Genomic DNA, 60948 nt, shown 5'->3' with positions numbered 1-60948 from the left:
TGAAGCAAATCATGTGATATGGTCATCTCTTCTGACAGCTTGCAAGATCCATGGAAATAACAAGATTAGAAAGCTTGCAGAGAAGCAACTTCTCAGGTTAGATACTACCTACAAGCCTGAAAAGCTAACTTTATCTGGTTTATTTTGTGATGAGAAGATGCAAGGGTGAGAAAGGTTATAAGGCGCAAATCTGAGCACAGGCAAACCCGCTAAAAGTGGTGTGGAATGGTAATGTTCATCTGATTGCAATTACCGATACTTCCCAGATCCAATCTCAGGCAAAGGTGATTCATTATTGTAATCCTTGCAATTACCAATCCCTCTGTATGTGTGGATATAGATTAGGTTTGAAGACCCAGGACCCTAAGGTCGGTGTTCCCTAGGAAGAAGGCATAACTGTTCCATTTATCCGTACAGCCTTTCAAAGAAGGTGATGGCCAACCACAGGGAGAGCTAACCTTTTTTCTTATTTCTTCACCTCTTGCTCTCAGTATAACTTATGCTCACAGCCTTCCTGGATACGTGAACTATCAGGGCCAACTCAAGGTAGGGCATAAGTGATCATGGGAAAGGTATTCTCTCTTCAAGCATCTGATTATTTTGTGCAGTGCAATATTTCTGTAGCAGGAACAGTGCAAGGTTGATTGTTCAAAGACTTATGTTTTGAAGTTTGACATGCACTGCCAATGCAATGGTTGTATCAAGAAGATCAATGATGGGGTAAAGGAAATTAGCCTTTCAGAAGGTACGCAAATTCTTCTTTCCTTTTGTATCTGACCTACTTGGCTGCCAAAAAAGTGTTTGCCCTTTTGATTTCTTACTTAATATGTAGTTCAGGCTGAACGTAAAATCTGCTGTAGTTTCATCAAAATGAATAAAAAAACAACAACAACGACATGGTGCATGTCTTTTGTAGGACTGGATGTTAAGTTACTTGAATTTATCCCTTCATTTAACCCTGTGCTGTAGGGGTGGAGAGGGCTGATCTTTTAATAGAGACAGGAGAGGTGAAAGTGTCTGGGAGAATGGACCCGGAGAAGCTCCGTTCTCTGTTGCATGCAGTGACAAAGAAGTGTGTGGAAATAGTTACTCAAATCACCCTATCTGATTCTGTGACGATATATTTTATGATTGTGTCTATGGATGGCTATTTTTATATTAATTAACTTTTATTTGTAATTCTGATGTATTTCATGATTGTGCTTATGGATGGCTATTTTTATATTAATTAACTGTTATTTGTTCTGTAAAACTGTTATTTGTAATTCTGGAAAATTATGGAAAATACAGCTGTTTTTAGCAGGCGTCCAGTATTTTCGTCGGCCACGTGGCCGACGAAAATACTGGAGCGTATCCAGTATTTTCGTCGGCTAGCTTAGCCGACGAAACTAACTACATTATTTTCGTCGGCCAGCGCAACCGATGAAAATATGATGTATTTTCGTCGGCTTATATGGCCGACGAAAATAGATATATTTTCGTCGGTTGCCGACGAAAATACGTTTATTTTCGTCGATTTTATTCCGTCGGCCTAATTTCGTCGGCTGACCGACGAAAATAGCTATTTTCGATGGCTTTCGGGTTATTTTCTTCGGTTTCTAACCGATGAAATTACACTATTTTCTTGTACTGCAAGTTTTAATGACTAGAAAGTGGAAAATATATAACTTCACATATCTATTTTTTTATAGGCATAACTTCACATTTCCACTGCTCGCGTCCAGTTCGAACTCACACAAGAGTCCTTCCCGTCCACGCAGGCAGCCTTTACACCGCCAGCTTACTGCGCCGACGTGGCCGGATCCACGGCTCAGGTTGCCCCTATCCCTTGGGCGCCGATAAGGGGCGAGCGGACCATACAAAGCCACGGCCGCCAGCTCGGCCACGCCGCCAGGCACGCACCCACAGGTCCCGCGCCCGCCACCCGCCTGTGGTCGCCTGCCGCGTCGCGTGTCATCAGAAGCTCCCAAGAAGTGCAAAAGCGCCCGTGGCTGCGCATTGCTGTCGCCACTCTCCACCGGCACCCAAGCAGTATGGCGGCGCCGTCGTCCTCCCTCGCCTCCTCCTCCCACCTCTCCCGCCACGCCACGGCCGCGGCCGGCCCGTGCTCCACCCGCCGCCAACAGCGCATCCGGTGCAGCTGGGCAGGCGGCAGGGCGGCGTCCAGGCGGCGCGCTCCAGGTGTTTGCTTCGTGGTCTCACCCAGCCAGCCAGGTCCGTGTCTGTGGATTCTGGTGCCACTAAGCTGCGTCCTGTCAGCAGGGCACTGGCGTTGGATTATTCGTGCTGAGTTTCGGTTTGTATATGTCTGTGCAGGTCTTGCTGCGATCGACGTGCCGGCGGCGACCATTCCTAACACGGCGACCATCTCCGAGCGTACTTCGGTGTCCTCGCTTTTGGAGGTCGTCTCGGAAGATTTGCTGAAGCTTAACAACAATCTCAAATCAGTGAGTTTCTTGCTGTTCTATTGTCACATGCACCCTTTTTGTTATGTTCACTCCAAATGCTCAGGAAAGATTGCGTTTATGATTCTTCTTGTTTTAGTGCATTTGTAGTAAAGCTGACAGTTGAAACGATATAGGCCTGTCATGGAATACTGGCTTTGAAATAATTTTAATTAGTGCTTGCGGCTGCATTCGGAGTTAAATTTGAGCATGTCTTGCCTACAAATCAGTTCCAAAGGATCCTATCAATGTTACTTTCCATTCTACTACTGGTCGTTGCATCCTACATTGCCTTAGTTCTGCTAAGTTCCTCAAATCAAGTACTATCTCCATTTCTCTTTAATAAGGTGCATTAGGATTTTGAGTAGTCTTTAGACGTGTACTTTGACCATCAGTGTCTCTTACGATATATCATCGATGGCTATAGATTCATTATCTTATTAAAAGTTTTGTGAAATACGAATCTAGATATAACTTTCATGCATTAAATATGGATATAATAATTTGACTAGATGTGTGTCAAAGTTTATATATTTTCACCTTTCCAAATCCTAATACACCAATGAAAGGAAATTGAAGGAGTTTAATTTCAACAATGATTTCGAACAGAAGTATTAACTACTACACCGGGAAAGGAAAATGTTGTGGGATGATGGACCCTGGTGTTGAGAAATGAGAACATTCTGCAAGTTTTCGACAATAAAGTAGAGAATCAGTGGGAGGAACCATGTATATTTGATTTTTTTTTTGAGAGGTTACGGATTTGAGATCATGCTGGGGTGAACATAAACTATGCTAAATGGGGGCGCGGCTCACCTTGTTCTGAAAATTATGCATTGGGTCTTTATGCTACATGATACCACTTTGTAATTTCTACCATTCCTAGCGGCAGAGTGCTTCTAGGAGGGTCTGAGTGTACCCATGCCTCCACTGTCACAACTGTCTGCACTGGCGCCACAACATGGATGTCCCCCTTTGTAGATTCTGGATGTATTGGTGTCTTCCAATGGGGGCAACAAAGAGGGGTCTCTAAGCACTTGGGAGTCATGATGTGAAGTTAAGATAAGGAGGCATAAACTATATGCTATAATATAGTTATGGTACATGACTTGTGCAAACTTTTGTAACAATTGAGGTGGTACTCCAGGAAAATATGCAAACAAGCTCCAAAAGGACATAGACATTATTTCCTTCGCACCAGTCAGCACCTGTTATCCTGGACTCTACTGCAAAGTGCACGGGAATCCATTATCTAAATGACTAAAGGCAGCAAGGGCTACTTAATGGTGTCCCTTTTGAAACCATCCCATCTTTTTTCATGCATTGACTCCATATTTTGATGAATGCTGGGTTGTTGGAGATTAACAGATAAAGCAAATTGCTTTAAATAGTTAGTTTCTTCTTGTAGTTGGCGTTTTTTCATCCAAATTTCTTCCACTGCATCACTATTTTTATAAGGCAAGACATTTGACATTGTCAAATTGGGATCCTAGCCGCCATAATAACACCTAACATGACTTTAATAGCTTGTTGGTGCAGAAAATCCAGTTTTGGTTTCTGCGGCTGAACAAATTTTTGGTGCCGGTGGGAAGAGATTAAGACCAGCATTAGTTTTTCTGGTGTCGAGAGCAACTGCTGAATTAGCTGGTTTGTCGTAAGTCCTCTTTGTTTTTGTTTCAACCCTACCGTTTTTAAGGGGATGTTTTGAAATTATTATCTGAGACTTTATTTTTCTTGAATCCAGGGAGCTAACTACAGAACATCAACGCTTGGCAGAGATTATAGAGATGATTCACACTGCAAGTTTAATACATGATGATGTCATAGATGATAGTGGGATGCGAAGAGGTACATGTTATGTTATGTCCAAATATGTCAGCAATATTGTGAATAAAATTGCTCTTCATTTTCTTTTCAGTTTATACATGCATTTGCTTCGACTGATCTTTTTTCTTGGAAACATTCGAATATTAGTGGGAGGATTAATTGGGGAATTATGATTCCTTTTGGGAGTTCAACTGTTACTACATTTTTCTTTCGCATTCCTATAAGGTGATTGTAATAAAACAAAACCATCATAGAAAATTGCAGTCTTCATGTTATCATTTACATTTTGTTTGAAATTTTAGCAAGGAATTATTTTCATTGACTTCAGAAAGGTTTTGAACACTAAAGCGGGTCCTAGGTCATAAACCTAGGTTTGCAAGAGGACAAACAACCTTCCGACCACATTGGCAGCCTAATATTTATTTCCAATGTTACACCTATCTTGTTCATTAGGGCAGTAGAGCCCAAGTTTCAATTGACCAAAAGTTTAATGTAAACTTGATTCTTTTTCAGGGAAGGAAACTATTCATCAGCTATATGGTACACGGGTCGCTGTACTTGCTGGTGATTTTATGTTTGCGCAATCTTCTTGGTTCCTTGCAAATCTAGAAAACATTGAAGTTATAAAGCTGATCAGTCAGGTAATGGAGGACTTGAGAGCACTTTCATACCTTGTTTACGACTGGAATTGATTTTATTTCCGTACATTGTGCTGTAACAGGTAATCAAGGACTTCGCAAGTGGTGAGATAAAACAAGCGTCCACTCTGTTTGACTGTGACATCACCCTTGACGATTACCTTCTCAAGAGCTACTACAAAACTGCATCTCTGATAGCAGCAAGCACAAGGTCAGCCGCCATATTCAGTGGCGTCAGCACCGCAATTTGTGAACAAATGTATGAATATGGCAGGAATCTTGGGCTCTCCTTCCAGGTAGTCGATGACATCCTGGACTTCACCCAATCAGCTGAGCAACTTGGCAAACCAGCAGGAAGTGACTTGGCAAAGGGTAACCTGACGGCTCCTGTCATCTTCGCTTTGCAAGATGAACCAGAGCTGAGGGCGATTATCGATTCTGAGTTCAGTGAGACGGATTCATTAGCTGCTGCAATAGACCTTGTTAATAGAAGTGGTGGAATAAGGAGGGCACATGAGCTTGCAAGAGAGAAGGGTGACTTGGCCATCCAAAATCTGCAGTGCCTTCCGAGAAGCGACTTCCGAAGTACCCTTGAGAAGATGGTGAAATATAATCTTGAAAGGATTGAGTAGATGGATTTACTTTAATGCTCCATCAACTACAGATCTCCTTTGCATGGGTTTGAAGTAGCTCCTATATAAACCCATCTTTTCGACCCATTTTTGGTGGATATGATTTTCACAGGAAACTTGGAGGAAATGCACTATAACATACGTTTTCTGGGGAACCCTTGTGAAGCAGGCCATTACTTTTGTTGATCCTGTCAGCTGATTTATGCAGGATCCTCAGAAAAGCAAGGACTTCACCACATACCCCGACCCCCAATACCTTGTGCCTACATTTTATCTGAATGTGAGCTTACTTTGCAGCTCCTGTAAATAAAAGAAGCGTAAAGTAACTTAGCATTCTTTTATTTTGCAATTTGCGCATGCTCAGAAGCAACAAATTATGCGCTATACTTGTACGGACTCCTGACTGGCTGACAGCCTGACACTTTGAATAACAGTTGTGCACTCACTGGGATGTATATTTCAACATATATGATGGCCAATTGGGCACATACTCCAACATCACTTTCAATATGTAGAAATCACATTTCCTGAATGCAACAATTCACAGCAACTCAACGAGTGTGATACTTCTACTTACACTAGTCTGGAAGGTTGTGAACTAGAACGATTAGGATACTGTGGCTCAAATATAACACTGAGTTACAGAGGTATAATGTACTCATAAGAGGTCCAGCAAATGTTGAAGAAACAGACAGTACATATATAAAATTATGTCAGTAATTTACGGCAAGGCGCAAGCAACTACAAGCATATTATACAGATTGTAGCATCTGACCATGCATTCGAGTTTGGAAATTTCAACTAGCAAACAATAGCTTCAGATAGATTACACGGATTTTTCACCAGGAAGGTATGACGGAGAACTGCTGCCAGCATGGCTCTTCTTCTTGTGGAACATGCTCGTGATGTTTGGCAGCATAAAGCTCTTCCTCAGTAGTGTCCTGGTATTCCTTTGATGGCCCTCGTTCTTCTCAGACGCTTTCCCGGCAGAACCCTGTTGTACAGGTGGAGATGCACCTGCAACTTCTTGTGCTCCTGTGGAAGGCTGCGCCTCTGCAGTTTTCTTCTGCTCCTTCTCGCGCCATCTCTTAAGCTCACCTTCTACAGCCTTTTTGGCTGCCTCTGCCATCTCTGCCCTCTTCAGTGCCTCTTCTGTTGCCAATTCCATGTCCTCCATCTCCTTGCGGGCAGCTTCCAGTTTCTTGATTGCCTCATTCTCACTGGCTCTGACGGCTTCCACTTGAGCCATAGCTGCAGCAACTTTCATCTCACTAAGTTTCTCTGACTCCTCGACCTTTCGGCTTAGAGAATCAAATTCGTCTTTTGAGATTGTGATATTTGCTGCAGACTCTGAAGTTGAGGCTCGTGCAGCACTTGCTCGATCTGAGAGTTCCTTGATCTGATCAAGGGCCCTTGCTTCAGCTGCCTTGGCCTCTTCTGCTTCCTTCAAAGCCAGCTGCAACTTTTGCTCGGCCTCAGCTAATTCAACCCGAGCTTTTTCAGCTTCATCTCTTAGCTCTGCCGCACTCTTCTGCATCATCTCAGCTTCCTGCAGGGCACTCTTTGACTCGGAAGACAGCTGCTGAAGGGCCAACATCAAGTCATCAGAAGCTGACGTTGCTTTGGACTCAGCAGCTACAGCTGCCTCAAGCTCAGACTTGCATTTCTGAAGCTTAACATGTAGATCCCCAACAATCGATTCAGTTTCTGTGTCCTTCTCTCTGAGCTGATTGTGCTCCTGCTTTACAGCTTCTAACTCAACTTTCAGCGATTCGACTAAACCCCGAAGAGAACTTTCCTCCTCTGCTACTTTCTGCAACATTTCCTTAGCATCATCCAACTCTGTGCTGACGACAGCAACAGACTCTAAATCCCGAGCCCGAGCATCTTCTATTTTTTTCTGCATAGATGCAATCTTAGAATTGGTTTGGTCTAACTTCTCTTTGAGACTTTCATAAGCAGCAGGATCAAAATCATTCCTCAAAGATGACAACTTCTTCTGTGTTTCTTCCAAAGCTTGTTTGTATGTGGTCCTAGCAACATCCTTCTCAGCATGGATTTGTGCCTCCTCCTCATGTGCTTGCTGTGTAGCTGCCTTAACGTGCATAAGCGACTCTTGAATTTCTGCAATCTCACTACGAAGTTGATTAGCTTTTTCCTTGTTAGCTTCAGTTGTGTGCAATGATTCCTCTTCCTGCTGAGCAGCAGACAACCTCATATCCAATGAGGTTTCGAAATCTTTCTTGAGCTTTCTAAGCTCCTGTTTTGCTGCATCAAGGTCTGCCAAAGCAACAGCATACTGCTCCCTTGCACTTTCCATTTCCTGCTTCAGAGGACCATCTGTGCCAAGACCTTCATTTGAGCTGCCACCTTCAAGCTGCTTGGTTCGAGTCTTTGCATCCTCTGTTGCTTGAATGGCTAGCTCTTTAGACTTGTTGATTGCATCCAGCTTGGTGATTAGCTCCTCAACAGTTTTTTTAGCTTTCTCAAGCTCAGAGAGGGCCTGTACTCTGGTTGTCTCAGCATTATTCAGCTGTTCCTTGTATTTATTCAACTCTTTCTGGGCCAAGTGCAGCTCCGTCTCCTTAGCTAACACCCTCTGTGACAAATATAATTTCAAAAGTACAAGGTATTAGGGTAATATTTAATATTTAGAGAACCAGGCAACAAAAAGATCAAGTCTACCCATTGAAAGCCTGGAAGATTAGACTATAACACTTGAGGGGCAAAACACAAAGGAGAAATCAGATTGAACAATCCATTTCTAACCATGGAAGTTTAGATGCATGAGAAAACATGTTCTGTTGTAATCTTGAAGTACATCTTCAAAGACAATATATTCGAATTAAGATTAACAAAAACTGTCAAGGGGCAAACAATTAACTCCGAACTGTAGTATTAGATAAACTGCCATGGTTAAAAGATGGTGGAGTGAGAAAATTTGTGGTCCTCTAATTGGTTAACAATCAAGTGATCAACACTGGGCAATGTGATCGATACCTGTCTGTTCATTAAATGTTAAACTACATGTACACATAGCTTCCTTAAAGTCACCAGATTTGAGAAAAATTTCAGCATCTATTTATAACTGATGTTCCCTGTCATATTGTCCATTTAAAAACAAGAAAAATAACTCACAAATCAACTTAATTTTAAAACAAAGTTCTCAGTTAAAATAATTACATAAATTGCAACCTTATTTATCCAAGAATCCAACTATTGTTATTTACTAGCTATAGTATGGCTTCATATAAGCACTTGAGGTTCACTAAAGAAGTCCTGAAGAAAAAGGAAAAGGGATATGCTGTGATCAACTGCGCCAACTGTGCAACATGCCAACATTCCCATATGAACTAAATTATTAATATAGTCAAGATAAATAATCAATCAAAAGTTGTGCATTGCAAAATGAGTGCAAGACAATATTCTTTCCACAAGAAGGCCTATTTATATCAAATGGATGGTTAAAAAGAATATATGCAGGCAAACTGAAAGTTATATTACTGATAGGAATATATATATATATATATACAAACTTTAAAAAAGGGCTATAAGGTGAAAAGCTCTTAACTCTTTAAATAGACAAAATAAAGAGATGCATTGCCATCCTCAGGAGTAAACAATGCCATCATTATAGTTGAGCAGAAGAGATTTTCCAAATAGAAATAAAAAGCTGACATGTGGACATGTTATGGATGGGTAACGTCAAATTTTCCCAAATGTCGTCTGGACGTTACCCATGGAAATTTTGGAAATTTCCCAAATGTCAAAATTTAGTAGGTTTAATTTCCCATTACATGAAAACAAAATCTAGTAGGTTTAATTTTCCATTACATGGAAACAACATTTAAAACATTAAGAATGATTTTCAACAATGGGGCAGAATTTCATTTCCATAGAAGAAAAGCCAATAGTGTCAAGCAAACAGTGTATCATAAGTAATAGGACATGAATGGAGACAAACATGAAAATTAGCATCTGATCCTTCTTGGGTCAAACAAGACCAACAATATCTATGTTAGACGTATATTCCCTTGGAGGGAGTCAGAGACTACCTAATCAGAAAATTTCCTGATGTAAATTTTGAATCCAGTACTTTTGGCGTCAAAGAAGGCTTAAGAACTATAAGACTGTTTTCTTTAACGTTGTAAGTAAGTCGAAGTTCAGATCAAGCATCCCCCACGTTATGTAAAACTACGCATGCACAAACATATGTGTAGCTATGTTCAGTATTTAATAATCAAAGATTACTTAAAAGTTACTACCTCTGCTTGAGGAGCCTTGGGCTTTCTCGCAGCTGATTTGTCAGATGAGAACTTGACTTCACCAAATAAACTAACAGCAGCTTTAACAGATTCAAAAGGAGCCCTTGTATCTATTTCACCAATCTCCCCTTTGTCTGCATCAGCTGGCGGTGGACGAGCTTTTGTACCCATATTTGCCTTCATTTAAATACTGTATGCAAACTGCAACAGGAAAACAAATCAAGTTAAAGAAAGATGGCAGGAAAGTTATGGGTGTAAAGCAAGTCAAAAGTGAACATGATAAATCAGACCGAAGAAAACTCTAGGTGGTTCTAATATGTCACAAAAATGATATAAGGCTTCTCAGCCTTTCAAAAAAAATGCATGTTTTGGTTATTCGAGTCATAGCACTGGGAATTAGTTGCGTGCAATATCACAGTTTACTAACATTCAAATATGTGAAAGATAATAGTGAATCCTGGGTGAGGCCCATCCATGAGACATTTGAGTCCCAAAACAGCCATCAGATGTGGGGGGAAGGCAGCTCCCTAACTTTTTGTTCTTCCCCACCCCTATGAATTCTAGGAACAAGATTGTAGAAGCGGATTTTTATGTATCAACAGTAAAGGGTTTGATCATCTCGCATTCTCCATCGAAAGAAGCTCGCGAATCATCAAGGGCTTCAACAATACTACCAGTGTGCAGAATGCACAAGCCCAGCCGCATCCCCTCGGCATCACGCTTGGCATCACATAGTCGTTCTGGGGAATGGAGAGGTTCGGTTGAACCGCCCTGATAAGAAACCAAATTGGCATTTGCAATAATCCACCACGCAGCGAACAAATCCGCGACGAAACCGGATGGATCGGGGCGTCATCGCATAAGCAAACATTCGGATTCTAGGCCTCACGACAAAGGAACGGTTCTACAGACTTAGATGGGAAAAAATTAGCAATTTAGGGCTTCTTACCAGCACAAACGAGGACGAAATCAGCACGCAGGGCCGAGGGGTTGACGGGAACGACGACCACCACCTACCAATGGAGAGAAATGCAGCCGCCGTGGGAGGATGGCTAAATCCGGGTGGGGGCTCGTGGTGCCGTGTTCGTCGGGGAGGAGGGGCGCGGCGCCCGGGGGGGGGGTGGGTGGGGCGCGGGGCGGAGGCAAAAAAGTTTGGGGAGCCGGCCGGAGGCGAAGAGGAGGAAATGGTGGTAGGACCGACCGGGTGCGTGCGAGGGTGGCTCGCTCGGCGCGAGGGGTGGGGTGGGGAGCACGATCTGGAATGCGGGCCCGGGACATGCCGTGCGTGCATCCTAAAGAGCACAACAACCGTTAAACTGCAGCGGTCTATATTAGTCCAGGTAAATAAGCTGATATAACTATTATTAAATATGGAAAAAATATTACTGTCTATTATCTCATTTACTATTCTGGTCCGTGCTTCCATACAAAACAACACCAACTAGAGTATATATTAAATATCATACAGATAACCCATTGTGAATATGTCTATTTAGCTGTCTACGTGTGTCAAATAGACAGCTTTTTAGTCCTAATAAAGACCGTTTATTATAAATTTTGGCGAGCTACACACTTGCAAGACTTTAGAGTTTACTTTTTTAATTGAAGTGAGCTTTTTTAGTTAATATAATTGAATACTTGAATTTGCTCATTAGAAAAATGGACGCTAAAATTGGATTGCATCATAGATAGGGAATGACCCTAGACCTTGTGTCGTATTCTCTACACATTATAGTATTATGATAAATTTAAAGTTTATCACATATATATAATTTATTCTGAAAATGGATACTTCAAACTTTATAGATAATCAATCAGGAATTGCGTACATCTGTAACTCAACAACATCTTCAAAATACTCCACAACAATTTTTTAGTCACACTTATAAAACTTAAGGTAGGGGATGGTAATTGTATGTACACTCATGGTTGTCACTCCGCAAGTATGAGTAGGTGAATTGATATGAACGGCTAACACAAGAAAAAGCTAACTTGATTGCGATAAGCAATTTTAGTTGGACATATTTTATTTATACATGATTACTAAGGTATAATTGTGTATAATCCCACATTAACAAAAAGATATGCTAGAAACATAGATCATAAGCACATAGCATAATTAGAAATCATAATTTAATTCATCTACAAGTTTAATTATCATGAGAGTGTTCAGGATGTTATTAAGTGCGAGCACGACTAACATATTAGGTTTACACTCCTGTAGAGATCGTGCACTTTATCAACAAGTCAACTCTTCCATGTTACCCTGTAGCTAGCCTCTTAGACACGCTAAGAGTGGCTAGAGATACACTTTAAGACCTTTATAAAATTAATAAGGGATAGTCCACTAAGATTTTGAGTCAAAGCAAAGCATAAAAGTATAAAACCTCCTTAAAGAATCTAGTAGCAAAGCTTATTACCTAAGAGGACTAGACTATACCTTGCCAATACCTCCTCTCTTGGTATTTTAATATGACTATCACAAATTAGAGTTTCTAATTAATTAGCAAAGATTAGAGCTGATTAGTTTTTTGTGGTTGTATTATTTTCCTAGATGGTGTAACACCCTTATTTTCAAATTAGGAACCTAAATAAATTTTGCTAGATTCTTTTCAGGTTCCATAAGGTTTTATTCAAATTATTTTGATTTTAGAGCATTTGTCGTGAATTAACAGTAATTTACTTGACCATAAAAAGAAATATAAGAAAATATAGATCTTGTGCATTTTATGCCGCACTGCATTGTGTTATTGCTTGTTTTATTGCTTGTCTTCCATTTTGAATTTAAATTTCAAATTCAAATTCAAATGCAATTGGATGCATTTCTTTTTCTCCCTCTCTTTCTCTTTTAGCCCGGCCCATTTCCTTCTCTTCCACCCCTTTCTTTTTCTTCCTCCCGCAAGGCCCAGCCAGCCGGCCTTTCTTTTTTTTCACCACGCAGCCCAGCCCAGCCGGCCTTTTTCTTCCCCGCCCCCCTGCGCGGCCCAGCGGCATAGTCCGCCCCCTCTCTCCTCTCCCTTCCTCTCTCTCACTGCCAGGCGAGCCCCGCCCATCGGGGTCATTCCCGACCTCGAGCCAGACTCGGGCTCGATCCTGAGTCCGGCTGCGGCATGCTGCGTCCGCCCGCGCAGCGCCCCGGGCCCGCCCGTCGAGGCCCCCTCGGTCGCCCTATAAAGCCGCCGCCCCGCGCCCTCGGTCCCCTTAACCCGCAACAGGTGCCCTCACCTCGCAAACCCTAGCCGCGCAAGCCCGCCGCCGCACCTCGGCCGCCCGACGCGCCGCTTCCCGCCGTCGAGCAAGTGCCCCAGGAGCTCCGCGTTGCGGTAAGGAGCATCGCCAGCCCCTTTTTGTCCCTCTTCCCTGCCTTCCCGCACGCGCGATTCCTCGCCGAAGCTCCGCAGCCATGCGCCCCTCTCCGGCCCCCATCTCGTCAAGCCAAGCCCCTAGATGCATTCCGCGTAGCGCCCGCATTCTTCCTATGCAGCCTGCGCGTGAAACTGAGCCTGGACGGCAGTTTACGGCCAAGTCTGGCGAGTCCGCCGCCGCCTGCCGCCATAAGCTGTCGCCGCCGGCGCCAGCGCCGCCGCCCGTGCCGCCCCTGCCCCGCGCAGCCGTCAGATCCCGATCCGACGGGTCAGACGAGTCAAAAACCGCATACCGGTCAAACCCTATGATCTTTTGCACTTTAGCCCCTGAGTTCTATCGAAATGAACTCGCAATCCATGGTAGTTCTAAAGTCCCTGTCCTTTTCTAAAATAGAACCTGCCATCCTTAGCCCTCTGTTTTTCAATCTAAATCCTAGATTTAAGGTTTAATTATATTTTAGCCCTCGGTTTCTTTGTTCAAAGCCCTTCTAGTTTCAAATCTTTTACAAATAAGCCCCTGGAATCATGTTTTAGCCATAGTCTCTCCGTTTTAACTCCGTTTTCATCGATTCTCGCGCTCATGCGACCCTTGCGACGTATACAGTAGCTTTATAACATTGTTTTGCTCTGTTATTATTTGGTGTACTATTTTTCATTTATTGTACTTATTTATTTGTATGTACTTGTGTGTTGCGATAGACGGTGCGCAGTTCGAGGGTCCGCAAGCTCAAGGCTTTGAAGACGTCCCTGAGCACCAGCAGTACTTTGACGAAGGCAATGGTCCTTGATCATATTCCGGTTCTAATAACTTTCTAAATACCCACATTTACTTTATATACATGCATATGTCTATAATATGATGGATCCCAAGCTAAGAATGTGCCTAGTTTCTTTTGAACTTTCTTGATTAAATCTGGGTTGTTATATTTATGTTGTAGCTACACTAGTTGCTCTTACTTAGAATCGAGTTGGATAACTTGAAAACTACGCTACATTGTTTTACTTCATATTTTTGAATACTTTGTTTGTAATAACTTCAAGATTATTGCATTAATTGGAACATGGAGAACCACAATACTACATTGCTCTAGTCTTGGCTAATTAATTAGAAACTTTAGCTTATGCTAATCTTTCCGAAAGGGTAAGAGGGGTTGCATCGTTGGGGTATAGCTCAGTCCTCTTGAGACTTTATGATATGTGGTCCTTGCCTAAGGCACTTCCTCATTAGGGAGGGTTATAACCGTTTTGACTTGAAAACTCAGCGGATTGTCATAAGTTAGGGAATCTTTATAAAGGCCTCGTAGTGAATCCCTGTCACTCACCTCAGAAGTGTTTAAGGGCCTTGCGAATCCGGGCATCAAGAGAAACACGAGTTGTGGATAAAGTGTACAACCTCTGTAGAGTGAAAACTGATATATCAGCCATGCTCACGGTTAAGAGCGGCTTGGACCCTCACATGATAATTAAACTTAAAGATGATATAAATTGAGGTTCTTTATTTATTGTCATTATCTTATCTCTTTTATTTGTTTAAGGGTTGGTATATACTTACATTTAGTGAATGCTTGCTAATAAAACTTGGTCAACTAAAAAGGTTTATCGCAGTCAAACCATGTCAGCTTTTCCTTGATTTTGACCTTGCATGTCATATAATTTACTCCACTTGATGAGTACCAATCATAAGTGTACTCACGCTTGATTTCTTAAAATCAATGCTTCTTAGAACAAGATAATTGTTCGGAGTTCCCTGAAGATTTTGAGGAGTTCTAGGCGTATATCTCCCAGTCATCTGCCTGTGAAGTTGAAGTCCACTGCTAGTTATAAATGTTTATTTATTCACTTAAGATTAAGACTTTCGGTCATGTAATAAAGTACTATGATAGTCTCTTTTGTTATGATATTGTTTTGGTTATACACTTGTATCGTCTATCATATGTATGGAACTTGATCCTGGCGCACATGTGAGATGCATTCGATTCCTTTCCAAAACCGGGAGTAACAGAAGTGGTATTAGAGCAGTGTTGACTGTAGGACGTTAGCCTAGTTAGTAATGGTCGAATCTTAAGGCTTATCTTACTTAGTAACCTAGATTCTACTTGCTTGCTTTTGAAAATTGGTTATTTCTTGGTTATATCACTACTATCTCATCCTTGACTTTATGCTTGCCTCTCAAGTGTGTTTATGTTTTCCAAACTCCTTCTTGCTTTAAGGTCACCCATAGCACTTTTCTAAATATCCTCTATCTTGCGCTGTCCTCGTTTTGCTCTAGATGGCCAGAACCAGAGAGACCGCTTGCAAAAGCACATGTGGACCGCCTCATCTGATCTAGCATCCTCAGGAGGTGCTCGAGCAGGAGGACCCCGTGCAGCCAGAGGACAACCCTGCGTTCGTGGAGGTTCATGACGATGACGACGACTACTACGGCTACTATGGAGGAGGCTGGGTGGACACTGACACTAAGGAGGAGCCCATGGAGGAACCTGAGGACCACCCAGACGCTGCAGGCGACAGCGATGAGGACGCTGCAGGAGGAGACGGAGCCGATCCAGGTGCCGCAGGAGGAGATGATGCAGAAGATGGTGATGATGACCCAGCTGCACCTGATGGTGGTGATGAGGACCTAGATGATGATCCAGAGCCAGCCGACATAGCAGACGAACCACCACCAGAGCCCCATTATGAGAAACTGAAGCGTCCCCCCATCAGGGAAGACTTAAAAGTGTCGATTTATCAGTCCCAGGAGGCTGATAACACTTTTATTACATCAGATGGTACATCACCGTACAACTCTACGCGGTAATGGGCAGTGAAGCGCCACTATCGCGAGGATTACAACCAGAACCCATACTACTACACTAGCTACGAACAAAGGATCATCAGAGTCTTGCGCCATGCGGAATCCAACGGTGGCCTCAACCACAGGCAAGACTGGGTGCAGGACGAAACCCTACTCGTTATCTTCGGGGACGTAGTCTGGGTCTTCCACTGTAAAAGTAAGAATGGGGTGAGTACAAACGTACTCAGCAAGTCCAATTACACCCACGGAGGGGGCTTAACAGAATTAAATGCACGGTTAATCCAAGGATGAGGTTAGGGTTTATTTGCGGAAAAACACGGTTGTATGCAAGTGTTCGTTTAAAACGTTTTCAAAAATAGTTTCCAAGTACCAAAGAGCATACGATGTCGATCCACACAGGATCCAAGTTTTAAACTGCTACCGGACTCCCCGTCCGCCGTAGCACATGGCACAACTGCTGGACACATTCCAAACAACTCACACCAGCCCAATACATTCCCAGGGAGAAATACTAGTTATGTGACCACACCGTAACCTGCCCAATACCGTGGGCACGGCTATTCGAATAGATTTTAACTCTGCAGAGGTGTGCAACTTTACCCACAGGTGGGGTACCACAGCACGAACACCTTAGTGCCGGTGCAGATCCCATCAAAGCCCTTACCCACCTTAGCTAGACCTGACTAGCCACCACGGGATCTATCAAGGGGTCATTCGACCTACCACCGAGGTTTAACCGGGGCATAAGTCACACAGAGCTTATCCCGTCTCCTTGATCACCCGTTGCTCTCAGCTCTCCTGATGGCTATCAGACTAACTAGTGGGGTTAGGCCAAGCCGTTGCCCATACAACGGTCAAGTGGTTCGCACGACAAGAAGCTAGGTGAGATGTCACATCAACTCGGTCCTTAGGGGTGACAAGATGGATATCTCCCTTCCTCGCTCAACCACACAGGTACGAGCACACCAACGGCAATTCACACAGAAATGCCATCCATCCCGTCTAACTCACTTTTCAAAACCACATTTTATCCCTTCCCACACACACACTTTCTTTATAAAATCAGGTGGTCAAGGTAGGGTTATTTCAAACAAGGGTGGCTATCCTACCATGTTTTCAGCACGCAAAACCATGCGATTTTATAAAACAGGCCACTGGGTTGTGTTTATAAAAACTAGGACAAAAACATGCATCAAAGGGCGGAATTGAACTTGCCATCGTCAAATCCTTGCGGGAGGTCCTGATCGTAGCACTGTCCCTCGGGCTCGGGGTCGCAGAACTGGTCCTCGTTCGCTTGGTCATAGTCGGGACCTTCCTCGTTCACTCCGTGTCCTACGACGCAAACAAACAGGCACACAATCAAGCACGAGAACTAAAAGCTTTTATCGTCGAGCTTGAATCGGAAATAATTTAGTTACGGAGGTCGGGGCAATATCTCTGGGTGGTTTCTTAATGGCATGGCTAAAACTATACTAGAAAGGGCGTGGTAAAGTTTCGGGTCAATCAGAGGTCGTTTCGCACATAAAATGACGCGCTAAAGGTGGTTTCAGGGCTTAAACGGGGGTCCAGGGGCTTGTTCGTAAATATCCGGAAAGAGTGAGGACCTATTTGCAAATCCTAGAAATATTAGGGGGCAGTGAAAAGTGTGTGGGGGGTCTATTTGGAAATAATAAAATAAGGTGGAGGGATTAGGTTTGAAGAGAAATAGTAACCAGGGGCTTTTCTGCGAGTTTTACAAAGGTGGGAGGGCTCTTAACAAAATGGGAAAAAGGGGAGGGGCTAAGGGCAAAATTGCCCCTTCTTCTTCCTCCCCTCACCTGTGAAACAGAGGAGGGAGGGGGAGCTCGGGCCGGCCCCAAATCCGGCGGCCTAGGGGCCTAATCGGCTCGGGTGTGTGGGGGAAAAGGGAGAGGAGGAAGAGGGGGTTCCACTTTGGGGCTCACCTCGGGCGGGGGCTGCGCGAGGCGGCGGGCCGGCGTGGGGCAGGCGGCGGCGGCCGTGCGGCTCGGGTGGCGGTGGTTTGGGCGCGGGAGAGGAGGTAGGCAGGGGCGGCGCGGCTTGTGGGGGGCTAGGGGCTGCGGCCGGGCCTATTTATAGGTGGCCGGCGGTGGGGGAAAGGGGTGGCCGGCGGAGCGGCTCCACGGGCGGCCATTAATGGCGCCCGTGGCTTGCGGCGGGGCGCGGCCGCGCACGTGGGGGGGCCGGGCGGCGGTGTGCAGCACAGGGGAGGCGCGGGCGGCGAGGCGGCACAGCGGCGCACGCGCGGGTACGGGCGGCTGGGCACAGGCGCGCGCGAGGGGAGGGGCATCGACGGGCGGCGCGGCACGCGCGGGGAAGCGCTCGTGCGCGCGTGCGGCGCGGCGACGCGCAGGCCAGAGCGGGGCGCGCGCAGGCACGGCGCGGGCAGCGAGGCCGGGGCGGCGCAGCGACGGGCGGCGCGGTGGCCGTGCGGGCGGCGCGTGCGCGAGCGCGTCGCGGCTCGGCCGTGCGCGTGCGCGTGAAGCGCGTGCGCGCGAGGGTCGGCGGCGCGCGCGCGTACGGCGGCGTGCGCGCGAGGGCGGGGTGGCGTTCGGGAGCAGAGGAGCAGGGAGGAAGAAACAGGAAGGGAAAGGAAGGAAGGAAGAAAAAGGAAAAGGGAAAGGAAAATGGGAAAAGGAAAAAGAGAGAAAAGGAAAAGGGGAAAAGAAATAATGGGAAAAAGGGGAGAAGGAGAGAGGGGAGGGAGAGGTGCGTCGGCGCCGGCCATGCCGGCCGGTCGGCCATGCGCGCGCGAGATTCGCGCGTCGCACGAGGAGCGCCGGCGCTAATCGCAGCAGCGGTCGCGGCCGGTTGTCGTATCGCGGCCGGACGCTGTGCGGCACACGGCGGGGAACTTGACAGTGCGCGTGTGGCGGAGAGGGTCAGGGTTTTCTGTCGGTTAGGTTTTTTTTAATCGGAACGCGTAGTTTAGATTTGAAATTGTCGGGGCGTTACAAACCTACCCCACTTAAATGAATCTCGTCCTCGAGATTCGGCTGGCTCCTAAACAGATGGGGGAATTCTTTCTTTAGAGCCTCCTCGCGTTCCCAGGTGGCTTCCTCTTCTCCGTGTCTGCTGCATTGAACTCTGCATATCCGTACTTCGGAGTTTCTTGTTCTCCTGGTGACAGTGTCCAGAATTTTGACCGGTACTTCCTGGTACCGTAGATCCGGTTGCAGGTCTATTGTTTCTACTGGCACGTGTTCACCCTCGGGTACTCTCAAACACTTCCTTAATTGCGAAACATGAAATACTGGATGTATGTCCGACATTTCTTCTGGTAACTCCAGTCGGTATGCTACCGCTCCGACTTTCTTTAGAACTCGATACGGTCCTATGTATCGAGGGGCCAATTTTCCTTGCACTTGAAATCTTCGTGTCCCCCGAATGGGTGAGACTTTGAGATAAACAAATTCTCCCGGATTGAAACTTATTTCTCGCCTTCTCTTATCTGCGTAGCTCTTTTGTCGGGATTGAGCTGCTTTCAATTTCTCGCGGATCTCCGCTACTTTTTCTTCTGCCGCTTTTATAAAGTCGGGTCCTTCTAGTGCACGTTCTCCAACTTCCGACCACATCAAGGGAGTTTTGCACTTCCTCCCATAGAGGGCTTCGAATGGCGACATGCCCAAACTGGCTTGGTAACTATTATTGTACGAAAATTCTGCATAAGGCAGACTTTGCTCCCAATCATTTCCATAGGTCAGGACACATGCTCTCAGCATATCTTCCATAATCTGGTTCACCCTTTCGGTTTGACCATCCGTCTGTGGGTGGTATGCGGAGCTAAAGTCTAGCTTAGTACCCATAGCTTTATGCAGGCTTTTCCAAAACCTAGACGTAAATTGGGTCCCTCTATCTGAGACAATTCTGCTAGGCACTCCATGTAACTTTACTATGTTCTCCACATAAAGCCTTGCCAGCTTTTCTCCACCGTAAGTGGTTCGTACAGGTATGAAATGAGCCGATTTAGTGAGTCTGTCCACTATTACCCATATGGAATCGTGTCCCTTCTGTGTTCTAGGCAGTCCCACTACAAAGTCCATTCCTATCTCATCCCATTTCCAAACCGGAATAGGCAAGGGTTGCAATAATCCTGCCGGCTTTTGATGTTCGGCCTTGATCCTTTGGCAGGTATCACAATGCGCCACAAATCGCGCGATGTCCGCTTTCATTCCACTCCACCAATATTTTTGCCTTATGTCCATATACATTTTGGTGGATCCTGGGTGGATGGAGTAGGCCGAGTTATGGGCTTCATCCATAATTATCTGCCGGAAGTCTCCATTCTGGGGTACACAAATCCTATCCTCGTACCATAATGTTCCCTTATCGTCCACTCTAAAACCTGGCGCTTTGTTTTCTCCAGTTTGCTTGCAAATCTTTACTAACTCCTGATCCGAGCTTTGAGCCTCTCTAATTCTATCCTCTAGGGTTGATTGGACGCTTAGCACATGGCTGGAACCCGAGGAACAATGTGCACATTTAATCGTGCCATTTCCTCGCGCAGGTTGTCATCCTTGGGTCCATAAGTCTTCCGGCTTAGGGCATCGGCCACCACATTCGCTTTTCCGGGGTAATAATGGATTTCCAAATTATTGTCCTTGACTAACTCTAACCATCTCCTTTGTCTTAAGTTCAAATCTGGCTGGGTGAAGATGTATTTCAAACTCTTATGGTCAGTGTAAATCTCACACTTATTCCCAATCAAGTAATGCCTCCAAATCTTGAGAGCATGTACTACGGCCGCTAATTCCAAGTCATGGGTCGGGTAATTCTGCTCATGAGTCCTGAGTTGGCGGGAAGCATATGCAACGACTTTCCCATCTTGCATCAGAACACACCCTAATCCTTGTCGGGATGCGTCACAATAAATGACGAAATCCCGATGAATGTCCGGTAGGGTTAACACTGGGGCGGTTGTCAACCTTTGCTTTAGTTCCTGAAAGCTTCTCTCACAAGATTCCGTCCAAGCGAACTTCTTCTCCTTTTTAAGGAGTTCTGTCATGGGTCGGGCTATCTTAGAGAATCCCTCGATAAATCTTCGATAGTACCCAGCTAATCCAAGAAAGCTTCTGATTTCCCTAACATTAGTCGGTCGCTGCCAGTTGGAAACTGCTTCGACCTTCTCTGGGTCCACTGCCACGCCTTCCGCGGTCAAAATGTGACCAAGGAAAGCTACTCTTTCCAGCCAGAATTCACACTTGCTAAATTTGGCATATAGCTTGTGCATCCTTAGCTTTTCCAATACTACCCGCAGGTGTTGCTCGTGTTCCGGGATACTCTTGGAGTAGATAAGTATATCGTCGATAAAGACTACGACAAACTTATCCAGCTCGTCCATAAATACTTTGTTCATGAGGTTCATAAAATAGGCAGGGGCATTGGTTAGTCCGAAGGACATTACGGTGAACTCAAACTGCCCGTAGCGGGTGACAAAAGCTGTCTTAGGGATGTCACTTTCTCTAATCTTGAGTTGGAAGTACCCTGACCTTAAATCGATCTTGGAAAAGTACTTGGCTCCTTTAAGCTGATCGAACAGGTCATCAATCCTGGGGAGGGGGTACTTATTCTTAATGGTAACTTCATTCAGTGCCCGGTAATCTACACACAACCTCATACTCCCATCTTTCTTCTTGACAAACAGCACTGGGGCTCCCCATGGCGACGAGCTTGGTCTGATAAAACCAATTCGTTGCAATTCTTCTAGTTGCTTCTTTAATTCTGTTAGCTCAGAAGCCGCTATCCTATAGGGTCTCTTGGCTATAGGGGATGTTCCGGGGATAAGGTCTATGACGAACTCTATATCCCTGTCTGGCGGCATACCGGGAAGCTCTTCGGGGAATACATCTGGGTATTCGTTTACTACCGGGACTCCTTCTAAGGGCTTGGCTTCCATGCTAAACGCCATTGGGTCAAACTTACTATCCCGGGTATGGCAAATCACTTGTATTCCTTCGGGGTTTGTTAGGTGTACCACCTTGTCGGTACATCCTATGAGACCATTGTGCCGGCTTAACCAGTCCATTCCAAGGATTATGTCTATTCCCCCAGACTTAAGTACTACCAAATCTGCTAGAAATTCTACCCCACTTAAATTGATCCTTACCCATGGACAGCCTAATCGACAATTGATGTCGCCCCCAGGCGTCCGGGTTAATAGGGGTGTTTTTAGTAATACTGAGGGTATTTTGTATTTTTCCACAAAGCTCGAGGATATGAATGAGTGCGATGCTCCAGAATCAAATAGTACTGTTGCCAGAGCTGAGTTGACTAGGTACTCACCGAGCACTACGCCCTGAGCTTCTTGAGCCTCCTGCGCATCGATGTGATTGACGCGGGCTCGTCCAAACGACTGCTGGGGCTGCTTCGTCTGCTGACTGTTGTCATTGTTGCGGACGGGCACATGATTGGCACCAGTCAGGGCTGGTCTGGGTCCATTCACTGTGTTGGAGAAGGCTGACGTGGCCGGCTTATTCTTGGCATAAGGGCAGTTGGCAATGTAATGCCCTATCTCACGGCAGTTGAAACAAGCCCTAACATTGTTGTTGTCGGAGGCGGCCAGGCTTGTGTTGTTCTGCGGGGCCCTCATGGCATTCTGGCTCCTGGGCGGGGCCTGTGGCCCTGTCACTTGCGACTGAGTCCTATACTGCATTGGGGCCTGAGATCTTGGTGCAGTGTAGTTGGAGTTCCTTGGCTTTTGGAAGCGGTCCTGTTGGCGGGCCTTACTTTCCAGGAATTTGCGTTTATTATCCTTTCTCTCTTCAGCTTTGGCCCTTTCCGTGAGGATAGCCTTGTTCATCAGGGTGTTAAAGTCCGGATAGATTTGTGGGGTAAGCAAGGTCCGGAGTTCTGGGCTTAACCCCTTCTTGAACATGTCTTGCTTCTTATCGTCGTCGTTCACTTCTTCCGGCGCGTACCGGGCCAATTCTATGAACCGGTGGGTGTACTCTTCCACCGTCATGCTTCCTTGTTGTAGCGCGCGGAATTCATCCGCCTTGCGCTTCATAGTGGCCGAAGGGATGTGGTAGCGGCGAAACTCCCTTACGAATTCTCCCCAGGTGATGGTAGAGGCATCTTCGGCTGCGGCACAATAGTTTTCCCACCAAGATAATGCTGTTCCGGTGAGCTGGTGGGCTGCCAGAAGGACTTTATCCCGGTCCTGGCATTCGAATGGTTCGAGCTTCCTCTGAATCACTCGCAACCTGTCATCAGCATCCAACGGGTTGCAGGATCCGGCGAAGGTAGGTGGCTTGGTCCTTAGGAAGGCCGTCAGCTTGTCGTTCATATTCTGCCCTCGTGGCTGCCGGTTAATGAGGGCATTGGCCAGAGTCTCCAGTATGAGGGTCTGGTTATGGATGATCTGCGCCAGGTCTCCGAGGGGTGGGGGTGGTGGTAGTTGTTCTCCTTCTTGACTTCCCCCTCGGTTCTGGCTTACTTCTTGTTCTCCTTGGGGAAGGTCTTGTTCAACGGGATGTACTCCGACACTAGCAGCTACGGGGTTCCGGCCACGGGAGGCCCTCGCGACATTCCGGGGGGTCACCTGTTGATTGGGGTTACGTTTATGTGATGTTTAAGTTGTTTAATTCGTTTACATATAAGGCAGAATCTATCTCCTGCCGGTACTCATATAAATAATCAGCACACAACAAACCAGCACACAACATCACAAACAACAAGCACAAACCATTTTATTACTGCAAGGGGGGTACAACTTAGGGTAAGGCTAGGTCTCGTACTACTCGTCTGGGATCAGGCACAACAACAAAAGTGGCTGGGGACACATCACTAGGGTGGCGCCGGTCATTTTACTCGCGGGGCAGGCCTTCTTCTGGGGCGGAGAGCGCGAGTGACCCTTGCTCGCCGTCCTCTGGGTTTCCACCGGCCAGGGGTTGCGCTTCAGCATCCCTTTCGACGGCGGCAGCAGAGCTTTCAGGGTTCCCGGGTGGGGCTTGTGTGCTTCCAAAAAGGGGTCCCCATCCTATGATGGGCGTCCCGAGTAAAACATGGTCTTCCCCAATCGCCGGGACAGGTGTTCCGCTTTGGGTCCAATCTTGCATACGCCGGTCTCGGGCTTGCCTGAGGCTCTCTTGGGCGACCGCTTCGCTACTGACCGCAGCTGCGGCTCTCGCCTCGGCGTGGGCGGCTCGGATCTGCTGTATCCTTACTGCGAGCTCTGCTTGCTCGGCTCGATGGGTTTGCTCCCTTAGGAGGTTGGCTTGCTCATCAAAGAGTTGGTCCAGGGCGGCTAGGTAAGTAGCCACTTGGTACAGAGGGCCTTCTTCGTGGCGACGCCGCTCCAGGTTTCTCATGCGTGCCTCCCAGACTGGGGTTCTGATGGCCGGCGGGAAGAGCTTTGCTGGCGTGGGGGCGAGGTGTTCTTCAAAAATCCGGCACAAATAACGGAGTGCTTTTCTGATGGCCAAGGGGTAGGTGTCTTGGTGTCTAAACCCTATGGCGGTCGCTCGCCAGGGCTGGATGTCGGGGTAGCGGTTGCTCCTGGCGATGACCAGGATCACCCTGCAGCGGAGGGTACCATGGTGCTCGTACTCTCGGCCGTAGTACCTTGGACGTTCTGTAACGCCAAGGTCCTCCAGGGTGTTGATTAAGAGGCTGGGAAATCCAGGTGCAGCTTGGCAATCGCCCTGGGTCCATCCTTCCTCAGCCATCTGAAACAGAAACAGGGTAAACAACCTGGTACAGGTGCAAAAGGGAGTGGACGATATTTATTATTACAACAGGGGTGGTACAGTTTTCATAGATGCGTGGTCATTAGGGTAGGGTTTTAGCTAGGGGTGCTAATCCTATCATGGGGATTCTTCCTCGGCCCTGATAGAGCGCTTCTTTATTGGAAGGAACCGATCCATCTCGTTTTCGGTCTGAGTACCCTTATCCCAATGGGTTTCCATGGGTTCTTCTTCTTCTTCTTCCTCGATCCATCCACCTATTCCGTTGCGGTTCTCGTACTCTTGCATCTGGGCTTGGAGGGCGGCTAAGGAGTACTCGGCGTTTGCGGCTCTTGTCCGTTGTTCCTCCAGCTCCTGGGTTAACTTTTCAATCCCATGGATTAGCTGCTTCAGTTGTGCCGCCTGTTCGCGGTAGAGTGCATCCAAGCCAGTGATGTAGATGGACAGGTGGGAGACCGTGTCTTCCAGGTCTTCTTCTTCTCGTCCAAGTCCCCTCATTCGGGCAATCCAAGTGCGCCCTCTTCCCTCAGCGGGTGGGAAAAATCCCATAGGAGTCCGCTGAAGGTGGTGCCTGTAGAGCACACGCAGCCGTCGCAGGGCTTTACGGGCGGCCTTTCGATAGGTGTCGGGGAAGCGGAAACCAGTGGTGGAGATGAACCAAGGGTCCACATCAGGGTAGCGGGTGCTTTTCTCCACAAAAACCATCATGTCGCACCGAAGGGTGCCTCCGGCGATGTACTCACGGTAGGCATACTCCGGTGGTTCCATAATCCCGACGCGTTCCAGGCTGAGCAACAGCAACTTGGGGAGGCCGGGCTCTGCGTGGCAGATTCCGCTAACCCATCCATTGCCAGCCATCTGGAACAAGGCAAAGACCAGTGGTGAGTGTCTGTGCAGAAAGTTTCTAGACCAGGATAAGTTCTAGGGTCTGAAAAGGGGGTCTCGCTCCTAGGGTCACGTCCTACGGCCAGCCTACGGCTCTGATACCACCTGAAGCGTCCCCCCATCAGGGAAGACTTAAAAGTGTCGATTTATCAGTCCCAGGAGGCTGATAACACTTTTATTACATCAGATGGTACATCACCGTACAACTCTACGCGGTAATGGGCAGTGAAGCGCCACTATCGCGAGGATTACAACCAGAACCCATACTACTACACTAGCTACGAACAAAGGATCATCAGAGTCTTGCGCCATGCGGAATCCAACGGTGGCCTCAACCACAGGCAAGACTGGGTGCAGGACGAAACCCTACTCGTTATCTTCGGGGACGTAGTCTGGGTCTTCCACTGTAAAAGTAAGAATGGGGTGAGTACAAACGTACTCAGCAAGTCCAATTACACCCACGGAGGGGGCTTAACAGAATTAAATGCACGGTTAATCCAAGGATGAGGTTAGGGTTTATTTGCGGAAAAACACGGTTGTATGCAAGTGTTCGTTTAAAACGTTTTCAAAAATAGTTTCCAAGTACCAAAGAGCATACGATGTCGATCCACACAGGATCCAAGTTTTAAACTGCTACCGGACTCCCCGTCCGCCGTAGCACACGGCACAACTGCTGGACACATTCCAAACAACTCACACCAGCCCAATACATTCCCAGGGAGAAATACTAGTTATGTGACCACACCGTAACCTGCCCAATACCGTGGGCATGGCTATTCGAATAGATTTTAACTCTGCAGAGGTGTGCAACTTTACCCACAGGTGGGGTACCACAGCACGAACACCTTAGTGCCGGTGCAGATCCCATCAAAGCCCTTACCCACCTTAGCTAGACCTGACTAGCCACCACGGGATCTATCAAGGGGTCATTCGACCTACCACCGAGGTTTAACCGGGGCATAAGTCACACAGAGCTTATCCCGTCTCCTTGATCACCCGTTGCTCTCAGCTCTCCTGATGGCTATCAGACTAACTAGTGGGGTTAGGCCAAGCCGTTGCCCATACAACGGTCAAGTGGTTCGCACGACAAGAAGCTAGGTGAGATGTCACATCAACTCGGTCCTTAGGGGTGACAAGATGGATATCTCCCTTCCTCGCTCAACCACACAGGTACGAGCACACCAACGGCAATTCACACAGAAATGCCATCCATCCCGTCTAACTCACTTTTCAAAACCACATTTTATCCCTTCCCACACACACACTTTCTTTACAAAATCAGGTGGTCAAGGTAGGGTTATTTCAAACAAGGGTGGCTATCCTACCATGTTTTCAGCACGAAAAAACCATGCGATTTTATAAAACAGGCCACTGGGTTGTGTTTATAAAAACTAGGCCAAAAACATGCATCAAAGGGCGGAATTGAACTTGCCATCGTCAAATCCTTGCGGGAGGTCCTGATCGTAGCACTGTCCCTCGGGCTCGGGGTCGCAGAACTGGTCCTCGTTCGCTTGGTCACAGTCGGGACCTTCCTCGTTCACTCCGTGTCCTACGACGCAAACAAACAGGCACACAATCAAGCACGAGAACTAAAAGCTTTTATCGTCGAGCTTGAATCGGAAATAATTTAGTTACGGAGGTCGGGGCAATATCTATGGGTGGTTTCTTAATGGCATGGCTAAAACTATACTAGAAAGGGCGTGGTAAAGTTTCGGGTCAATCAGAGGTCGTTTCGCACATAAAATGACGCGCTAAAGGTGGTTTCAGGGCTTAAACGGGGGTCCAGGGGCTTGTTCGTAAATATCCGGAAAGAGTGAGGACCTATTTGCAAATCCTAGAAATATTAGGGGGCAGTGAAAAGTGTGTGGGGGGTCTATTTGGAAATAATAAAATAAGGTGGAGGGATTAGGTTTGAAGAGAAATAGTAACCAGGGGCTTTTCTGCGAGTTTTACAAAGGTGGGAGGGCTCTTAACAAAATGGGAAAAAGGGGAGGGGCTAAGGGCAAAATTGCCCCTTCTTCTTCCTCCCCTCACCCGTGAAACAGAGGAGGGAGGGGGAGCTCGGGCCGGCCCCAAATCCGGCGGCCTAGGGGCCTAATCGGCTCGGGTGTGTGGGGGAAAAGGGAGAGGAGGAAGAGGGGGTTCCACTTTGGGGCTCACCTCGGGCGGGGGCTGCGCGAGGCGGCGGGCCGGCGTGGGGCAGGCGGCGGCGGCCGTGCGGCTCGGGTGGCGGTGGTCTGGGCGCGGGAGAGGAGGTAGGCAGGGGCGGCGCGGCTTGTGGGGGGCTAGGGGCTGCGGCCGGGCCTATTTATAGGTGGCCGGCGGTGGGGGAAAGGGGTGGCCGGCGGAGCGGCTCCACGGGCGGCCATTAATGGCGTCCGTGGCTTGCGGCGGGGCGCGGCCGCGCACGTGGGGGGGCCGGGCGGCGGTGTGCAGCACAGGGGAGGCGCGGGCGGCGAGGCGGCACAGCGGCGCACGCGCGGGTACTGGCGGCTGGGCACAGGCGCGCGCGAGGGGAGGGGCATCGACGGGCGGCGCGGCACGCGCGGGGAAGCGCAGGCCAGAGTGGGGCGCACGCAGGCACGGCGCGGGCAGCGAGGCCGGGGCGGCGCAGCGACGGGCGGCGCGGTGCCCGTGCGGGCGGCGCGTGCGCGAGCGCGTCGCGGCTCGGCCGTGCGCGTGCGCGTGAAGCGCGTGCGCGCGAGGGTCGGCGGCGCGCGCGCGTACGGCGGCGTGCGCGCGAGGGCGGGTGGCGTTCGGGAGCAGAGGAGCAGGGAGGAAGAAACAGGAAGGGAAAGGAAGGAAGGAAGAAAAAGGAAAAAGGGAAAGGAAAATGGGAAAAGGAAAAAGAGAGAAAAGGAAAAGGGGAAAAGAAATAATGGGAAAAAGGGGAGAAGGAGAGAGGGGAGGGAGAGGCGCGTCGGCGCCGGCCATGCCGGCCGGTCGGCCATGCGCGCGCGAGATTCGCGCGTCGCACGAGGAGCGCCGGCGCTAATCGCGGCAGCGGTCGCGGCCGGTTGTCGTATCGCGGCCGGACGCTGTGCGGCACACGGCGGGGAACTTGACAGTGCGCGTGTGGCGGAGAGGGTCAGGGTTTTCTGTCGGTTAGGTTTTTTTTAATCGGAACGTGTAGTTTAGATTTGAAATTGTCGGGGCATTACAGAAACAAATACATCACTTGGACTTTGCTGAAGGTCCATTCCCAGCACTTCTCTGGAGGGCCATGCAGAGAATCGGCTTCCCACTAATGCCACATTATGAAGCCTCCTTGTTCAAGAATGCTCAGCAAGAGGAGTGGTTAGTAGCAGTGGTGATCAGTATTCCGGATGAGAGGTATGGCAGCCGGATGGTGTACTACAAGCACTTTGATGACGTGCCTAGGAAGACTTTGGATGCATGGACCAGTGAAGCTACCAGAAGAGCTCTCTACTATCTCTATCATGCTTATCGGGATGAGCTCCAGGGCACCGAGTTTCAGCAGTTCCCACGCTGCAGGAAGGGTGCCATGTAACGCCCGCGTTTTTACCTTATCTAAATTACAGCACAAACCGCTCGCTAGAAAATATTCTTTCGTCAAGCTCGGATCGTTCCTAAACCCTTACCGTCCGAACTCCTAATCGCCCAAAACATCTCTCGACCTTTCGCCGTTCGACATCCGAAATTGACCGCCATCCTTTCTCTTTTCCTCGACCCCCGCGACGTGCCACGTGCCCAACCCCGCACTCGCGACCGTCACCGCGAATCCCGCCGACGCATTTTCCCTCCCCGCGTGCTCGGCCTCACGCTCGCGACCGCCGCCGTAAAATCCGCCGACGCCCCCCCCCTTTTTCCTTTTTCCCTATTCCCTTTTCCTTTCTCTTTTCTCTGTTCCTGTTTCCTGCTCCTCTCACCTCCCCTGCACGCGCAGCACGGCACCGAGCAGAGCTCAACGCCGGCAACCACCACCACCCCCCCGCCCTTTGACGACTCCACAGGAGCCGCCTAACCCGGCCCTCCTCTGCGCGCGCCGTACCCCCCTTGTCGCCTCGGCGCTCGTGCTTGCCCCGGCGTGCCGCGGCAGAGCAGTGCCGGCCGCCGCGCGTCGCCTCGCCACGGGCCGCCTCCCCCTGCGCCACACGCCCCAGGCCGCCCCTCCCCGCTACACGCCACCACCCGCCCTGCGCAGCGACGACCAGCGCCACCGACCGCCCTGCGCAGTAGCAATCCCGCCCCCACCGCCATTACTGGCCGCCCCGAGCTCGCCGGCCTCCACCGCGCCATCCTCCTCCCCGCCACTTGCCGACCTATAAGTACCCCCACGCCGCGCCCCGCCATCACCACAATCTTCCCCCGCAGCCCTAGCCCCTTCCCCGGCCCTGCACTGCTGCCGCCGCTAGGTCCTCCGCCCGCCGCCCCTGGCCCTCGTGGGCAGCCCGCCTCGCGCCACCCCGGCTCGTGGTGAGTGGTGGAACGGGTTCCCCTCGCTCCCCTCTTCGTGTAGCCCCTACCCCCGGCCGCCGCTGTGCCCTAGGGCCGCCGGGATTGGTGGCGCCGCCGGCCCCTATCCCCTCCCCTGCTCCTGGTAACGGGAGGAGGAAGAAGGGCACATTTGCCCTGAACCCCCTGCCCCTTTTGCTTATCCCCTTAAGAGCCCCACTTTCCTTTAATCCCTTTTCCAAATAAAACCCCCTGCTCATTCTATTTAGGAAGTGAACCCCCCTCCTATACAAAATAATTACGGATAGACCCCGACCCTTTCCAGGGTACTCTAGGTATTTCCAGAAATCCTAATCAAGCCCTCCCCTTTCCAACAGTAATTACGAATAGGTCCTTGGACCCTTATCCCTTCCCTAAAACCCCGTTCGGCCTATCATTTCATGCGCCAAAAACCTTCCGTTTGCCCCGAAACTTTACCACGCCATTTCTAGCATAATGTCGGCCCTGCCATCAAGAAATCTCCCGAAAATCTTCCTTCTACCACAGTTTCTTAAGTTATGCCTGATTCGGGCTTGTAAATAAAACCTTTAATTCTTTTTCCTTATGGAATGTTTGTTTGTGTGCGACGTAGATCACGAGGTGACCGAGGGAGAACCCGTCGACGAGCAGTACCGCGAGCAAGAGTCCGAGAACCAGTGCCGCGAGCCCGAACCTGAAGGACAGTACCTCGATCAGGACTTCCCGGAAGGCTTTGTGAATGGCAAGTCCAATCCCATCCTTTGATGCATATTTATCCCAGTTTTATAAATACAACCTATTAGCCTGTTTTATAAAATGCATCGTTTTATTGCAAGACATGGTTGGATAGCCACCCCTTGATTGATATGACCACTCCTTGATGACCTAGGATTTGCTTCGCTAGACGTTACCTATCGCTAAAGATGCTTATTACCTGTCATCCCCTTGATTATATTTTAAACCATGACCACAAGCGCCTTGCCAAAAATAAGGGCACAAGGTTTAAAAAGATAAAATGGGATTTTGAGAAAATAAAAGAAAGACATAATCTGACGAGATGGACGGCGTTTTCTGTGTGAAATGCCACTAGTGTGCTTGTACCTTTGTGGTTGAGCATGAACGGGAGATGTCCGTCTGGTCAATATAAGGATGAACTGAGGTGTCATCTTGCCTAACCCAATTATCGTACAACCACTCGACCGTTGTGTGGGCAACGGCCTAGCATGAACCCCACTAGTTGTTCTACTAGCCAAAAAGGAGAGCGGGTGAGCAACGGGAGACTATGGAGAAGGAATACGATCTGTGTGAGTTATATTCCGATTATGACTTTGTTGATGGGTCATTAACCCCATGGTAGCTTCCGTGTTGGCTAGTTAGATTCAGCTAAGGTGGGTAATGGCTTTGTTAGGATCCGCCGCGACATTAAGGTGTTCGTAGCGCGGTACCCTACTTGTGGGTAAAGTGTACAACCTCTGCAGAGTGTAAAACCTATTCGAATAGCCGTGTCCACGGTATTGGACGCGTTACGGCATGGTCACTTCAATAGATGTTTCGGGATGATTGGTTTTGTGGCGTGAGTTGTTTTGAATGTACTCGGCAGTTGCGCAGTAAGCTACTGTGGACGCCAAGTCCAATGTCACTAAAACTTGGATCCTTTGTATAGGATCAACCCTACTCATGATTCGATTACTATAATAATGTTTTGAGAAAGTGCTTTTGATAAATAAACCTTTGCATACGTAAAATCTTGCTTTATCGCAAATAAACCCCAACCCCACCCTTGATATAACCGTGCATGATCTCTGTTATCACCCCCCTTCCGCGGGTGTGGTTGGACTTGTTGAGTACCTTTGTACTCACCCTATATATATTTGTGGTTTTCTCAGAGGAAGATCCGGACTACGTGATCGGAAACGACGAATAAGGGTTGTGTCCGCGCCCAACTTTGCCTGTGGTGTTGGCCCTCCGCAAGATGCTCCTGCTAGCGTGTTACTCTGAGCCCGAGCTGGATCCCACGTGGGTCGTGCTTTGGTGTATTACCATAGCTATTTTATTACTAGTTATCGTTTGTATCGAGTGCCCGCCTCCTCGGAGGTTTGTACGGTAATGTACCATCTGATGTAATAAATGTGTATCAGCCTCCTGGGACTGATTGTTATATCACATTTAAGTCACCTCGAATGAGGGGACGCTTCATGCCACCAGTGCGCAGATTCCTATCCCACCCCCTGGGGAAGGAAGTTTGCTCATGGACACCACGCAGGAGTTGGTCGCCGTTCTCAGCACTGACTTGGATGCTGCCGGAGCAGAAATCCAGGAGGTCAAGAGGAAGCTGAGGAAGACGCTTAGGGAGAAGGCAATTCTGGAAGCTTAGCATAGGGGAGATCAGGAGTTACCCCCGGAGTAAGACAGCGACGAGTCTATCGACTACCTGCTAGAGTCACCTCCCCGCAAGCGCGTCCACTACGGAGAGCTCGGCTACCGCACCCGCTACCGTTAGAGATGCTAGATCTAGGAGACTAAGTTAGGAGTGTCCTTAAGAGTCTTTTTGTAATTGCTAGTTCGAACATTCTTTATAGTTTTTTTAGTCTTAATTAATGTGCTTGTGTGCTTGGTTTTGTGAGAACAATGTGAGTTGGATATTTGTAATGATTGCGATGAATTATGGAGTGATGCCCATAATTTCATCAAGTTTTAATAAAGATAGATAGTTTAGTAAAGCTTGGGGTTATCTATTTAAATTGTTGTCCTTATCTTATCCTTGCTCCTATCCTTTTTTCATGATTGATTTCATGAGTCTCACTTTCCTAACTTATCATATGGTGAACACCAGGTCCAGATCAGGAGTTGATCAGCCTGCAGTACCACGTCAGGAAACAAGCAACAATACTAACCCCGATGCTCAGCAGAGTCAACAGCACCAGGCGCCACTAGTAGGGATGGAGCAGTTCCTCACCGCCCAGACTCAGCTACTAACCAACATGGCGAACACTATCGCCAACATGCAGGTCCAGATGAACTAAGCTCAACCACCACCACCACCGCCAACTAGGGACAGGCACAGAGAATTCATGAGCCACAACCCTCCTTCATTTTCTCACTCACCTAATCCTCTGCAAGCTGATGACTGCATCAAGACGATGGAGAAGATGCTAAACATCATCCAGTGTACCGACAGGGAGAAGGTCCTTTATGCTTCAGGCAGACTGGAAGGAACCATCATAGATTGGTGGGATGCTTACACCGTAGCTCATGACACCCCCGACACCATCACCTAGCAGGAGTTCAGGAGCAAGTTCAGGGAGCAACACATACCCAAAGGTCTGATGAAGCTCAAGAAGCAAGAGTTCCTTGCACTGAAACAAGGAGCAATGTCTGTGAGTGAGTACCAGGACAAGTTCATCCAGCTATTTTGCTACGCTTCCGAAGAGGTAGCAGATGATGAAAAGAAGCAGGATCACTTCAGGGATGGTCTGATTGGTCCTATCAAGTATCAGCTGATGGTGCATACTTTTGAAAACTTCCAGAAGATGGTGGACAATGCCATCATGGTGGAGCATGCTCGCAAGGAGATGGGTGAGCAGAAGATAAAGTTTGAGTCGCCAGGACAGTTCAACAACAACTCACACCCTCGTTTCGCGCTCCCGCAAGGAACACCTTTCCACACTGGAGGACAGAATGTCAACTACGGGCAGAATCAATACCAGCACCCCAACCAACAGAACCAGCAGCAACAAGTTCAACGTGCTGGTCAGTTAGCACAACGCCCCAATTTTTCGCAGAATCGCCAGAACACCCCTACTGGGACACCTGTGAGGAACAACACCCCTATTTCCACTGGTGGTAATACGTACTTCAGATGAGGCGAGACGGGACACTATGCCACTGGTTGTCCCAAGAGGAACGCCTAGAATACTCCAAGCCAGTTCAACAACAGTGGACAGAGGTAGACCCCACAGCAGCAACAACCTAGGAACAATAACCAGACACCGCAGGGCAACAAGGGCAAGTAGAACCACATCCGCGTGCGCGTGAATCACGTGGCCGCGGAGACTGCTCAGGAGGCTCAGGACGTTGTGTTCGGTATGTTCCTAGTCAACTCAGCCTCTGCATCAGTTTTATTTGATTCTGGAGCATCGCATTCCTTTATTTCTGCTCAGTTTATCACAAACCATGGCATTCCCGTGCATTCTATGTCAAACCACATGCTAGTTAATTCACCTGGGGAAAATATGAAGGCCATGTAGCAGTGTCTTGGCGTCAGTTTCAAGATTATGGGCAGGGAATTTTGTGCCAATTTCATAGTACTGGATTCTAAGGGAATAGACATCACACTCGGAATGGGATGGCTGAGCAAGGTTGACGTGGTTATTCAGTGTGCCAAAAGGTCAGAGATGTGTTGAAGTGGGATCCGCCAACAACAGTGTCAGATATCTAGAGTTTTCTAGGACTCGCAGGATATTACAAGAGATTTATAGAAGGCTTCTCTAAGATAGTGAAACTTCTTACATCACTACTAGAGAAATAAAAGAAATTTTGTTATCGGCATAATTTGGCTGGGCCGGAAGGTGGGCCGCGAGCAAGATGGGCTTAAACGGTAATTGCAATGGGCTTGCGAATCGGCTCCTGCGCGGGCGGTTTAAGGCCAGATTGGCCATGTATCTAATTAAGTCAGTTTAGATAGAGATAGTCAGGATTCGTGTCGTAGTCAGTTAGGATTGGTTAGGAGAGGCAAGTCTCCAGACTATAAATATGTACCCTAGACTACGAATGAAAAAATAGAAAAAACAAGCATTCGCAAACAACTCTCGGCACATCGCCACCCCTGTTTAAGGGTTTCTCTCAGGTAAGTGCTATGCAGCCCCAATCATGCAGCATTGTCCCTACCTATTATCTTTGTGTTCCTCGTGCTGAAGTGTTGTTGATGGTGAGTAACACTAGTTATCTTAACGTTTATAGGGATGCATCGGCTTTTCATACTGTATCCATGCGTTGTTCATCATCAGTAAACGTTTAGCTATCTTTGTGCCCGATCCTGGGTGTAAAGGCAGCACCTTGCTCTGTTTCGATTAGTAGATCCAATCTGTTATGGTTGGTCTTTGTTCATCAAAGATTTGGCTTAATATCCACATGACTAGGCCCTTCAAACGAGTTAAATGATCCAGCAATACGTTCGATGCTTTATATCAATCTAAAGAGGGATTGTTCCGGGAATTGGCTTTCTGTTGGTTTTTAGGCCTCTTTTTAGGTTGCTATTCTGTTATCTTTCGTGTTTGTTAGGCTTAACTATGCGTAGGATGTTTCGGTTATGTGGTGAAGGTTTTAACCATCATAGATTGAGTTAGCTTATCGATTACAGAGCAAGTTTTCAGTAGTATCAGATATACGCGCTTTGTTTAGATATACATATAGATCCGATCTGATACTGGGAGACAATCGGCTCTTTACAGCCGATATCGGGGATCACCCGATGAGCCGATCGCGGCTCGGACTAACGTTTGAATGTGTCTGTGCATGCAGGAAACTAACTGAAATTACATCTACACCTTCCTGATCAGGTACAAGGTTAGGTGGCACGCCTAGCAAACCCAGACGCCAGGTCGTGTGCAGGATCCTAGGCCGTTGACCGAGGGATCAGGGCCCACCAGTAGTCCCGGGAGCCTCCCGGCTCCTCATGTTGCCTGTCGCTGCTCGCAGGTGGGTTTTGACCGGCAACACATTCTGGCACACTTGGTGGGACCATCTTCATCGACTACATCAACTTCTGCCGTCAGGATGTCGAGGGAGGATCCAATCATGTACGAGGAGCTGTCTGCTGAGCACAAGCAGAAGTATGATGAGATCAAGGCTCTCTTTGAAGCCGATCTCATCGGCTCTTTTGAGAGGACCCGCCACCACGGCATGAGGTGGAAGGGGTTCTCTCCTGAAGGCGCTCTCAATGAAGTGGATCTATCTACCTCTTCAGAGGAGCGCACCAGAGCTCTATGCCAGGAGGTGAATTACATGGTGGTTCATTCACTGCATCGGCACTCCGAGAGCCTGGTGAATGCTCTTGAACGTGTCGCGCTGTGTGTGGTCCAAGAAATCATGAAGAATCAGTACTCTCCATCGGGACCTGCCCTGTGGAGTTACAAAGGAGAAGTGCCATTCCAGGCCAAGCCACCACTGCTCTATGCATTCGCGGCTCCAGAATCGCTGAGCTAAGGGATACGGGTGATAGAGATGCACAAGCAGATCGGTGGAAGCCTAAAAAGTGTCAATGTGTCATGAAACCAGATGAAATAGCAGCTTCTTCTCGAACAACAAACAACGTATTCTAACCCAACACCAACAGTGGCATAAGAAATCGCATCTGCAACCAAAACCCCAACTGGCGCATAAGCAAGTGATTGGTCTTTTTTCAGTCTTTATTAGCTATTAGCTTGATCGGCAACTGGTTCACAAGTGAAGCCTCCCATGAGTGACTAGTTGGGTGGTATATGAAAAATGGGTCAGTTATAAACTAATCCATCTTTTACGGCCGATTGAGACTGTCTTCCCTAGAAATAGAACGCTCTTTGACTTCACCAGCATACGTCATCTACAAGATGGGAGGTGACCCTGTGGATCATCAATTCTTCAGAGAGCCGCCTAAGGAAATTCCACATGGGTACATGTGTGCATATATACCAGACGGCAACAACCCGGTATATTCGGCACAGCAGGCGGTTGGAGGAATGTCTGGAATAGATGCCGATAAGCAAGCGTGGCTAGCACTAGGCCCAGTCATGATAGCACACACTCGGCCCCAGGAGTTCAAACTATGGATCAGATTAGTACCATCCTGAGGGATTAGTTTGGTATTTTACCAAAAAGGCGAGCGATCGGCTATACTAAGCCGTATCTAAGAGAATATGACTTGACCCCTCTGCCACCCAAGTATCGGCTCCCTGAGTTCACCAAGTTCAGTGGGTCGGAAGGGTCTAGCTCTATCGAGCATGTGAGCCGATACTTGGCACAATTGGGGATGATCTCAGTATCGGATCCTCTGCGAGTAAGGTTCTTTTCGCAGTCTCTTACAGGGCCAGCCTTCGGGTGGTATACTTCATTGGGTCTTGACTCGATCCGCACATGGAAGCAGCTGGAGGAGCAATTCCACATCCAATACCACTTGGAAGCTGCGGAGGCTAGAATTGGTGATCTGGCACAAGTCCGGCAGAAGCGAGGGGAAACTATGTCAGAGGCAGAAGCGAGGGGAAACTGTGTCAGAGGCAGAAGCGAGGGTAAACTGTGTCAGAGTATATCTAGCACTTCAGGGAAGTGAAGAATCGATGCTGTTCAACCCGAATTTCAGAAAAAGAGGCAGTCGAGCTGGCATCCTTGGGACTGGTAAAGCTGATCAAGGATCTGGTCTTCCAATTGGAGTTCAATTCTTTGGCACACTTGGTGTAGAAATTGACATCATATGAGCAGCGCCACCCAGAATTGTACCATTATAGGTTCAAGCGTCAGGTAACATTGATCGATGTAGAAGACGCTGAAGATTCTGGGGATGATCAAGAGGTAGCGGTTGTAGAGTGGACTCGGGGGGCAAATCCTGTGTCCTGTAAGTGGGTGAAGCAGCAAGGACTTGCAAAGGGTTTTGACTTTGACGTAACCAAGGTTGAGCAGATATTTGATCTGTTGCTAAAGGAAAAGCAGTTGAAGTTACCAGAAGGCTGTAAGTTTCCTACAGTACAAGAGCTACAAGGGAGATCATACTGCAAATGGCATCATTCTTTCCCCCACAACACCAACGATTGAAAAGAACTCCGTCGACAAATCCAATCAGCTATTGAGCAGGGCCGATTGATCTTAGGTCAGTATGCCATGAAGGTTGACACCCAGCCTTTCCCAAGCGTGAACATGGTAGAGGGTTATGACCGATCTGCTCGATGACAATTGGATTTCGCATTTGACATCAATATTGAAGGGCCTGCGCCACGTCGCTATGCGAGGAAGGAGAAGGCCGATCCCTACGATTGGCCCCAAAAAGGGGAAAAGGAATATATCATTGAGGAGCAAGTGAGACACATCAGAAATCAACGGCCGGCTTCCGCCCATCTCCTCAAGAAGTATGAATACCAGTGCCGGCAACATCTCGAGTATGAATCAGAGGGTGAAGAATATGAGCACGGTATTGGGAAGAGTCTGAAAAAGCGTGAAGATGCACGTGACCATTGGCATTGCCCGTTCTTCAAGTTTTGCTGGGACTCTGGTATGAGCCGATTGCCTTTTGTCAATGATTGCCCGGAGTGCAGATCTTGCAAGCGTGATGCTGAAGGGATCTTGGTGTTTCGGCGTTTGGGACCTGTGCCGCCCCAACATGGGGATGCCGAACCACCGCTCAGAAAAGAGGACTTTGAAGAAGAAGAGGACAGATATCACCGACCGTGCTGGTGCCCTGATGGACTTAATTGTTCCCAAAAATGCAGGGTGCAGCGGCTGTGCAGTTTGGAGGAAGCCGAGGCCAAATATCTCGAGATGCTAAGAAAGGCGCGCCTGGATTTGGCGGATAAGGTTCACCATACCCAGAAAAGGGAATCGCGCCCTCTTAAGAAAGAGTGGCATCCTAAGCCAACAAGAGCCGATGCGAAGACATCAGCTGACGCGCATATGGTGTTCGTACTCCCTGTAGAGTTCTACGGCCAAGGCCGTGAAGAGTTATCAGTAGCCCAGCTTGACTTGGGGCCGCGGCCAGTCATATTCGAGAAGCCCTGAGCAAAGAATTATAAGCATTTGAAGGCTCTATACCTCAAGGGATACATCAACGGCCAGCCTGTCAACAAAATGTTGGTCTACACCAGTGCAGCGGTCAACATAATGCCATACTCAGTGTTTCATCGGTTGGGGCGATCTACCGGAGATTTAATCAAGACTAACGTCACGTTGAGCGACTTCAATGGCCAAACATCAGAGGCACAAGGCATCCTTAACATGGATCTGACCGTGGGGAGCAAGACTGTCCCCACCTCTTTCTTCATCGTCAACAACAAGAGCACCTACACCGTCCTACTTGGGAGAGATTGGATTCGCACCAACTGCTGCATTCCCTCCATGATGCACGATGCACAATGTCTTATTCAGTGGGATGGGGATGAAGTAGAGGTGGTTCATGCTGATGACTCGATCGAGATTTCACACGCTGCCATGAGCATTTGGGACGTAGAAGATCAAGAGCCGATTTCAGAAATCAGTTTGGAAGACTGTGATCGCGTGGAAGCTACAAAAAACGGGGTGAGGCTGGTCTTATCCACTGGCCTTACAGAGTAGACGAAACATCAAGGGTGAGCTATTCTGGCGCACTTGGCAAGGCCAATCCCTGCGATCGGCCCCGAAAAATGAAATGCAAACTTTTGATGACAAGCGTATTGCATAATTGTGGGAATTACAAGGAGGCCCGCTCTAGCAGCCGGCCATACATCAATTGTGAAGTTTTAAGGATTAATGAAGATTATAAGGCGGCCGATCTTAACGATCGGCCGAAACTCTTTTCGTCACATTCTTTGTCCATTTGCAGCGTTGACTCGACAGATGACAGAAAGCTAGGATATGGGTTTACATTGGCTGACGAGCTCGAAGAGGTTGACATTGGTCCTGGGGATAAGCCACGACCAACATTCATCAGCAAAAGGTTAACCCCATGTCTATGAGAGCTGATGGTAGCTTTGCTGAGAGAGTGCGCAGATTGTTTTGCCTCGGATTACACGGAGATGCCTGGGTTTGGACAGGAGCAACATTGAGCATTGGCTCCCTCCGAAGAAGGGATTTCGGCCGTTTTAGCAGCGAGCGCGACAAATGAAGGCTGAAGTTCTGGAAGAAGTCAAGAAAGATGTAGATAAAATGCTAGAAGCAGGATTCATCAGGCCGTGCAGGTATGCCAAGTGGATTTCAAGTGTTGTACCTGTGCAAAAGAAAGATGGCCGATGGTGAGTCTACGTGGACTTTAGAGAACTCAACAGAGCTATGCCAAAGGACAAGTACCTGATGCTTGTCGTGAAGACATTGATCAACGCGGCTGCTGGTCACAAGATTTTGAGTTTCATGGACGGCAACACCGGCTATAACCAGATTTTCATAGCTCCGGAGGATATACACAAGACCGCGTTCAAAGTACGCGGGGCAGTAGGATTGTTCGAGTATGTGGTCATGACCTTTGGGTTGAAGAATGCCGGCGCCACATATCAACGTGCCATGAATTACATCTTTCACGATTTGATCGGCAAGTTGGTGGAGATATACATCGACGATGTCGTGGTTAAATCCGCATCGGTTGAGGGACACTTACGAGATGTACGGCAAGTTCTAGAACGAACCAGAAGGTTCAGGCTTAAGATGAATCCGAAGAAGTGCGCTTTCGGCATATCGGCCGGTCAGTTCCTGGGTTTCTTGGTTCATGAAAGAGGAATTAAGATCGGCCTAAAGTGTTAGGAAGCTGTAAAAACAATGGTGCCACCTGCTACAAAGAAGGAGCTCCAGCAGCTCATTGGGAAGATCAACTTTGTCAGAAGGTTTATTTCCAATCTCTCCAGGCGGATTGAGCCTTTTATGGAGTTGGTGAAGATTAAAACCAGTGATGAGTTTCACTGGGGGGCAGAGCAACAACGGGCATTTGAAGAGACCAAAGAATATTTGTCAAAACCACCCATGTTAATTCCGGCCTAGCAGGATAAGCCATTCTACATTTATTTATCATTAGGCAACACCTCCAAACGCTTTGGTGGTGATACAAGTGCATGACGGCAAGGAGAGGGCTGTGTTCTACCTCAGCAGAAGGATGCTGGATGTGGAGACCTGGTACCCTGAGATTGAAAAGTTATGCCTTTGTTTGTTCTTTACCTGTACAAAGCTTCGTCATATCTTGCTATCTGCCGAAACGATTGTCATCTGCAAATCGGATGTTATCAAGCACATGCTATCGGCTCCTATGTTGAAAGGCCAACTCGGAAAGTGGATGTTTGCACTGTCAGAGTTCGATATCCGGTACCAACCTGCGAAGGCAGTCAAAGGGTAAGCGCTGGGAGATCTTATTGCAGAAAGGATCAATACTGATATAGCAACGCTCTCCGTGTGCGCATGGGCCATGTACTTCGATGGATCTTCTTGTGGGGACAGATGTGGTATAGGTATCCTGCTCGTGTTGCCTCAGGGGCAGCATATTCTTTTTCAATCTGTTGTTGGTCAAAACCCACCGGCGAGCAGCGACAGGCAACACGAGGAGCCGGGAGGCTTCCGAGACGGCTGATGGGTCCCGGTCCCTCGGTGAACGGCCCAGAAGTCTGGCACACGCCCTGGCTTGGTGAAGTGCTAGGCGTGCCACCTGACCTATACCTAATCAGGAAGGTGTAGAAGTCATTGTCAGTTATTTCCCTGCATGCACAGCCACGTCAAACATTAGTCCGAGCCGCGACCGGCTCTTAAAATGACTCCCAAGATCGGCTAAAAGAGCCGATAGAGTCTCTGCACTGAGTCGGACCTGTCCTTGTACCAGGTTGGACCTTCGAGTAACCCTCAGAATCGGCTAAAAGAAGCCGATTGCACTCGTTTAACAGATCAGATCTATTTATATTCGAATGTCTTGTATGAATCCGACAGAAAAGATAAAAGCATGCTCTGTAATTACCAAGCTAATCTAATCTACCACAGTAAAAGTCTTCACCGTGCAACCGGAACATCCTACGCGTGGTTAAGCCTAATGAACATGAAAGATAACAGGACGCTAATCTAAAAAGAGACCTAAAAACCAACTAACAAGCCAATTCCTGAGACAATCCCTCCTTAGATTACCATAAAGCACCAATCATGCAGCTGGAACGTTCAACCCGTTTGAAGGGCCTAATCATACGGATATTAAACCGAATTCTTGTAGTACAAAGAACTACCATAACAGATTAGATCTACCAAGCGAAAACAGAGCAAGGTGCTGCCCTCGCACCTGGAAATGCGGGCAAGGGCAATTAAATGATTACGGACAGCAAATAGGGTATAGATATACTATTAAGAACTAATGCAGTATCATAATCGTTTAAGATAACTAGTGTTACTCGTCATCAACAATGCTTCCGCACGAGAAACACAAAGATAAGCAGATAAATGCGACGCTGCCCCGACCATGCGGAGCATGATTGGCGCAGCATGTCGATTACCTAGAGAAACCCTTGGGAAAAGGGGTGGCGATGTGCCGAGAGTTTGTTGTGAATGTTGAATTATTCATTATTGAATCTCATGATACATATTTATAGTCTGGAGACTTGATCTTTTTAACTAACCCTAGCTAAATACGATACAATCTCTAACTTACTATATTTAAACTATCCTTGCTAGATACACGGCCATCCCAGCCCTTAATACGCGCGCACAGGAGCCAATTCGCAAATGTCACGATGATCTCCTTCAGCCCACGTTGCTCTCGGCCCAGTCAAATTATGGCGATAACACATGCCCCCCTGATTTTGGCAATGATAATTCCAAAACCATCGTCTCTTCAACTTCTAAGACTTGTGCACGCACATGCCGCTCCCAATGCCATCGAACGCGACCCCTCGGCTTCCAGAGCCTGTACGCGCGCTGCCTCCCAATGCCATCGGACGCGACCCTTCGACTTCTCCCTCGGAAACCATCATAGCGCCACTTCGCCTTCCATCTCTGCCCTTATAAACTGGCATCAGGGAATCTACTTCTATTCATCTCCTTCCTTTGTGCATTAACCGCACCAACATATTCTGCATCCCCCGGCGATGGCTTCCTTTTCCTCTGCCTCCTCCAATTACTCTTCCTCTTCTTCCATAATCTCCATCACGTCTCCTGACTCCGAAACCTCCAGGGAGGCGACGCTGGAGTTTTTGATTTAGTAGCTTCATATGAGGCTCTCGCTCCTCCGCATTGGGACGCAGAGGAGTGGGACTTCAGCATTTGGTCAGAGGACGATGAGTCCCTGATCGACGATGAGGACCCCCAGATTCTCTTCCATGGGGATCTAGATGAAGGCGACGAAGATTCCTGGGCTGACGACTTCTTCTTTTCCTCAGAAGAAGATACCAAGGACACCTCATCCGACGATGACTCGGCAGCAGGAGGGTTCCTGCGCGGCGGATCATCGACTTCAGAAGACGACGGGGACGCCAACGACAACGCCGGTCATAGCAGCGATGATGGCAGCAATAGCAGCAGCAACAGCGGCGACGGTGATGGCAGCAGCGATGATGACACCAGCGCATCTCCCCCATACAAGCGCCGCAAGTCCTTAGGGACTTACTGGTGGTAGTTCGTAGGGTCTTCCGCCGTTATGCATAGAGCTGGTAGATCGGCTTCTTTTGTAATAATTTCTCATAGATGAACCCTCTCATTTCAGTAATCCAATGTCTAAAAATCTGAAAATCCAATCTTCTAAAGTCTGATGGCATCGCATCGGCCTTTCTTCTTGAATTGTCCGATCCAATCCCAAGCTTTTCCTTTATTCCGGATCAGATATCTCAAAGATCTTCGAGAACTCGAGTACCCTTCAAATGATTTCGTCAATAGCAAGAGTACTCTATCAAGTCCATCCCTACTTTTCTGTCGCCATCTAGTTGTATGCCAAGGCAACTTTTCGCCATCTAGCTGTATGCCAAGGCAACTCGTCTGACTCTTCCTTGAAACCAGCTTTTGGACGTGCTCCTGTTGTTACTGCTTCCCCCCGAGCCCAAATCAAGTCAAAAAATATGATTACCAAGACAAACCCGCAAAGAAGTCGAACCTTTTCTTTTAAGATCAAGAGACCCTTGTAGTTTGCTTGATTTGAGTCGCGCTGCAGAATCCATTCTGCCGACCTTGATAAGACACCTGCAATCAACTTCTCTGCTTTTTATCGAAGCCCGGGACTTGCAGGTTCTGATTATTGCTTCTAAAGTCGATGGATTAACATCGGCTATTCAATCTTTAACTCCGTGCGCTTACCTACACTGTTCTTTCTTTACGAATCTGACTTGTTCATCTCGTTCTACCTTACAGCCTGATGCACTGCATCGGCTTTTAAAGTACCCAACGGATACCGACTTGCAGCCTGATGTTCCACGAAGTACCCGATCATGTCGACTTGCAGCCCGATGTATCACATCAACTTTCCTCACAGATACCCTGATTGTGTTGGTCCATAGCCCGATGCATTATATCGGCTTCATGACTTGTCTTCCCACATGCTCGGAAAATATTTCTTGAGGTGTTGGCCATTGATGGCTACCGGAAATTTAACTCCATCCAATTCTTCAAGCATGTACGCATTCCCTGGTAGAACTTGATCAACTCTATAAGGCCCATGCCAATTTGGAGACCATTTACCATATGTCGCATCCTTAGTCCCCAATGGTAGCACCGCTTCCCATACTAAATCTCCAACTTGGAATTCCTTCAGTTTAACCTTCTTATTGTACGCGCGGGCTACCTTAGCCTTATTTTCCTTTATCTTTTCCAACGACCAAAGCCTGAGTTCCATAATGTCTTCCACATTGTCGCTCACTAGAGCGGCATATTCTTTAGCAGTCAAATCATTCTGAAACTCTATCCGTCTCGAACCAGCCGTAATTTCCCATGGTAATATGGCCTCCTGCCCATACACCAAATGATATGGTGAAGTTTTTGTTGCCCCGTGGCATGAAACACGATAAGCCCATAACGCTTCTGACAATATTTCATGCCAACACCGTGGGTATTCATCAATCTTCCTTTCGATCAGCTTGATCAAGCTCTGATTGGACGCTTCGGCTTGTCCATTTGCTTGAGCGTAGTATGAAGATGACCTGATCAATTTAATCCCCATGTCGGCAGCGAATTTTTTGAATTCATCAGATATAAACACCGACCCTCCATCTGTTGTAATGGTCTAAGGAATCCCGAATGTATGAATAACGTGTTCTTTGACGAAACTGATGACATCCCTTGATGTTACTGACTTCATAGGAACAGCCTCTACCCACTTGGTAAAATAATCTGTGATAGCCAAAATAAACTGATGGCCTTTACTCGATGAAGGATTAATCTTACCAATCATGTCCATGCTCTAGCCTCTGGATGGCCAGGGTTTGATGATAGGATTCATTGCTGATGCTGGTACTATTTATATTTTCCCAAACCTTTGACAGGCTTGACATCCTTTATAATACTTGAAGCAATCTTCCAGCATAACAGGCCAATAATATCCCGAGCATCTAATCAACCACTTCATCTTGTGGGCTGATTGATGAGTACCACACGTACCTTCATGGACTTCATGTAAGAGCCGATTGGATTCAATCGGCCCCAAACACTTAAGCAGTAGCCCTTCCAGAGTCCTGTAGAACAAGTCATCCCCTATCAAGATGTAATTCATGGCTTTGTAACATGTCTTCTTACATGCCCCCCGATCCGGATCCTTCAAGTAATTGAAGATATCGGCTCTCCAATCCCCCTGATCTAGTAGGTTTATTGGGAAATCAACTCCATCCGCCGTAACCCTGTAACCTGAAGCCATCTGGGCAAGATCATTGGCCTTCGAATTTTGTACTCTTGGTATCCAATAGAAATTTATATATCTGAACCGGGCCATTAGCTCTTGGCATTGTCTCCACAAGGGAAACAACAACTCACTCTCACATCGGTACGTTTCCGTGAGCTGAGAGATGACCAGTTTTGAATTCCCAAAAACTTCTACTGCTTCTGCTCCGCCTCAAGAAGTAATTCCATACCTTTGTGCACTGCTTCATACTCGGCTAGATTGTTGGTGCAAGGTGTTGGCAATCTGATTGAAAAGGAATATGTTGCCCCCCGAGGCGAAACGAGCAGGATACCTATGCTAGAACTATCTCCACAGACCGACCCATCAAAATACATTGCCCATGCACGGATGGAAAGCGCTGCTATGTCTGAGCTGGTCCTTTCTGCAACGAGGTCGGCCAGCGCCTACCCTTTGACTGCCTTCGCAGGCTGGTACCGGATATCAAACTCTAACAAAGCAAACATCCACTTTCCGAGTCGGCCTTTCAACACTGGGGCCGACAACATATGCTTGATAACATCTGATTTGCAGATGATAACCGTCTCGGCGGAAAGCAGGATGTGGCGGAGTTTCATACAGGTAAAGAATAGACACAGGCATAATTTCTCAATTTCGGGGTACCTGGTCTCTGCATCTAACATCCTTCTGCTAAGGTAAAAAATAACTCTCTCCTTGCCATCATGCACTTGTACGATGACTGAAGCAATGGAAGTGTCACCTACTGACAGATAAACATGGAATGGCTTACCCTGCTGGGGTGGGACTAACACAGGCGGTTTGGATAAATATTTTTTGATATCTTCAAACGCCTGTTGTTGCTCTGCCCCCCAGCGGAACTCGTCATTGGCTTTAATTTTTACCAACTCCATGAATAGCTCGATTCTTCCTGACAGATTGGAAATAAATCTCCTGACAAAATTGATCTTGCCAATGTGTTGTTGGAGTTCCTTCTTTGTAGTAGGTGGCACCATTGTTCTTATAGCTTCTTGACTTTTTAGGCCGATCTCAATTCCTCGCTCATGAACTAGAAAACCCAGGAACTGACCGGCCGATACACCAAAGGCGCATTTCTTTGGATTCATTCTAAGCTCGAACTTCCTGGTTCGTTCCAAAACTCGCCGTAGATCTCCTAAATGCCCCTCAGCCGATGCAGATTTCACCACCACGTCATCAATGTAAATTTCCACTAGCTTACCGATCAAGTCATGAAACATATAATTCATGGCCCGTTGGTATGTAGCACCAGCATTTTGCAGCCCAAAGGTCATGACCACATACTCGAATAATCCCACCGCACCTGGTACTCTGAATGCGGTCTTATGGATATCCTTTGGAGCCATAAAAATTTGGTTATAACCAGCGTTGCCATCCATGAAACTCAACATCTTATGACCAGCAGCTGCATTAATCAACGTCTCCGCAATTGGCATCGGGTACTCATCCTCTGGTGTAGCTCTGTTGAGATCTCTGAAATCCACGCAGACCCGCCACCGGCCATCCTTCTTCTGTACAGGCACAACACTGGAAATCCATTCAGCATACCTGCATGGTCTAATGAAGTCTGCTGCTAACATCTTTTCGGCTTCTCTCTTGACTTCTTCTAGGACTTCGGCCTTCATTTGCCGCGCTTGTTGCTGGAACGGCCGAAATCCTGGCTTAAGAGGGAGCCGATGCTCAACAATACTTCTATCCAACCCGGGCATCTCTGTGTAATCCCAGGCAAAACAGTCCGCATATTCTTTCAGCAGCACTATCATTGGCTCTCGCAACTCTGGATTCAACTTCTTGCTGATAAATGTTGGCCGTGGCTTATCCCCAGAACCAATGTCGATTTCTTCCAGCTCGTCAGCATATGTGAACCCGTATCCTAGTTTTCCTTCATCCATTAAGTTGACACTGCAAACAAACGATGAATATGATGTAAAAGGATTCAGCCGATCGCAGGGACCGGCCGACTTGTTCTTTTCATTAGTTTGTGCCACTCTACAATCAACATATGGCCGGCTGCTCGAGCGGGCCTCTTTGTGATCATCATAATGATGTAACATGGATGACAAAAACAATTCAATTCTTATTTTTTGGGGCCGATCGCAGGGATCGGCCTCTCCTGTTACCTCGGTACAAACTAACTTTGGCACCCCATCTACTCCGTAAGGCCAGTGGATAAGACCAGCCTCACCCCATTTTTTGTAGCTTCCACGCGGTCGCAACCTTCCAAGCTAATCCCTGAGATCGGCTCCTGATCCTCCGCATCCCAGACACTCATGGCGGCATGTGAAACTTCAACAGAATCGTCCGCATGGACTACTTCTACTTCATCTCCATCCCATTGAATCAGACACTGATGCATTGTAGAAGGGATACAACAATTAGCATGGATCCAATCTCTCCCAAGCAGGACGGTGTACGAGCCCTTGCCGTTGACAACAAAAAATGAAGTAGGGACGGTCTTGCCTCCTACCGTCAAATCCACGCTGAGGACTCCTTGCGCCTTCGAAGTTTGTCCGTTGAAGTCACTTAATGTGATGTTGGTTTTAATCAGATCCCCAATAGAATGCCCCAACCGGCGCAGCACTGAGTACGGCATTATGTTAACCGCTGCTCCTGTGTCGACTAGCATCCTGCTGACAGGCTGGCCGTTTATGTAACCCTTGAGATATAAAGCCTTCAGGTGCCTGTAATTCCTCTCTCGGGGCTTCTCAAATATGACTGGCCGTGGCCCCAAGTCAAGCTGAGCCACTGGCACCTCCTCTTGGCCTGGTGCATGAAACTCTGCAGGAAGAACAAACACCATGTGTGCATCAGCCGATGTCTTTACATCGGCTTTCGACTTCTTGGGACGCCACACCTTCTTGGAAGAACTTGCCTCTGCTTTTTGGGGGCGGTGAACTTTCTCTGCCAAATCCGGTCGCGCCTTCCTCAGTGTTTCCAAATATTGGGCCTCAGCTTCTTCCAGGCTTCGCAACCATTGCACCCTCCGCTTCAGGGACCGGTTAAGCCCATCAGAGCACCAGCGTGGTCGGTGACATTTGTCTTCCTCACCTTCTGAACTCCCCCCTATGCGTGATGACTCGGCTTGTCCATGGCGGGGCTGCACTGGTCCTAAACGCTAAAAAACTGAGGCACTTCTTGCATCTTGTTTCTGAGACTTGCACTCTGGGCAATCCTCAAGAGTGGGTAATCATTTCATGCCAGAATCCAAACAGTACTTGAAGAACGGGCAATGCCAATGATCTCGCGTATCCTCTCGCTTCCTGAGGCGTTTCCCAGTGCGCCACTCGTATTCTTCTTCTTCAGTCTCACGTTGGAGCCGCTGTTGATATTGATACTGGTACTTTCTCAGAAGATGAGAGGAAACTGGTCATTGATTCCTGATGTGTCTCACCTGCTCTTCAGTGATATAGTCCCTTTCTTCTTTTTGGGGCCGACCGCGAGAATCGGCCTCCTGCTTCCTTGCATACTGACGTGATGTATGTCCCGCCATGTTAATACCGAGCGTGAAATCCAGCTGATGACGTGTTGATCGGTTGTACCCTTCCACCATATTTACATTCGAGAATGGTTGAGTATCAACCTTCATGGCATGCTGCCCCAAGATTAATCGGCCTTGCTCAATAGCCGATTGTATCTGTCGCCGGAGTTCCTTGCAGTCATCGGTACCGTGAGTGAAAGTGTTATGCCACTTGCAGTACGATCTCCCCTGGAGCTCCTGAGCTGTTGGGATCTTGCAACCTTCAGGGAACTTCAACTGCTTCTCCTTCAAAAGCAAGTCAAATAATTGTTCGACCTTACTCACATCAAAATCAAATCCTTTCGAAGGTCCCTATTGTTTCACCCACTTGCAGGGCACGGGTTTTGCCCCCCGTGCCCACTCTACAACTGCTATCTCTTGGTCATCCCCAGAATCTTCGGAGTCTTCAGCGTCAACCATTACTACTTGACGTTTGAACTTGTCTTGGTATAATTTTGGGTGGCGTTGCTCGTATACTGTCATCTTTTGTACCAGATGTGCCAAAGAGTTGAACTCCAGCTGGAAAAACCAGATCTCTGATCGGTTTTACCAATCCCAAAGATGCCAATTCAACTACCTCTTTTTCTGAAATCCGAGTTGAGTAGCACCGGTTCTTAACTTCTCTGAAACGCTGGATGTATTCCGCCACCGTTTCTCCCCGCTTCTGGCGGACCTGTGCAAAATCAGCAATCCCAACCTCTGCAGCTTCTGAATGATATTGTATATGGAACTGTTCTTCTAGCTGCTTCCATGTGCGGATAGAATCAGGACCCAATGATGTGTACCATCCAAAAGCCGGCTCTGTGAGAGACTGCGAGAAAAACCTCACTCGCAATGGATCCGATACCGAAATCATCCCTAGCTGCGCCATATATCGGCTCACGTGCTCTATGTAGCTGGATCCTTCCACTCCGTTGAACTTGGTGAACTTAGGTAGCCGATACTTGGGCGGCAGGGGAATCAAGTCGTATTCGCTTGGATACGGCTTGGTGTAGCCGGTCGCTCGCCTTCTTGGGAGAATGCCAAATTGATCTCTCAAAATGGCACTAATCTGATCCACTGTATGAACTCCTGGGGCCGAGTGCGTACCTCATGACTCAGCCCTGTCGCGTAAGTAGCCAGCCATGCCTGTTTGTCAGCATCGACTACAGATGTTCCCCCAGTTGTTCTCTGTGTGGGTTGCGTCGGGTTACCGCCATCCGGTATATACGCACAAACATACCCATGCGGTACCTCCTTGGGGGGTTCACTGAAGAATTGGTGATCAGCAGGGTTACCTCCCACCTTGTATATGACGTATGCTGGAGAATTATGTTGCTCTGGAGCTGCAAATGCGTAAGGCACTGGTGGCCTGGCTTGAGAAGGCAACTCCCATTTATGACTCCCTAAAGCAGGTCCTGTTGGAGAGTATTGGTGTTTCATAATCTCCTGCACCACACGTACCGCGACGTGCTCAAGGGTGTTCACCAAACTCTTAGAATGTTGATGTAACGAATGAGCCACCATGTAATTGACTTCCTGGCGGAGAGCTCGCGTGCGTTCTTGCGTAGGAGTAGACAGATCCACTTCGTTGAGTGCACCTTCAGATGAAAATTCCTTCCATCTAATGCCGTGGTGATGGGTCGTTTCAAATGAGCCGATGAGATCGGCTTCAAAAGCAGCCTTTATTTCATTATACTTCTGCTTGTGCTCATCAGACAACTCTTCATAAGTAATCGGGTTCTTGTTCGGCATCTTGACAACGGAAGTCGATGTAGCCGAAGAAGATGATGCAATCGATTGTAGTCGATGTAGTTGAAGGGAGTAGTCAGTGTAGTCGATGAAGTAGTCGATGAAGTCGATGAAGTCGATGAAGTCGATGAAGTAGTCGATGAGGTCGATGAAGTAGTCGCTGAAGTCGATGAGGTCCCACCGGGCATGCTAGAATATGTTGTTGGTTAAAACCCACCGGCGAGCAGCGACAGGCAACACGAGGAGTCGGGAGGCTTCCGAGATGGCTGGTGGGTCCCGGTCCCTCAGTCAACGGCCCAGAAGTCTGGCACATGCCCTGGCTTGGTGAAGTGCTAGGCGTGCCACCTGACCTATACCTAATCAGGAAGGTGTAGAAGTCGCTGTCAGTTATTTCCCTGCATGCACAGCCACGTCAAACATTAGTCCGAGCCACGACCGGCTCTTAAAATGACTCCCAAGATCGGCTAGAAGAGCCGATAGAGTCTCTGCACTGAGTCGGACCTGTCCTTGTACCAGGTTGGACCTTTGAGTAACCCTCAGAATCGGCTAAAAGAAGCCGATTGCACCCGTTTAACAGATCAGATCTATTAATATTCGAATGTCTTGTACGGATCCGACAAAAAAGATAAAAGCATGCTCTATAATTACCAAGCTAATCCAATCTATGATAGTAAAAGTCTTCACCGTGCAACCGGAACATCCTATGCATGGTTAAGCCTAACGAACATGAAAGATAACAGGACGCTAATCTAAAAAGAGGCCTAAAAACCAACTAATAAGCCAATTCCCGGAACAATCCCTCCTTAGATTACCATAAAGCACCAATCATGCAGCCGGAACGTTCAACCCGTTTGAAGGGCCTAATCATACGGATATTAAACCGAATTCTTGTAGTACAAAGAACTACCATAACAGATTAGATCTACCAGGCGAAAACAGAGCAAGGTGCTGCCCTTGCACCTGGAAATACGCGCAAGGGCAACTAAACGATTACGAATAGCAAACAGGGCATAGATATACTATTAAGAACTAATGCAGTATCATAATCATTTAAGATAACTAGTGTTACTCGTCATCAACAACGCTTCAGCACGAGAAATACAAAGATAAGTAGATAAATGCGACGCTGCCCCGACCATGCGGAGCATGATCGGAGCAGCATGTCGATTACCTAGAGAAACCCTTGGGAAAAGGGGTGGCGATGCGCCGAGAGTTTGTTGTGAATGTTGAATTATTCATTATTGAATCTCATGATACATATATATAGTCCAGAGACTTGATCTTTTTAACTAACCCTAGCTGATTATGATACAATCTCTAACTTACTATATTTAAACTATCCTTACTAGATACACAGCCATCCCGGCCTTAATACGCTCGCACAGGAGCCGATTCGCAAACCATCACGATGATCTCCTTCAGCCCACGTTGCTCTCAGCCCATCCTCTGGCCCAGTCAAATTATGTCGATAACACAATCAGGTTGCCTACCCCTTGCACCAACAATTTAGCTGAATATGAAGAGGTACGTAAGGGTATGGAATTACTTCTTGAGGCCGGAGCGGAAGCAGTAGAAATTTTTGGGGATTCGAAGCTGGTGATTTCTCAGCTCACAGAAGAATACAGGTGTGAGAGTGAGTTGCTTTTCCCTTTATGGGAACAATATTAGGAGCTGATGGCCCAATTTAGGTACATAAATTTTTATTGGATACCGAGGATACAAAATTCAGAGGCCAACGATCTTACACAGATGGCTTCGGGATACAAGGCTGTGGCAGATGGAGGCGATCTTCAAGTACACCTGCTGGAGCAAGGGAACTGGAGAGCCGATATCTTCAATTACTTGAAGGATCTGGCTCGGGGGGCACCTAAGAGGATACGTTACAAGGCCATGAAGTACGTCCTGATAGGGGATGACATGTTCTACAGGACTTTAGAAGGATTGTTGCTCAAATGCTTGGGGCCGATTGAATCGAATCGGCTCTTACACGAGGTCCATGAGGGCACTTGTGGGACTCACCAATCGGCTCATAAGATGAAGTGGCTGATTAGGCGATCGGGGTATTACTGGCCCACCATGCTTGAAGATTGTTTCAAATATTATAAAGGATGTCAGGCATGTCAAAGGTTTGGGAAGATACAAATGGTACCAGCATCAGTAATGAACCCTATCATCAAACCCTGGCCATTCAGAGGTTGAGGTATGGATATGATCGTCAAAATTAATCCTCCATCTAGCAAAGGCCACCTGTTCATTTTGGCCATCACGGACTATTTTACCAAGTGGGTGGAGGCCATCCCTATGAAGTCATTAGCATCGAAGGACGTCATCAAATTTGTTAAAGAACATGTCATTCATAGGTCCGGAATTCCTCAGACCATCATAACAGATGGAGGGTCGGTCTTCATATCAGAGGAGTTCAAAAAATTCGCTACTGACATGGGCATCAAGCTGATTAGGTCATCTCCATACTATGCTCAAGCGAATGGATAAGCTGAAGCATCCAATCAGAGCCTTATCAAGTTGATCAAGAGAAAGATCGATGAGCATCCTAGGCGTTGGCATGAAGTCTTATCAGAGGCATTGTGGGCATACCGTGTTTCGTGCCACGGAGCAACAAAAACTTCACCTTATCACCTGGTGTATGAACAGGAGGTTGTATTACCATGGGAGATTATGGCCGGCTCAAGACGCGTAGAGTTCCAAAATGACCTAACAGCTGAAGAATATGTTGCCCTGATGAACGACAACATTGAGGATCTTACGGAGCTCAAACTTTGGTCACTTGAGAAGATTAAGGAAAATAAGGCCAAGGTAGCCTGCGTGTACAACAAGAAAGTCAAGCCAAAAGAATTCCGAGTCGGGGATCTGGTTTGAGAAGCGGTGTTACCATTGGGGACTAAGGATGTAGCATATGGCAAATAGTCTCCAAATTAGCATGGGACTTATAGAGTTGACCAAGTCCTGCCTGGGAACTCATATATGCTTGAGGAGTTAGATGGCGTCAAGTTTCCGGTGGCTGTCAATGGTCAACATCTCAAGAAATGTTTTCCGAGTATGTGGGATGATGGGCAATAAAGCCGATGCTATGCATCAGGCTATGAGCCGATATGTTCAGTTGGCCTGGACAAGTGAAAGCCGATACGTTCAGTCAGCTCGGACAAGTGAAAGCCGATGCTACGCATCAGGCTGCGAGCCGATACGTTCAGTTGGTCCGTACAAGTGAAAACCGATGCTACGCATCAAGCTGTGAGCCGATACGTTCAGTTGGCCCGTACAAGTGAAAGCTAATGTTACGCATCAGGCTGGACACAAGAAAAGGGGGCCGATACGTTTAGTCGGCCCATAAAGAAAACACACATATTTTGTACCCAACGCACTGAGTTGTGCCGATGTATAACCATCGACTTTAGAATTTTAATTTGAGTACATGCAGGTTTTGAATGACAACGGGTTACAGAAGGTGATTACAAAGTAGTCTACTGAATGAACTCATCGATGGCTGCGATAGCTTCAAGATGGACGCGATCAGCTTCAGCAATCACTGCTTCATCATCCTCGTCCTCACCTAACACTATGTGCTGACTCAAAACACCCAATTCTGTGGGCTCTGTTTTTAGCTGGGCAGTCAGATTCTCTGCTTCTATTTTGGAGTGGGCTATGAGGTTCTTCTCATCCTGGATGCGCTGCTCAGTTGCCCGGACTTTTGCCTTGAGGTCTTCTAACTCCTTCTCCAGAAGTTGAAGCCTTTAAGAATGTGCAGAAGCGTTAGTTTTGGCGTCCAGAGCCGCCTTCTTCTTGTTGAGCAGTCGGCACCTCTCGGCAATATCGGCTTTTAAGGTGGCTTGTGAGCGACGAGCTTCAATCCTTTGCCGAGCCTTTTCTACCTTCACCTGAAGGAAAGGAAGATGTCCGGTTGGCCAGAGCTTGAGTTGAAGGATTTCCGGGAGTTGGGGCTTGATCTCCTCAAGAATTTGCCTCACTTCATTGGAGTCTTGGACCAAAGTATCAATTGGGGCTGAGAGCAGGTCCTTTATACGGAGAAGTCGGCTAGTGATACCAGTCGGCTATGGTTGATTGTGGCAGAACCAACCTGAATTATACCGGCTCAAGTACGTGAGTCCATTCCTGAGGGCTCCAACGTGCTTCAAACGGTATAATCCCTTGGCCTGTCGGGTAACGTCCCGATAAACCACCGATACACAGGATCAAATAAGGTTACCTCACACGAAGGTGAGTCCAGAGATACAATCACCATCACATTTTACATCACAGAGAAAATTACATTACAAGGTTTTCCAAAAGAGGTACGAAGTTTCAAATTCAGAGAAAAGATTACAAACTGTTAAAACTATGTTTTTTTTTAGCAGCGGAAAACATACGCGATGATTACAACACGTCGTTAAGGCGGATGTCATGCTAAGCCCGAGCACGACATCGCTCGATATCACCAATGCTGGCCGGGGACGGATCCCATTCCACGGACCAACCTTCCGAAAGAGCACAGGGCCAGGGCAAGGGAAGAGTAGGGTCTTCAGGACATTACCTGCAAAAATATTTAACTAGCAAGGCTGAGTATACTAATACTCAGCAAGGCTTACCCGGGATTGGGTATACTTAGCCCATAACTAGACTTATGAAAGCTTATAATGGTTCTGGGTTTAGTTTCAGCTGAAAAGCAACAAAGAGTAGATCCTTAACTTCAAATTTTAGCTTTCAGATTCTAGTTCATTATCCATTCTAGGTAAGCACCTATAACTAAGCAAGCATGGTGTAATCTTTGGTCAAGCATCATCTTTGATAACCATAATATTGCTCTTGTTACTCTATGTGGTAAAGGGATTAAGCAGTCTCAATCTTCGTGAGAAGCGGACGATTCGAATCGAATTTAACCTTGCAAGGTAAACCTAACTCACACGCTTGGAACATCCAACATTTGCTCCAAAGCAACCGTTTGCCTTTCATTCCAACTCGTGGACAGGTCCACCACAAGCGACTGTAGGAACATACGCACATCACTCATGCAGGACATACGTCTGTAGCGCGACTACAAAACCCGTATTCCTGGTTGCCCTTGCAACACGTATTTCCTCAGTCGAACATAAGTAACCAGAAGAAGCAATCGAGTGGTGGGAGGTATGTCCATTCCTCGGGCTGATTGGTTACTAGGCTTACCGCTTACCATATTTCGCGGCATGTGGTTAGTACTTTCAAATGCTTAACCACCGCTAACACACCCCGCGGCCTTATCCAATTCAACAACACAGACGGGGTATCACCTCAACCATGATACCTCACAAAACTTCCGTCCGGCATCCTTATAGTGATAACAGGAATGTAATCATTACAACTCCTATATCGCGCGAGTGACAGGAAATCACCCGACTTCTACCGGCCCTATTAGCATAGCAGCTAGTCGGACTCAAGTACTAGTATTCATCACATTGGTTCCTAGGAGAATGCAACTAGGGTGTCAAGCAATTCCTAAGAACTTAATGCATAGAATACGTAATAGATATAGATTGCAGTGTAATAAAAATAGTAGGTTATGTCAGGGGCTTGCCTTTACTGGTGGGTCTGATGTCAGTAAAGTCAATATCTTCCGAACTTTGGTTCGGGGCTTCAGATAATCCTTTGGTGACGTTCATTTGGTCTTCAGGAACATCCTCCGTAGACTCCGGGGAGATCTCGTAGGTACCGTTGCCGAAGTAATCGTATCTACATGCAATGCGACATTACATTCAAACGTGCACACAAAACTATTTTATTTCACAGCAAAGTTGCAATCCAGCACTCATATAACACACTATTCACAAAACAACCAAAAAGATCTAAACTAAACTTAAACAGAGCTTTAGGTGGATAATTAATTAGAATCGGCTGCTTGTTGAAGATCACAACAGAGCCGATTGGAAACAACAGAGGTTTAGCTGATGGAAAGGTGTATCGGGTTCCTAGATGATCGATGATAGCATCGATTACTTTGGTAGAAGGATGATTCCTAAAGCAGTTGTCTTAACTAAGATGTGCTTAAGTGTTATCCTAGGTAACTGGGTGTGGTTGTATCGACTCGATTACGTCAGTACAATTATTGAGTGACGTACAGCTGATTGGAGTGTGGTTAAGGGTATATGACCGATAGATATACAGCCAATCTCTCAGTCGATAAATCGGCTGATAGAAGTGTGTGGATATGAATGGGGAAGCTAAGGATCGATCGGCCGTGTTGACCGATACGGAAAAGCAACCAAAATCGGCTTGGGTCAGCCGATGGCAAGAAGTATCGATTGACAGCAGATACATAGAAACATTCTAGACTTATGGAAAATGGATGCTAAGTAGTTGGGTTGATAACTTGATATTGAAGCATAACTGTCGAAACGTATTAGCTAAGCAATAGATGCACACGGACTAACAAGGATCTATATATGACAAGGAACTTAAGGAAACAACAAACAAGACGAGGATAACATCTTAACGGTAAGGATATGAGCACTTCGTGGGAAAGGATTAACTAGATTTCGCATATCTCTACTTATGACATAACTTCTATAGCTTACTCTTTAGTTATAACATAAGCATACAATATAAAGCACAATATAACATTCATTCCCTAATATTTGACCTAGACCACACATCAAAGACCTCAACTCAAGATCATAACATAAAACTTGTCGAGTTTGACTTAGGGTTTCAAACAAAATTGATTTTATATTTTTATGAACTTCCTACGAAAATCTATGAAATGTAGAAGTTCATCGATTTGAAATATAGCAAGCTTTGGAAATTTTATAAAGGACACCCTAGAACTTTTAAAACATAGCAATCAAGTCCCTGGTTTGGGAAAACAGATAACAGGAAGTTAACGACGATATTCCGGCAAAGGAATCGCCGGCATTAGAAGGATTCAAGGAATCAGGGCAGACCTTGGTTGTGGAGAAGAATAAACGGAAATGAATTCCCGCGGTGAATAGGATTGGCGACGATAAGATGAGCTCGACGGCGACGAAGAGTAGAAGTTGCTGGATGTCGTGGATCGTGGAGTAAGACGATGGAGCCAAATGGGTTTGTTAGGTTGACTCTTCCACGGGCCTCAGGGTTTCCTTGCTCACAAGTTGAATTTCCTTTGCCCACGCAAGAAGAAACCCTTCTTGACCGGACTGCTCCGGTGCGTGCACCGCCGGCATACTTGCGCAACCATTCGCAAGGCCGCCGCTCTCATTCTGCTTCTACACCATCAGCCTCCATCTTGCTTGCGCGTGGTTCGTTGCTTTGCATACGCACGCGCCTGCAGAAACGAGTTGAGCTGGCTGTCGGTCCTGTACCATGTCGCTCTCAACCCTTCTGCCTCCGCGAAAACCGAATCCCGCTCGCATCGGGGCTATTTCCGTATCCTCCACGAGTAGTTCACAGTGCCGCCTGATCCCTTCCACTGCTTTCTTCTTAACGGCCTTCGACGTCTTCTACGCGTGACTCTACTGCCCCTTGGGCGGGTCCGCCCCGAATCATCGCACCGCCGCACCTCCCGCACTACGTGCGACCTTCCGGCACGCCGTTGCCACATCCGCCCGACGGCGTCCTGCACTGTTGACGCCTCGCTCAACAGCAGGACCCTCACGTTCTTCAGCACCACGCGTATCGACATTTCGTCGAACACCTGAGCTGCGTCCTCGAGACGGCCATCGCGTTCCTGCATCTCGCACAATGTTTCTTCACCACAACTCCTCCTGCGCGTGCCGTTGCTCGGCACGTCACACTTCAGTATCGCCTGCTCGCGCTCATAGGCCCGCTCTGCTCCGGCCGCTCAACACTTGCACACATCGCCAGCTTCCGCTCGTCACCGCGTGCACACTCGCGTCACCTGCTTGGCGACGCTCAGGTTCGCTCCTACACCGCTCGCGAACCGCTCCAGCGCCGCTTGGCTCGCGTGCCACTCACGCGTCAGCGTCACGCCTCCCGCGCGAGCAGCGTCCACACCCGCGCCTGCGCGCTCCTGTTCGCGCACACCTCCGGCCGTGTGCATGCTGCTCCTGCTCCGGCCGAGCCATTCGCGCGCGCGCCGCCAACCGCGTCTCCAGCGCCCTCCGCGTTCGCGAGCCGTCCTGCCTGCGTTAGCTCGCCCGGCCGCCTGTGCATACTCTAGGCCGCACGCCAGCGCAGTCTGCATCCTCACGCTCCGCTCACCGGCCCGCCTGCGCATCATTTGCCCGCACCACTGCCGCTCTGCGCGCCACCCGAGCCATGTCGCACCGTGCGCGCTCTCACGGCCAGTGCCCGCCAGCGCCCTGCACCCGAGCCGCTCCACCGCGTCAGCCACGGCCTGCACCAGCCGCTGCCCCAGCCTGCTGGCCCGCTGCCTCAGCGCCGGCCTGCCTCCGCCCAGCGCGCCGCCAGCCGCCAGCCCGCGCCGGCCCCGAGCCACGCCTCCAGCTTGCCCGCGCCAGGAGCCGCACCGCGCGCCCCGCGCTGGGCCGCCGCTCCGCCAGCCGCGCCTGGGCCCGCTCGCCGCCCCTGCGCTCGCCTGGCGCCTGCTCCCACGCGCCGATCCGGCCCCGCCCAACGCGCCTCCTCTGTCCTGCGCTCGGGCCGCCGTTGCGCCCGCTGGCTGGGCCGCGCGGCCGCGCGCCTCGCCCGCGTGGGGGCGCCGCCGTCCTCTGCTTGCCGTGTGCTGCCCGAGTGAACAGAGGGAGGGAGGAAGGAAGCAAAATGGAAGTTGGATGGAGCTGCCGGTTGGGGAAAGGAAAAAGAAGGGAAACATCAGGATAAGGAAGAGAGGAGAAGAAGAACAGATGGAATTTCCCAAGGGCCTAAATGCAATTTCAGAAAACTGCAGGGACTTGTTTGTAAAACAAAATTTCCCATCAATCTAAAACCCGAATGAAGAAATGCCCAAAACGGAAGTTGGAGAGTTTTTCAAACTCTACAACATTGCTTTAGGGCTCAAGTTCAAAAACTCAAAATTTATATTTTTACGCGTGAAGTTTTGAGTAAAAGTTGGACTTGAATTGCTTTTGTCCTAAAAATATAATTTTATAAAATTCAGGATCTAAATGCAAGTATTTATGACACGTCATCATGACGGGATAGACTCGTCATAATGACTGGATAGATATGTCATGATGACTTGCACTTTTACACTTTAGCCCTGAGTAACTTTGGAAATTACTTTTGTAAATCCAACATTTGCATAAAAGGACTTGTACTTTTATAAAATTGCATAAATACCCTTATTTTTACCACTTTACCCAAAATTTTTACATATTTCAACACGCGCATTTCCAATGCAACTTTTGAGTAAATATATATATATTTTTTCACAAAACATAAAGTAAGAAAAACATACTTGCAAAACCACCCTTTACTTATTTCAAAATTACCTTAATCCAAATACATTTTGCAAAAACAACCCTAGGTTTTTCTGTAATTACAAAAATACCCTTTTAACTTGTACTTTTAAATTTTTCAAAAACTTCACACAAACACACATAAGCTTTATACAAACAAACACATATTTCACACTAACAAAATATACGTCTAGCATTACAAATACACGAACTATCACATTGATGATCATCTGCTTCGAGTATGGCTGAGCCAATGGATGCAGGGTCAAATGAGAGCAGCTCTGAGAGGTTCAAGTCCTGAAAGAAGGCAGAAAATTAGTACGGTACAGGGAAAGGAAGATGCGAACGGCTTAGAGATATAACGCACCTTGTCTTGAGAAGGATTGATAGCCGATGAGGTGACAATCGGTTACTGCAGATCCTGAAGGTTGACCAAAGTATCAACTGTTGTTGCAAGACTCTCTGGAGTCTCTAGGATCCGATCCTGGAGGTTGATCAAGGTGTCGGCTGTCGTCGCAGGGTTCTCTGGAGCCTCTAGGGTTGGATTTTCTTGGCGCGCTTGCTTTTCTCCGGAGGAAATATCCATGATATCAGCCTGCAAGTAAGGGAAGAGTAATTGAGTTGAAGTGTACCTGTTCAGAGGACCAATTCTAAAGGGACGATCTGAACCTGGTTGACATTGGGAGCTTCTTGATCGGCTGAAGATGGTCCGACCTCCTTCCGAATCTTCCTAACAATCATCTTCCTCGGCTTAAGCGGGGCTCGGGGGGCAGCAACATCGGAAGCTCATTTTCGCTTGGAGGCCGATTTCGTAGAATCAGGCTGAATCCGCATTATGACCTTCAAT

General features: G+C 47.8%; 3 protein-coding genes across 3 annotated transcripts; 2 read left to right on the top strand and 1 right to left on the bottom strand.

Annotated features, from left to right (window-relative positions):
* The first annotated feature begins 488 nt into the window (after positions 1-488).
* LOC112885405 lies at positions 489-1166 on the top strand. The gene is made up of 3 exons (XM_025951033.1): positions 489-572; positions 628-745; positions 970-1166. Exons 1-3 carry the CDS (start codon positions 564-566, stop codon positions 1164-1166), a joined length of 324 nt encoding a protein of 107 aa, XP_025806818.1. The 5' UTR covers positions 489-563.
* A 717-nt stretch (positions 1167-1883) lies between these two features.
* On the top strand, positions 1884-5996 carry LOC112884053 (probable solanesyl-diphosphate synthase 3, chloroplastic). Its single transcript, XM_025949366.1, has 6 exons — positions 1884-2214; positions 2317-2447; positions 3971-4098; positions 4189-4292; positions 4785-4912; positions 4993-5996. Exons 1-6 carry the CDS (start codon positions 2034-2036, stop codon positions 5539-5541), a joined length of 1221 nt encoding a protein of 406 aa, XP_025805151.1. The 5' UTR covers positions 1884-2033; the 3' UTR covers positions 5542-5996.
* Positions 5997-6125: 129 nt separating this feature from the next.
* LOC112884052 (WEB family protein At5g55860) lies at positions 6126-10940 on the bottom strand. The gene is made up of 3 exons (XM_025949365.1): positions 10756-10940; positions 9807-10007; positions 6126-8140 (listed from the first exon to the last, which is right to left on the bottom strand). Exons 2-3 carry the CDS (start codon positions 9987-9989, stop codon positions 6368-6370), a joined length of 1956 nt encoding a protein of 651 aa, XP_025805150.1. The 5' UTR covers positions 9990-10007; positions 10756-10940; the 3' UTR covers positions 6126-6367.
* Positions 10941-60948: the final 50008 nt, after the last annotated feature.

This window comes from Panicum hallii, chromosome 3 (genome assembly GCF_002211085.1).
Source record: "Panicum hallii strain FIL2 chromosome 3, PHallii_v3.1, whole genome shotgun sequence".
Lineage (NCBI taxonomy): Eukaryota > Viridiplantae > Streptophyta > Magnoliopsida > Poales > Poaceae > Panicum > Panicum hallii.
Note: the sequence above shows the minus strand (reverse complement) of the source record. Positions and strands in the feature narration are given on the sequence as shown.

What these genes read in the sequence shown, in the direction of transcription:
- LOC112884052 (XM_025949365.1), bottom strand. Translation starts at nt 9,989, where the DNA reads ATGAAGGCAAATATGGGTACAAAAGCTCGTCCACCGCCAGCTGATGCA. An exon ending in CCAAGGCTCCTCAAGCAGAG is followed by an intron (nt 8,141 to 9,806) that starts GTAGTAACTTTT and finishes TATTTGTCACAG; the next exon opens with AGGGTGTTAGCTAAGGAGAC.
- LOC112885405 (XM_025951033.1), top strand. An exon ending in GGAAATTAGCCTTTCAGAAG is followed by an intron (nt 746 to 969) that starts GTACGCAAATTC and finishes CCTGTGCTGTAG; the next exon opens with GGGTGGAGAGGGCTGATCTT.
- LOC112884053 (XM_025949366.1), top strand. Translation starts at nt 2,034, where the DNA reads ATGGCGGCGCCGTCGTCCTCCCTCGCCTCCTCCTCCCACCTCTCCCGC. An exon ending in TGATAGTGGGATGCGAAGAG is followed by an intron (nt 4,293 to 4,784) that starts GTACATGTTATG and finishes ATTCTTTTTCAG; the next exon opens with GGAAGGAAACTATTCATCAG. An exon ending in TTATAAAGCTGATCAGTCAG is followed by an intron (nt 4,913 to 4,992) that starts GTAATGGAGGAC and finishes GTGCTGTAACAG; the next exon opens with GTAATCAAGGACTTCGCAAG.